The sequence below is a fragment of the Syngnathus scovelli genome, chromosome 8, assembly GCF_024217435.2.
Source record: "Syngnathus scovelli strain Florida chromosome 8, RoL_Ssco_1.2, whole genome shotgun sequence".
Taxonomy (NCBI): Eukaryota; Metazoa; Chordata; class Actinopteri; order Syngnathiformes; family Syngnathidae; genus Syngnathus; species Syngnathus scovelli.
This window is the reverse complement of record NC_090854.1, coordinates 4,332,791-4,404,879: the sequence shown is the minus strand read 5'-3', so window position 1 is coordinate 4,404,879 and position 72,089 is coordinate 4,332,791.

Sequence of the window (72,089 nt, the reverse complement as noted above, 5' to 3'; positions counted from 1 at the left end):
CCCAAAACCTAAACCAAACGTTGCAGGTGGTTATTTCTTCATGCGCAGTGGTCAACGCGGCACTCTCTAGCTGCCAAGAGCACTTTTTACTATGCGCACCCAACCAGAGTGACGGGAGGAGCACATTTCAGAAAACGTGCTCAGCTCGTCCAGAAAATGCGATTTAAGCAATAAAATTAAAAATGCACCTAAAACCTAAACCAAACGTTGCAGATGGTCATTTCTTCATGCGCAGTGGTCAACGCGGCACTCTCTAGCTGCCAAGATCACTTTTTACTATGCACACCCAACCAGAGTGACGGGAGGAGCACATTTCAGAAAACGTGCTCAGCTCGTCCAGACAATGCGATTTAAGCAATAAAATTAAAAATGCACCCAAAACCAAAACCAAACGTTGCAGGTGGTTATTTCTTCATGCGCAGTGGTCAACGCGGCACTCTCTAGCTGCCAAGAGCACTTTTTACTATGCGCACCCAACCAGAGTGACGGGAGGAGCACATTTCAGAAAACGTGCTCAGCTCACCGAGAAAATGCGATTTAAGCAATACAATTAAAAATGCACCTAAAACCTAAACCAAACGTTGCAGGTGGTTATTTCTTCATGTGCAGTGGTCAACGCGGCACTCTCTAGCTGCCAAGAGCACTTTTTACTATGCGCACCCACCCAGAGTGACGGGAGGAGCACATTTCAGAAAACGTGCTCAGCTCGTCGAGAAAATGCGATTTAAGCAATAAAAGTAAAAATGCACGCAAAACATTAAACCAAACGTTGCAGGTGGTTATTTCTTCATGCGCAGTGATCAACGCGGCACTCTCTAGCTGCCAAGAGCATTTTTTACTATGCGCACCCAACCAGAGTGACGGGAGGAGCACATTTCAGAAAACGTGCTCAGCTCGTCGAGAAAATGCGATTTAAGCAATAAAATTAAAAATGCACCTAAAACCTAAACCAAACGTTGCAGGTGGTTATTTCTTCGTGCGCAGCAGTCAACGCGGCACTCTCTAGCTGCCAAGAGCACTTTTTACTATGCGCACCCAACCAGAGTGACGGGAGGAGCACATTTCAGAAAACGTGCTCAGCTCGTCGAGTAAATGCAATTTAAGCAATAAAATTAAAAATGCACCCAAAACCTAAACCAAACGTTGCAGGTGGTTATTTCTTCATGCGCAGTGGTCAACGCGGCACTCTCTAGCTGCCAAGAGCACTTTTTACTATGCGCACCCAACCAGAGTGACGGGAGGAGCACATTTCAGAAAACGTGCTCAGCTCGTCCAGAAAATGCGATTTAAGCAATAAAATTAAAAATGCACCTAAAACCTAAACCAAACGTTGCAGATGGTCATTTCTTCATGCGCAGTGGTCAACGCGGCACTCTCTAGCTGCCAAGATCACTTTTTACTATGCACACCCAACCAGAGTGACGGGAGGAGCACATTTCAGAAAACGTGCTCAGCTCGTCCAGACAATGCGATTTAAGCAATAAAATTAAAAATGCACCCAAAACCAAAACCAAACGTTGCAGGTGGTTATTTCTTCATGCGCAGTGGTCAACGCGGCACTCTCTAGCTGCCAAGAGCACTTTTTACTATGCGCACCCAACCAGAGTGACGGGAGGAGCACATTTCAGAAAACGTGCTCAGCTCACCGAGAAAATGCGATTTAAGCAATACAATTAAAAATGCACCTAAAACCTAAACCAAACGTTGCAGGTGGTTATTTCTTCATGTGCAGTGGTCAACGCGGCACTCTCTAGCTGCCAAGAGCACTTTTTACTATGCGCACCCACCCAGAGTGACGGGAGGAGCACATTTCAGAAAACGTGCTCAGCTCGTCGAGAAAATGCGATTTAAGCAATAAAATTAAAAATGCACCTAAAATCTATACCAAACGTTGCAGGTGGTTATTTCTTCATATGCAGTGGTCAACGCGGCACTCTCTAGCTGCCAAGAGCACTTTTTACTATGCGCACCCAACCAGAGTGACGGGAGGAGCACATTCCAGAAAACGTGCTCAGCTCGTCGAGAAAATGCGATTTAAGCAATAAAATTAAAAATGCACCCAAAACCTAAACCAAACGTTGCAGATGGTCATTTCTTCATGCGCAGTGGTCAACGCGGCACTCTCTAGCTGCCAAGAGCACTTTTTACTATGCGCACCCAACCAGAGTGACGGGAGGAGCACATTTCAGAAAACGTGCTCAGCTCGTCGAGAAAAAGCGATTTAAGCAATAAAATTAAAAATGCACCCAAAACCTAAACCAAACGTTGCTGGTGGTTATTTCTTCATGCGCAGTGGTCAACGCGGCATTCTCTAGCTGCCAAGAGCACTTTTTACTATGCGCACCCAACCAGAGTGACGGGAGGAGAGCATTTCAGAAAACGTGCTCAGCTCGTCGAGAAAATGCGATTTAAGCAATAAAATTAAAAATGCACCCAAAACCTAAACCAAACGTTGCAGATGGTCATTTCTTCATGCGCAGTGGTCAACGCGGCACTCTCTAGCTGCCAAGAGCACTTTTTACTATGCACACCCAACCAGAGTGACGGGAGGAGCGCATTTTAGAAAACGTGCTCAGCTCGACGAGAAAATGCGATTTAAGCAATAAAATTAAAAATGCACCCAAAACCTAAACCAAACGTTGCAGGTGGTTATTTCTTCATGCGCAGTGGTCAACGCGGCACTCTCTAGCTGCCAAGAGCACTTTTTACTATGCGCACCCAACCAGAGTGACGGGAGGAGCGCATTTCAGAAAACGTGCTCAGCTCGTCGAGAAAATGCGATTTAAGCAATAAAATAAAAAATGCACCCAAAACCTAAACCAAACGTTGCAGGTGGTTATTTCTTCATGCGCAGTGGTCAACGCGGCACTCTCTAGCTGCCAAGAGCACTTTTTACTATGCGCACCCAACCAGAGTGACGGGAGGAGCACATTTCAGAAAACGTGCTCAGCTCGTCGAGAAAATGCGATTTAAGCAATAAAATTAAAAATGCACCCAAAACCTAAACCAAACGTTGCAGATGGTCATTTCTTCATGCACAGTGGTCAACGCGGCACTCTCTAGCTGCCAAGAGCACTTTTTACTATGCACACACAACCAGAGTGACGGGAGGAGCACATTTCAGAAAACGTGCTCAGCTCGACGAGAAAATGCGATTTAAGGAATAAAATTAAAAATGCACCCAAAACCTAAACCTAACGTTGCAGGTGGTTATTTCTTCACGCGCAGTGGTCAACGCGGCACGCTCTAGCTGCCAAGAGCATTTTTTACTATGCGCACCCAACCAGAGTGACGGGAGGAGCACATTTCAGAAAACGTGCTCAGCTCGTTTAGAAAATGCGATTTAAGCAATAAAATTAAAAATGCACCTAAAACCTGAACCAAACGTTGCAGGTGGTTATTTCTTCATGCGCAGTGGTCAACGCGGCACTCTCTAGCTGCCAAGAGCACTTTTTACTATGCGCACCCAACCAGAGTGACGGGAGGAGCACATTTCAGAAAACGTGCTCAGCTCGTCGAGAAAATGCGATTTAAGCAATAAAATTAAAAATGCACCTAAAACCTAAACCAAACGTTGCAGGTGGTTATATCTTCGTGCGCAGCAGTCAACGCGGCACTCTCTAGCTGCCAAGAGCACTTTTTACTATGCGCACCCAACCAGAGTGACGGGAGGAGCACATTTCAGAAAACGTGCTCAGCTCGTCGAGTAAATGCGATTTAAGCAATAAAATTAAAAATGCACCCAAAACCTAAACCAAACGTTGCAGGTGGTTATTTCTTCATGCGCAGTGGTCAACGCGGCACTCTCTAGCTGCCAAGAGCACTTTTTACTATGCGCACCCAACCAGAGTGACGGGAGGAGGACATTTCAGAAAACGTGCTCAGCTCGTCCAGAAAATGCGATTTAAGCAATAAAATTAAAAATGCACCTAAAACCTAAACCAAACATTGCAGATGGCCATTTCTTCATGCGCAGTGGTCAACGCGGCACTCTCTAGCTGCCAAGAGCACTTTTTACTATGCACACCCAACCAGAGTGACGGGGGGAGCACATTTCAGAAAACGTGCTCAGCTCGTCCAGACAATGCGATTTAAGGAATAAAATTAAAAATGCACCCAAAACCTAAACCAAACATTGCAGGTGGTTATTTCTTCATGCGCAGTGGTCAACGCGGCACTCTCTAGCTGCCAAGAGCACTTTTTACTATGCGCACCCAACCAGAGTGACGGGAGGAGCACATTTCAGAAAACGTGCTCAGCTCGTCGAGAAAATGCGATTTAAGCAATAAAATTAAAAATGCACCTAAAACCTAAACCAAACGTTGCAGGTGGTTATTTCTTCATGCGCAGCAGTCAACGCGGCACTCTCTAGCTGCCAAGAGCACTTTTTACTATGCGCACCCAACCAGAGTGACGGGAAGAGCACATTTCAGAAAACGTGCTCAGCTCGTCGAGAAAATGCGATTTAAGCAATAAAATTAAAAATGCACCTAAAACCTAAACCAAACGTTGCAGGTGGTTATTTCTTCATATGCAGCAGTCAACGCTGCACTCTCTAGCTGCCAAGAGCACTTTTTACTATGCGCACCCAACCAGAGTGACGGGAGGAGCACATTTCAGAAAACGTGCTCAGCTCGTCGAGAAAATGCGATTTAAGCAATAAAATTAAAAATGCACCTAAAAACCTAAACCAAACGTTGCAGGTGGTTATTTCTTCATGCGCATTGGTCAACGCGGCACTCTCTAGCTGCCAAGAGCACTTTTTACTATGTGCACCCAACCAGAGTGACGTGGGGAGCACATTTCAGAAAACGTGCTCAACTCGTCGAGAAAATGCGATTTAAGCAATAAAATTAAAAATGCACCCAAAACCGAAACCAAACGTTGCAGATGGTCATTTCTTCATGCGCAGTGGTCAACGCGGCACTCTCTAGCTGCCAAGAGCACTTTTTACTATGCGCACCCAACCAGAGTGACCGGAGGAGCACATTTCAGAAAACGTGCTCAGCTCGTCCAGAAATTGCGATTTAAGCAATAAAATTAAAAATGCACATAAAACCTAAACCAAACGTTGCAGATGGTCATTTCTTCATGCGCAGTGGTCAACGCGGCACTCTCTAGCTGCCAAGAGCACTTTTTACTATGCGCACCCAACCAGAGTGACGGGAGGAGCACATTTCAGAAAACGTGCTCAGCTCGTCCAGACAATGCGATTTAAGCAATAAAATTAAAAATGCACCCAAAACCTAAACCAAACGTTGCAGGTGGTTATTTCTTAATGCGCAGTGGTCAACGCGGCACTCTCTAGCTGCCAAGAGCACTTTTTACTATGCGCACCCAACCAGAGTGACGGGAGGAGCGCATTTCAGAAAACGTGCTCAGCTCGTCGAGAAAATGCGATTTAAGCAATAAAATTAAAAATGCACCTAAAACCTAAACCAAACGTTGCAGGTGGTTATTTCTTCATGCGCAGCAGTCAACGCGGCACTCTCTAGCTGCCAAGAGCACTTTTTACTATGCGGACCCAACCAGAGTGACGGGAGGAGCACATTTCAGAAAACGTGCTCAGCTCGTCGAGAAAATGCGATTTAAGCAATAAAATAAAAAATGCACCTACAACCTAAACCAAACGCTGCAGATGGTCATTTCTTCATGTGCAGTGGTCAACGCGGCACTCTCTAGCTGCCAAGAGCACTTTTTACTATGCGCACCCAACCAGAGTGACGGGAGGAGCACATTTCAGAAAACGTGCTCAGCTCGTCGAGAAAATGCGATTTAAGCAATAAAATTAAAAATGCACCCAAAACCTAAACCAAACGTTGCAGGTGGTTATTTCTTCATGCGCAGCAGTCAACGCGGCACTCTCTAGCTGCCAAGAGCACTTTTTACTATGCACACCCAACAAGAGTGACGGGAGGAGCGCATTTCAGAAAACGTGCTCAGCTCGACGAGAACATGCGATTTAAGCAATAAAATTAAAAATGCACCCAAAACCTAAACCAAACGTTGCAGGTGGTTATTTCTTCATGCGCAGTGGTCAACGCGGCACTCTCTAGCTGCCAAGAGCACTTTTTACTATGCGCACCCAACCAGAGTGACGGGAGGAGCACATTTCAGAAAACGTGCTCAGCTCGTCGAGAAAATGCGATTTAAGCAATAAAATTAAAAATGCACCCAAAACCTAAACCAAACGTTGCAGGTGGTTATTTCTTCATGCGCAGTGGTAAACGCGGCACTCTCGAGCTGCCAAGAGCACTTTTTACTATGCGCACCCAACCAGAGTGACGTGAGGAGCACATTTCAGAAAACGTGCTCAGCTCGTCCAGAAAATGCGATTTAAGCAATAAAATTAAAAATGCACCCAAAACCTAAACCAAACGTTGCAGGTGGTTATTTCTTCATGCGCAGTGGTCAACGCGGCACTCTCTAGCTGCCAAGAGCACTTTTTACTATGCGCACCCAACCAGAGTGACGGGAGGAGCGCATTTTATAAAACGTGCTCAGCTCGACGAGAAAATGCGATTTAAGCAATAAAATTAAAAATGCACCCAAAACCTAAACCAAACGTTGCAGGTGGTTATTTCTTCATGCGCAGTGGTCAACGCGGCACTCTCTAGCTGCCAAGAGCACTTTTTACTATGCGCACCCAACCAGAGTGACGGGAGGAGCACATTTCAGAAAACGTGCTCAGCTCGTCGAGAAAATGCGATTTAAGCAATAAAATTAAAAATGCACCCAAAACCTAAACCAAACGTTGCAGGTGGTTATTTCTTCATGCGCAGTGGTCAACGCGGCACTCTCTAGCTGCCAAGAGCACTTTTTACTATGCGCACCCAACCAGAGTGACGGGAGGAGCACATTTCAGAAAACGTGCTCAGCTCGTCGAGAAAATGCGATTTAAGCAATAATATCAAAAATGCACCCAAAACCTAAACCAAACGTTGCAGATGGTCATTTCTTCATGCGCAGTGGTCAACGCGGCACTCTCTAGCTGCCAAGAGCACTTTTTACTATACACACCCAACTAGAGTGACGGGAGGAGCACATTCCAGAAAACGTGCTCAGCTCGTCGAGAAAATGCGATTTAAGCAATAAAATTAAAAATGCACCCAAAACCTAAACCAAACGTTGCAGGTGGTTATTTCTTTATGCGCAGCAGTCAACGCGGCACTCTCTAGCTGCCAAGAGCACTTTTTACTATGCGCACCCAACCAGAGGGACGGGAGGAGCACATTTCAGAAAACGTGCTCAGCTCGTCGAGAAAATGCGATTTAAGCAATAAAATTAAAAATGCACCCAAAACCTAAATCAAACGTTGCAGGTGGTTATTTCTTCATGCGCAGTGGTCAACGCGGCACTCTCTAGCTGCCAAGAGCACTTTTTACTATGCGCACCCAACCAGAGTGACGGGAGGAGCACATTTCAGAAAACGTGCTCAGCTCGTCCAGAAAATGCGATTTAAGCAATAAAATTAAAAATGCACATAAAACCTAAACCAAACGTTGCAGATGGTCATTTCTTCATGCGCAGTGGTCAACGCGGCACTCTCTAGCTGCCAAGAGCACTTTTTACTATGCACAGCCAACCAGAGTGACGGGAGGAGCGCATTTTATAAAACGTGCTCAGCTCGACGAGAAAATGCGATTTAAGCAATAAAATTAAAAATGCACCCAAAACCTAAACCAAACGTTGCAGGTGGTTATTTCTTCATGCGCAGTGGTCAACCCGGCACTCTCTAGCTGCCAAGAGCACTTTTTACTATGCGCACCCAACCAGAGTGACGGGAGGAGCACATTTCAGAAAACGTGCTCAGCTCGTCGAGAAAATGCGATTTAAGCAATAAAATTAAAAATGCACCTAAAACCTAAACCAAACGTTGCAGGTGGTTATTTCTTCATGCGCAGCAGTTAACGCGGCACTCTCTAGCTGCCAAGAGCACTTTTTACTATGCGCACCCAACCAGAGTGACGGGAGGAGCACATTTCAGAAAACGTGCTCAGCTCGTCGAGAAAATGCGATTTAAGCAATAAAATTAAAAATGCACCTAAAACCTAAACCAAACGTTGCAGGTGGTTATTTCTTCATATGCAGCAGTCAACGCGGCACTCTCTAGCTGCCAAGAGCACTTTTTACTATACACACCCAACCAGAGTGACGGGAGGAGCACATTTCAGAAAACGTGCTCAGCTCGTCGAGAAAATGCGATTTAAGCAATAAAATTAAAAATGCACCCAAAACCTAAACCAAACGTTGCAGATGGTCATTTCTTCATGTGCAGTGGTGAACGCGGCACTCTCTAGCTGCCAAGAGCACTTTTTACTATGCGCACCTAACCAGAGTGACAGGAGGAGCACATTTCAGAAAACGTGCTCAGCTCGTCGAGAAAAAGCGATTTAAGCAATAAAATTAAAAATGCACCCAAAACCTAAACCAAACGTTGCAGGTGGTTATTTCTTCATGCGCAGTGGTCAACGCGGCATTCTCTAGCTGCCAAGAGCACTTTTTACTATGCGCACCCAACCAGAGTGACGGGAGGAGCACATTTCAGAAAACGTGCTCAGCTCGTCGAGAAAATGCGATTTAAGCAATAAAATTAAAAATGCACCCAAAACCTAAACCAAACGTTGCAGATGGTCATTTCTTCATGCGCAGTGGTCAACGCGGCACTCTCTAGCTGCCAAGAGCACTTTTTACTATGCACACCCAACCAGAGTGACGGGAGGAGCGCATTTTAGAAAACGTGCTCAGCTCGACGAGAAAATGCGATTTAAGCAATAAAATTAAAAATGCACCCAAAACCTAAACCAAACGTTGCAGGTGGTTATTTCTTCATGCGCAGTGGTCAACGCGGCACTCTCTAGCTGCCAAGAGCACTTTTTACTATGCGCACCCAACCAGAGTGACGGGAGGAGCACATTTCAGAAAACGTGCTCAGCTCGTCGAGAAAATGCGATTTAAGCAATAAAATTAAAAATGCACCCAAAACCTAAACCAAACGTTGCAGGTGGTTATTTCTTCATGCGCAGTGGTCAACGCGGCACTCTCTAGCTGCCAAGAGCACTTTTTACTATGCGCACCCAACCAGAGTGACGGGAGGAGCACATTTCAGAAAACGTGCTCAGCTCGTCGAGTAAATGCAATTTAAGCAATAAAATTAAAAATGCACCCAAAACCGAAACCAAACGTTGCAGATGGTCATTTCTTCATGCGCAGTGGTCAACGCGGCACTCTCTAGCTGCCAAGAGCACTTTTTACTATGCACACCCAACCAGAGTGACGGGAGGAGCACATTTCAGAAAACGTGCTCAGCTCGTCGAGAAAATGCGATTTAAGCAATAAAATTAAAAATGCACCCAAAACCTAAACCAAACGTTGCAGGTGGTTATTTCTTCATGCGCAGTGGTCAACGCGGCACTCTCTAGCTGCCAAGAGCACTTTTTTACTATGCGCACCCAACCAGAGTGACGGGAGGAGCACATTTCAGAAAACGTGCTCAGCTCGTCCAGAAAATGCGATTTAAGCAATAAAATTAAAAATGCACATAAAACCTAAACCAAACGTTGCAGATGGTCATTTCTTCATGCGCAGTGGTCAACGCGGCACTCTCTAGCTGCCAAGAGCACTTTTTACTATGCACACCCAACCAGAGTGACGGGAGGAGCGCATTTTAGAAAACGTGCTCAGCTCGACGAGAAAATGCGATTTAAGCAATAAAATTAAAAATGCACCCAAAACCTAAACCAAACGTTGCAGGTGGTTATTTCTTCATGCGCAGTGGTCAACGCGGCACTCTCTAGCTGCCAAGAGCACTTTTTACTATGCGCACCCAACCAGAGTGACGGGAGGAGCGCATTTCAGAAAACGTGCTCAGCTCGTCGAAAAAATGCGATTTAAGCAATAAAATTAAAAATGCACCCAAAACCTAAACAAAACGTTGCAGGTGGTTATTTCTTCATGCGCAGTGGTCAACGCGGCACTCTCTAGCTGCCAAGAGCACTTTTTACTATGCGCACCCAACCAGAGTGACGGGAGGAGCACATTTCAGAAAACGTGCTCAGCTCGTCGAGAAAATGCGATTTAAGCAATAAAATAAAAAATGCACCTAAAACCTAAACCAAACGTTGCAGGTGGTTATTTCTTCATGCGCAGTGGTCAATGCGGCACTCTCTAGCTGCCAAGAGCACTTTTTACTATGCGCACCTAACCAGAGTGACGGGAGGAGCACATTTCAGAAAATGTGCTCAGCTCGTCGAGAAAATGCGATTTAAGCAATAAAATTAAAAATGTACCTAAAACCTAAACCAAACGCTGCAGATGGTCATTTCTTCATGCGCAGTGGTCAACGCGGCACTCTCTAGCTGCCAAGAGCACTTTTTACTATGCACACCCAACCAGAGTGACGGGAGGAGCGCATTTCAGAAAACGTGCTCAGCTCGTCGAGAAAATGCGATTTAAGCAATAAAATTAAAAATGCACCCAAAACCTAAACCAAACGTTGCAGGTGGTCATTTCTTCATGCGCAGTGGTCAACGCGGCGCTCTCTAGCTGCCAAGAGCACTTTTTACTATGCGCACCCAACCAGAGTGACGGGAGGAGCACATTTCAGAAAACATGCTCAGCTCGTCGAGAAAATGCGATTTAAGCAATAAAATTAAAAATGCACCTAAAACCTAAACCAAACGTTGCAGGTGGTTATTTCTTCATGCGCAGCAGTCAACGCGGCACTCTCTAGCTGCCAAGAGCACTTTTTACTATGCGCACCCAACCAGAGTGACGGGAGGAGCACATTTCAGAAAACGTGCTCAGCTCGTCGAGAAAATGCGATTTAAGCAATAAAATTAAAAATGCACCCAAAACCTAAACCAAACGTTGCAGATGGTCATTTCTTCATGCGCAGTGGTCAACGCGGCACTCTCTAGCTGCCAAGAGCACTTTTTACAAAGCACACCCAACCAGAGTGACGGGAGGAGCGCATTTCAGAAAACGTGCTCAGCTCGTCGAGAAAATGCGATTTAAGCAATAAAATTAAAAATGCACCCAAAACCTAAACCAAACGTTGCAGGTGGTCATTTCTTCATGCGCAGTGGTCAACACGGCACTCTCTAGCTGCCAAGAGCTCTTTTTACTATACACACCCAACCAGAGTGACGGGAGGAGCACATTCCAGAAAACGTGCTCAGCTCGTCGAGAAAATGCGATTTAAGCAATAAAATTAAAAATGCACCCAAAACCTAAACCAAACGTTGCAGATGGTCATTTCTTCATGTGCAGTGGTCAACGCGGCACTCTCTAGCTGCCAAGAGCACTTTTTACTATGCACACCCAACCAGAGTGACGGGAGGAGCACATTTCAGAAAACGTGCTCAGCTCGACGAGAACATGCGATTTAAGCAATAAAATTAAAAATGCACCCAAAACCTAAACCAAACGTTGCAGGTGGTTATTTCTTCATGCGCAGTGGTCAACGCGGCACTCTCTAGCTGCCAAGAGCACTTTTTACTATGCGCACCCAACCAGAGTGACGGGAGGAGCACATTTCAGAAAACGTGCTCAGCTCGTCGAGAAAATGCGATTTAAGCAATAAAATTAAAAATGCACCCAAAACCTAAACCAAACGTTGCAGGTGGTTATTTCTTCATGCGCAGCAGTCAACGCGGCACTCTCTAGCTGCCAAGAGCACTTTTTACTATGCGCACCCAACCAGAGTGACGGGAGGAGCACATTTCAGAAAACGTGCTCAGCTCGTCGAGAAAATGCGATTTAAGCAATGAAATTAAAAATGCACCCAAAACCTAAACCAAACGTTGCAAGTGGTTATTTCTTCATGCGCAGTGGTCAACGCGGCACTCTCTAGCTGCCAAGATCACTTTTTACTATGCGCACCCAACCAGAGTGACGGGAGGAGCACTTTTCAGAAAACGTGCTCAGCTCGTCGAGAAAATGCGAATTAAGCAATAAAATTAAAAATGCACCCAAAACCTAAACCAAACGTTGCAAATGGTCATTTCTTCATGCGCAGTGGTCAACGCGGCACTCTCTAGCTGCCAAGAGCACTTTTTACTATGCGCACCCAACCAGAGTGACGGGAGGAGCACATTTCAGAAAACGTGCTCAGCTCGTCGAGAAAATGCGATTTAAGCAATAAAATTAAAAATGCACCTAAAACCCAAACCAAACGTTGCAGGTGGTTATTTATTCATGCGCAGTGGTCAACGCGGCACTCTCTAGCTGCCAAGAGCACTTTTTACTATGCGCACCCAACCAGAGTGACGGGAGGAGCACATTTCAGAAAACGTGCTCAGCTCGTCGAGAAAATGCGATTTAAGCAATAAAATTAAAAATGCACCCAAAACCTAAACCAAACGTTGCAGATGGTCATTTCTTCATGCGCAGTGGTCAACGCGGCACTCTCTAGCTGCCAAGAGCACTTTTTACTATGCGCACCCAACCAGAGTGACGGGAGGACCACATTTCAGAAAACGTGCTCAGCTCGTCGAGAAAATGCGATTTAAGCAATAAAATTAAAAATGCACCCAAAACCTAAACCAAACGTTGCAGGTGGTTATTTCTACATGCGCAGTGGTCAACGCGGCACTCTCTAGCTGCCAAGAGCACTTTTTACTATGCGCACCCAACCAGAGTGACGGGAGGAGCACTTTTCAGAAAACGTGCTCAGCTCGTCGAGAAAATGCGAATTAAGCAATAAAATTAAAAATGCACCCAAAACCTAAACCAAACGTTGCAGATGGTCATTTCTTTATGCGCAGTGGTCAACGCGGCACTCTCTAGCTGCCAAGAGCACTTTTTACTATGCGCACCCAACCAGAGTGACGGGAGGAGCACATTTCAGAAAACGTGCTCAGCTCGTCGAGAAAATGCGATTTAAGCAATAAAATTAAAAATGCACCTAAAACCCAAACCAAACGTTGCAGGTGGTTATTTCTTCATGCGCAGTGGTCAACGCGGCACTCTCTAGCTGCCAAGAGCACTTTTTACTATGCGCACCCAACCAGAGTGACGGGAGGAGCACATTTCAGAAAATGTGCTCAGCTCGTCGAGAAAATGCCATTTAAGCCGTACAATTAAAAATGCACCTAAAACCTAAACCAAACGTTGCAGGTGGTTGTTTCTTCATGCGCAGTGGTCAACGTGGCACTCTCTAGCTGCCAAGAGCACTTTTTACTATGCGCACCCAACCAGAGTGACGGGAGGAGCACATTTCAGAAAACGTGCTCAGCTCGTCGAGAAAATGCGATTTAAGCAATAAAATTAAAAATGCACCTAAAACCTAAACCAAACGTTGCAGGTGGTTATTTCTTCATGCGCAGTGGTCAACGCGGCACTCTGTCGCTGCCAAGAGCACTTTTTACTATGCGCACCCACCCAGAGTGACGGGAGGAGCACATTTCAGAAAACGTGCTCACCTCGTCGAGAAAATGCGATTTAAGCAATAAAATTAAAAATGCACCTAAAACCTAAACCAAACGTTGCAGGTGGTTATTTCTTCATGCGCAGTGGTCAACGCGGCACTCTCTAGCTGCCAAGAGCACTTTTTACTATGCGCACCCAACCAGAGTGACGGGAGGAGCACATTTCAGAAAATGTGCTCAGCTCGTCGAGAAAATGCGATTTAAGCAATAAAATTAAAAATGCACCTAAAACCTAAACCAAACGTTGCAGGTGGTTATTTCTTCATGCGCAGTGGTCAATGCGGCACTCTCTAGCTGCCAAGAGCACTTTTTACTATGCGCACCTAACCAGAGTGACGGGAGGAGCACATTTCAGAAAACGTGCTCAGCTCGTCGAGAAAATGCGATTTAAGCAATAAAATTAAAAATGCACCCAAAACCTAAACCAAACGTTGCGGGTGGTCATTTCTTCATGCGCAGTGGTCAACGCGGCACTCTCTAGCTGCCAAGAGCACTTTTTACTATGCGCACCCAACCAGAGTGACGGGAGGAGCACATTTCAGAAAACGTGCTCAGCTCGTCGAGAAAATGCGATTTAAGCAATAAAATTAAAAATGCACCTAAAACCTAAACCAAACGTTGCAGGTGGTTATTTCTTCATGCGCAGCAGTCAACGCGGCACTCTCTAGCTGCCAAGAGCACTTTTTACTATGCGCACCCAACCAGAGTGACGGGAGGAGCACATTTCAGAAAACGTGCTCAGCTCGTCGAGAATATGCGATTTAAGCAATAAAATTAAAAATGCACCTAAAACCTAAACCAAACGTTGCAGGTGGATATTTCTTAATGCGCAGTGGTCAACGCGGCACTCTCTAGCTGCCAAGAGAACTTTTTAAAATGCGCACCCAACCAGAGTGACGGGAGGAGCACATTCCAGAAAACGTGCTCAGCTCGTCGAGAAAATGCGATTTAAGCAATAAAATTAAAAATGCACCCAAAACCTAAACCAAACGTTGCAGATGGTCATTTCCTCATGCGCAGTGGTCAACGCGGCACTCTCTAGCTGCCAAGAGCACTTTTTACTATGCGCACCCAACCAGAGTGACGGGAGGAGCACATTTCAGAAAACGTGCTCAGCTCGTCGAGTAAATGCAATTTAAGCAATAAAATTAAAAATGCACCCAAAACCTAAACCAAACGTTGCAGGTGGTTATTTCTTCATGCGCAGTGGTCAACGCGGCACTCTCTAGCTGCCAAGAGCACTTTTTACTATGCGCACCCAACCAGAGTGACGGGAGGAGCACATTTCAGAAAACGTGCTCAGCTCGTCCAGTAAATGCGATTTAAGCAATAAAATTAAAAATGCACCTAAAACCTAAACCAAACGTTGCAGATGGTCATTTCTTCATGCGCAGTGGTCAAAGCGGCACTCTCTAGCTGCCAAGAGCACTTTTTACTATGCACACCCAACCAGATTGACGGGAGGAGCACATTTCAGAAAACGTGCTCAGCTCGTCCAGACAATGCGATTTAAGCAATAAAATTAAAAATGCAGCCAAAACCTAAACCAAACGTTGCAGGTGGTTATTTCTTCATGCGCAGTGGTCAACGCGGCAATCTCTAGCTGCCAAGAGCACTTTTTACCATGCGCACCCAACCAGAGTGACGGGAGGAGCGCATTTAAGAAAACGTGCTCAGCTCGTCGAGAAAATGCGATTTAAGCAATAAAATTAAAAATGCACCTAAAACCTAAACCAAAAGTTGCAGGTGGTTATTTCTTCATGCGCAGCAGTCAACACGGCACTCTCTAGCTGCCAAGAGCACTTTTTACAATGCACACCCAACCAGAGTGACGGGAGGAGCGCATTTCAGAAAACGTGCTCAGCTCGTCGAGAAAATGCGATTTAAGCAATAAAATTAAAAATGCCCCTAAAACCTAAACCAAACGCTGCAGATGGTGATTTCTTCATGCGCAGTGGTCAACGCGGCACTCTCTAGCTGCCAAGAGCACTTTTTACTATACACACCCAACCAGAGTGACGGGAGGAGCACAATCCAGAAAACGTGCTCAGCTCGTCGAGAAAATGCGATTTAAGCAATAAAATTAAAAATCCACCCAAAACCTAAACCAAACGTTGCAGATGGTCATTTCTTCATGTGCAGTGGTCAACGCGGCACTCTCTATCTGCCAAGAGCACTTTTTACTATGCACACCCAACCAGAGTGACGGGAGGAGCGCATTTCAGAAAACGTGCTCAGCTCGTCGAAAAAATGCGATTTAAGCAATAAAATTAAAAATGCACCCAAAACCTAAACCAAACGTTGCAGGTGGTTATTTCTTCATGCGCAGTGGTCAACGCGGCACTCTCTAGCTGCCAAGAGCACTTTTTACTATGCGCACCCAACCAGAGTGACGGGAGGAGCACATTTCAGAAAACGTGCTCAGCTCGTCGAGAAAATGCGATTTAAGCAATACAATTAAAAATGCACCTAAAACCTAAACCAAACGTTGCAGGTGGTTATTTCTTCATGTGCAGTGGTCAACGCGGCACTCTCTAGCTGCCAAGAGCACTTTTTACTATGCACACCCACCCAGAGTGACGGGAGGAGCACATTTCAGAAAACGTGCTCAGCTCGTCGAGAAAATGCGATTTAAGCAATAAAATTAAAAATGCACCTAAAACCTAAACCAAACGTTGCAGGTGGTTATTTCTTCGTGCGCAGCAGTCAACGCGGCACTCTCTAGCTGCCAAGAGCATTTTTTACTATGCGCACCCAACCAGAGTGACGGGAGGAGCACATTTCAGAAAACGTGCTCAGCTCGTCGAGAAAATGCGATTTAAGCAATAAAATTAAAAATGCACCCAAAACCTAAACCAAACGTTGCAGGTGGTTATTTCTTCATGCGCAGTGGTCAACGCGGCACTCTCTAGCTGCCAAGAGCACTTTTTACTATGCGCACCCAACCAGAGTGACGGGAGGAGCACATTTCAGAAAACGTGCTCAGCTCGTCGAGAAAATGCGATTTAAGCAATAAAATTAAAAATGCACCTAAAACCCAAACCAAACGTTGCAGGTGGTTATTTCTTCATGCGCAGTGGTCAACGCGGCACTCTCTAGCTGCCAAGAGCACTTTTTACTATGCGCACCCAACCAGAGTCACGGGAGGAGCACATTTCAGAAAACGTACTCAGCTCGTCGAGAAAATGCGATTTAAGCAATAAAATTAAAAATGCACCTAAAACCTAAACCAAACGTTGCAGGTGGTTATTTCTTCATGCGCAGTGGTCAACGCGGCACTCTCTAGCTGCCAAGAGCACATTTTACTATGTGCACCCAACCAGAGTGACGGGAGGAGCACATTTCAGAAAACGTGCTCAGCTCGTCGAGTAAATGCGATTTAAGCAATAATATTAAAAATGCACCCACAACCTAAACCAAACGTTGCAGGTGGTTATTTCTTCATGCGCAGTGGTCAACGCGGCACTCTCTAGCTGCCAAGAGCACTTTTTACTATGCGCACCCAACCAGAGTGACGGGAGGAGCACATTTCAGAAAACGTGCTCAGCTCGTCCAGAAAATGCGATTTAAGCAATAAAATTAAAAATGCACCTAAAACCTAAACCAAACGTTGCAGGTGGTTATTTCTTCGTGCGCAGCAGTCAACGCGGCACTCTCTAGCTGCCAAGAGCACTTTTTACTATGCGCACCCAACCAGAGTGACGGGAGGAGTACATTTCAGAAAACGTGCTCAGCTCGTCGAGTAAATGCGATTTAAGCAATAAAATTAAAAATGCACCCAAAACCTAAACCAAACGTTGCAGGTGGTTATTTCTTCATGTGCAGTGGTCAACGCGGCACTCTCTAGCTGCCAAGAGCACTTTTTACTATGCGCACCCAACCAGAGTGACGGGAGGAGCACATTTCAGAAAACGTGCTCAGCTCGTCGAGAAAATGCGATTTAAGCAATACAATTAAAAATGCACCTAAAACCTAAACCAAACGTTGCAGATGGTCAGTTCTTCATGCGCAGTGGTCAACGCGGCACTCTCTAGCTGCCAAGAGCACTTTTTACTATGCACACCCAACCAGAGTGACGGGAGGAGCACATTTCAGAAAACGTGCTCAGCTCGTCGAGTAAATGCGATTTAAGCAATAAAATTAAAAATGCACCCAAAACCTAAACCAAACGTTGCAGGTGGTTATTTCTTCATGTGCAGTGGTCAACGCGGCACTCTCTAGCTGCCAAGAGCACTTTTTACTATGCGCACCCAACCAGAGTGACGGGAGGAGCACATTTCAGAAAACGTGCTCAGCTCGTCGAGTAAATGCAATTTAAGCAATAAAATTAAAAATGCACCCAAAACCTAAACCAAACGTTGCAGGTGGTTATTTCTTCATGCGCAGTGGTCAACGCGGCACTCTCTAGCTGCCAAGAGCACTTTTTACTATGCGCACCCAACCAGAGTGACGTGAGGAGCACATTCCAGAAAACGTGCTCAGCTCGTCGAGAAAATGCGATTTAAGCAATAAAATTAAAAATGCACCCAAAACCTAAACCAAACGTTGCAGATGGTCTTTTCTTCATGCGCAGTGGTCAACGCGGCACTCTCTAGCTGCCAAGAGCATTTTTTACTATGCGCACCCAACCAGAGTGACGGGAGGAGCACATTTCAGAAAACGTGCTCAGCTCGTCGAGAAAATGCGATTTAAGCAATAAAATTAAAAATGCACCCAAAACCTAAACCAAACGTTGCAGGTGGTTATTTCTTCATGCGCAGTGGTCAACGCGGCACTCTCTAGCTGCCAAGAGCACTTTTTACTATGCGCACCCAACCAGAGTGACGGGAGGAGCACATTTCAGAAAACGTGCTCAGCTCGTCGAGAAAATGCGATTTAAGCAATAAAATTAAAAATGCACCTAAAACCCAAACCAAACGTTGCAGGTGGTTATTTCTTCATGCGCAGTGGTCAACGCGGCACTCTCTAGCTGCCAAGAGCACTTTTTACTATGCGCACCCAACCAGAGTGACGGGAGGAGCACATTTCAGAAAACGTACTCAGCTCGTCGAGAAAATGCGATTTAAGCAATAAAATTAAAAATGCACCTAAAACCTAAACCAAACGTTGCAGGTGGTTATTTCTTCATGCGCAGTGGTCAACGCGGCACTCTCTAGCTGCCAAGAGCACATTTTACTATGCGCACCCAACCAGAGTGACGGGAGGAGCACATTTCAGAAAACGTGCTCAGCTCGTCGAGTAAATGCGATTTAAGCAATAATATTAAAAATGCACCCACAACCTAAACCAAACGTTGCAGGTGGTTATTTCTTCATGCGCAGTGGTCAACGCGGCACTCTCTAGCTGCCAAGAGCACTTTTTACTATGCGCACCCAACCAGAGTGACGGGAGGAGCGCATTTCAGAAAACGTGCTCAGCTCGTCCAGAAAATGCGATTTAAGCAATAAAATTAAAAATGCACCTAAAACCTAAACCAAACGTTGCAGATGGTCATTTCTTCATGCGCAGTGGTCAACGCGGCACTCTCTAGCTGCCAAGAGCACTTTTTACTATGCGCACCCAACCAGAGTGACGGGAGGAGCACATTCCAGAAAACGTGCTCAGCTCGTCGAGAAAATGCGATTTAAGCAATAAAATTAAAAATGCACCCAAAACCTAAACCAAACGTTGCAGGTGGTTATTTCTTCATGCGCAGTGGTCAACGCGGCACTCTCTAGCTGCCAAGAGCACTTTTTACTATGCGCACCCAACCAGAGTGACGGGAGGAGCACATGTCAGAAAACGTGCTCAGCTCGTCGAGAAAATGCGATTTAAGCAATAAAATTAAAAATGCACCTAAAACCTAAACCAAACGCTGCAGATGGTCATTTCTTCATGCGCAGTGGTCAACGCGGCACTCTCTAGCTGCCAAGAGCACTTTTTACTATACACACCCAACCAGAGTGACGGGAGGAGCACATTCCAGAAAACGTGCTCAGCTCGTCGAGAAAATGCGATTTAAGCAATAAAATTAAAAATGCACCCAAAACCTAAAGCAAACGTTGCAGATGGTCATTTCTTCATGTGCAGTGGTCAACGCGGCACTTTCTAGCTGCCAAGAGCACTTTTTACTATGCACACCCAACCAGAGTGACGGGAGGAGCGCATTTCAGGAAACGTGCTCAGCTCGTCGAGAAAATGCGATTTAAGCAATAAAATTAAAAATGCACCCAAAACCTAAACCAAACGTTGCAGGTGGTTATTTCTTCATGCGCAGTGGTCAACGCGGCACTCTCTAGCTGCCAAGAGCACTTTTTACTATGCGCACCCAACCAGAGTGACGGGAGGAGCACATTTCAGAAAACGTGCTCAGCTCGCCGAGAAAATGCGATTTAAGCAATACAATTAAAAATGCACCTAAAACCTAAACCAAACGTTGCAGGTGGTTATTTCTTCATGTGCAGTGGTCAACGCGGCACTCTCTAGCTGCCAAGAGCACTTTTGAGCACATTCCAGAAAACGTGCTCAGCTCGTCGAGAAAATGCGATTTAAGCAATAAAATTAAAAATGCACCCAAAACCTAAACCAAACGTTGCAGATGGTCATTTCTTCATGTGCAGTGGTCAACGCAGCACTCTCTAGCTGCCAAGAGCACTTTTTACTATGCACACCCAACCAGAGTGACGGGAGGAGCGCATTTTAGAAAACGTGCTCAGCTCGACGAGAAAATGCGATTTAAGCAATAAAATTAAAAATGCACCTAAAACCTAAACCAAACGTTGCAGGTGGTTATTTCTTCATGCGCAGTGGTCAACGCGGCACTCTCTAGCTGCCAAGAGCACTTTTTACTATGCGCACCCAACCAGAGTGACGGGAGGAGCACATTCCAGAAAACGTGCTCAGCTCGTCGAGAAAATGCGATTTAAGCAATAAAATTAAAAATGCACCCAAAACCTAAACCAAACGTTGCAGATGGTCATTTCTTCATGTGCAGTGGTGAACGCGCCACTCTCTAGCTGCCAAGAGCACTTTTTACTATGCGCACCCAACCAGAGTGACAGGAGGAGCACATTTCGGAAAACGTGCTCAGCTCGTTGAGAAAATGCGATTTAAGCAATAAAATTAAAAATGCACCCAAAACCTAAACCAAACGTTGCAGGTGGTTATTTCTTCATGCGCAGTGGTCAACGCGGCACTCTCTAGCTGCCAAGAGCACTTTTTACTATGCGCACCCAACCAGAGTGACGGGAGGAGCGCATTTCAGAAAACGTGCTCAGCTCGACGAGAAAATGCGATTTAAGCAATAAAATTAAAAATGCACCCAAAACCTAAACCAAACGTTGCAGGTTGTTATTTCTTCATGCGCAGTGGTCAACGCGGCACTCTCTAGCTGCCAAGAGCACTTTTTACGATGCACACCCAACCAGAGTGACGGGAGGAGCGCATTTCAGAAAACGTGCTCAGCTCGACGAGAAAATACGATTTAAGCAATAAAATTAAAAATGCACCCAAAACCTAAACCAAACGTTGCAGGTGGTTATTTCTTCATGCGCAGTGGTCAACGCGGCACTCTCTAGCTGCCAAGAGCACTTTTTGCTATGCGCACCCAACCAGAGTGACGGGAGGAGCACATTTCAGAAAACGTGCTCAGCTCGTCGAGTAAATGCAATTTAAGCAATAAAATTAAAAATGCACCCAAAACCTAAACCAAACGTTGCAGGTGGTTATTTCTTCATGCGCAGTGGTCAACGCGGCACTCTCTAGCTGCCAAGAGCACTTTTTACTATGCGCACCCAACCAGAGTGACGGGAGGAGCACATTTCAGAAAACGTGCTCAGCTCATCCAGAAAATGCGATTTAAGCAATAAAATTAAAAATGCACCTAAAACCTAAACCAAACGTTGCAGATGGTCATTTCTTCATGCGCAGTGGTCAACGCGGCACTCTCTAGCTGCCAAGAGCACTTTTTACTATGCACACCCAACCAGAGTCACGGGAGGAGCACATTTCAGAAAACGTGCTCAGCTCGTCCAGACAATGCGATTTAAGCAATAAAATTAAAAATGCACCCAAAACCTAAACCAAACGTTGCAGGTGGTTATTTCTTCATGCGCAGTGGTCAACGCGGCACTCTCTAGCTGCCAAGAGCACTTTTTACTATGCGCACCCAACCAGAGTGACGGGAGGAGCACATTTCAGAAAACGTGCTCAGCTCGTCGAGAAAATGCGATTTAAGCAATAAAATTAAAAAATGCACCCAAAACCTAAACCAAACGTTGCAGATGGTCATTTCTTCATGTGCAGTGGTCAACGCGGCACTCTCTAGCTGCCAAGAGCACTTTTTACTATGCACACCCAACCAGAGTGACGGGAGGAGCGCATTTCAGAAAACGTGCTCAGCTCGTCGAGAAAATGCGATTTAAGCAATAAAATTAAAAATACACCCAAAACCTAAACCAAACGTTGCAGATGGTCATTTCTTCATGCGCAGTGGTCAACGCGGCACTCTCGAGCTGCCAAGAGCACTCTTTACTATGCACACCCAACCAGAGTGACAGGAGGAGCGCATTTTAGAAAACGTGCTCAGCTCGACGAGAAAATGCGATTTAAGCAATAAAATTAAAAATGCACCCAAAACCTAAACCAAACGTTGCAGGTGGTTATTTCTTCATGCGCAGTGGTCAACGCGGCACTCTCTAGCTGCCAAGAGCACTTTTTACTATGCGCACCCAACCAGAGTGACGGGAGGAGCACATTTCAGAACACGTGCTCAGCTCGTCGAGAAAATGCGATTTAATCAATACAATTTAAAATGCACCTAAAACCTAAACCAAACGTTGCAGGTGGTTATTTCTTCATGCGCAGTGGTCAACGCGGCACTCTCTAGCTGCCAAGAGCACTTTTTACTATGCGCACCCAACCAGAGTGACGGGAGGAGCACATTCCAGAAAACGTGCTCAGCTCGTCGAGAAAATGCGATTTAAGCAATAAAATTAAAAATGCACCCAAAACCTAAACCAAACGTTGCAGATGGTCATTTCTTCATGTGCAGTGGTGAACGCGGCACTCTCTAGCTGCCAAGAGCACTTTTTACTATGCGCACCCAACCAGAGTGACAGGAGGAGCACATTTCGGAAAACGTGCTCAGCTCGTTGAGAAAATGCGATTTAAGCAATAAAATTAAAAATGCACCCAAAACCTAAACCAAACGTTGCAGGTGGTTATTTCTTCATGCGCAGTGGTCAACGCGGCACTCTCTAGCTGCCAAGAGCACTTTTTACTATGCGCACCCAACCAGAGTGACGGGAGGAGCGCATTTCAGAAAACGTGCTCAGCTCGACGAGAAAATGCGATTTAAGCAATAAAATTAAAAATGCACCCAAAACCTAAACCAAACGTTGCAGGTTGTTATTTCTTCATGCGCAGTGGTCAACGCGGCACTCTCTAGCTGCCAAGAGCACTTTTTACGATGCACACCCAACCAGAGTGACGGGAGGAGCGCATTTCAGAAAACGTGCTCAGCTCGACGAGAAAATACGATTTAAGCAATAAAATTAAAAATGCACCCAAAACCTAAACCAAACGTTGCAGGTGGTTATTTATTCATGCGCAGTGGTCAACGCGGCACTCTCTAGCTGCCAAGAGCACTTTTTACTATGCGCACCCAACCAGAGTGACGGGAGGAGCACATTTCATAAAACGTGCTCAGCTCGTCGAGAAAATGCGATTTAAGCAATAAAATTAAAAATGCACCCAAAACCTAAACCAAACGTTGCAGGTTGTTATTTCTTCGTGCGCAGTGGTCTACGCGGCACTCTCTAGCTGCCAAGAGCACTTTTTACTATGCGCACCCAACCAGAGTGACGGGAGGAGCACATTTCAGAAAACGTGCTCAGCTCGTCCAGAAAATGCGATTTAAGCAATAAAATTAAAAATGCACCTAAAACCTACACCAAACGTTGCAGATGGTCGTTTCTTCATGTGCAGTGGTCAACGCGGCACTCTCTAGCTGCCAAGAGCACTTTTTACTATGCACACCCAACCAGAGTGACGGGAGGAGCACATTTCAGAAAACGTGCTCAGCTCGTCGAGAAAATGCGATTTAAGCAATAAAATTAAAAATGCACCCAAAACCTAAACCAAACGTTGCAGGGGGTTATTTCTTCATGCGCAGTGGTCAACGCGGCACTCTCTAGCTGCCAAGAGCACTTTTTACTATGCGCACCCAACCAGAGTGACGGGAGGAGCACATTTCAGAAAACGTGCTCAGCTCGTCGAGAAAATGCGGTTTAAGCAATAAAATTAAAAATGCACCTAAAACCTAAACCAAACGTTGCAGGTGGTTATTTCTTCATGCGCAGCAGTCAACGCGGCACTCTCTAGCTGCCAAGAGCACTTTTTACTATGCGCACCCAACCAGAGTGACGGGAGGAGCACATTTCAGAAAACGTGCTCAGCTCGTCGAGAAAATGAGATTTAAGCAATAAAATTAAAAATGCACCTAAAACCTAAACCAAACGTTGCAGGTGGTTATTTCTTCATATGCAGCAGTCAACGCGGCACTCTCTAGCTGCCAAGAGCACTTTTTACTATGCGCACCCAACCAGAGTGACGGGAGGAGCACATTTCAGAAAACGTGCTCAGCTCGTCGAGAAAATGCGATTCAAGCAATAAAATTAAAAATGCACCTAAAAACCTAAACCAAACGTTGCAGGTGGTTATTTCTTCATGCGCATTGGTCAACGCGGCACTCTCTAGCTGCCAAGAGCACTTTTTACTATACACACCCAACCAGAGTGACGGGAGGAGCACATTCCAGAAAACGTGCTCAGCTCGTCGAGAAAATGCGATTTAAGCAATAAAATTAAAAATGCACCCAAAACCTAAAGCAAACGTTGCAGATGGTCATTTCTTCATGTGCAGTGGTCAACGCGTCACTTTCTAGCTGCCAAGAGCACTTTTTACTATGCACACCCAACCAGAGTGACGGGAGGAGCGCATTTCAGGAAACGTGCTCAGCTCGTCGAGAAAATGCGATTTAAGCAATAAAATTAAAAATGCACCCAAAACCTAAACCAAACGTTGCAGGTGGTTATTTCTTCATGCGCAGTGGTCAACGCGGCACTCTCTAGCTGCCAAGAGCACTTTTTACTATGCGCACCCAACCAGAGTGACGGGAGGAGCACATTTCAGAAAACGTGCTCAGCTCGCCGAGAAAATGCGATTTAAGCAATACAATTAAAAATGCACCTAAAACCTAAACCAAACGTTGCAGGTGGTTATTTCTTCATGTGCAGTGGTCAACGCGGCACTCTCTAGCTGCCAAGAGCACTTTTGAGCACATTCCAGAAAACGTGCTCAGCTCGTCGAGAAAATGCGATTTAAGCAATAAAATTAAAAATGCACCCAAAACCTAAACCAAACGTTGCAGGTGGTTATTTCTTCATGCGCAGTGGTCAACGCGGCACTCTCTAGCTGCCAAGAGCACTTTTTACTATGCGCACCCAACCAGAGTGACGGGAGGAGCACATTTCAGAAAACGTGCTCAGCTCGTCCAGAAAAGGCTATTTAAGCAATAAATTAAAAAAATGCACCTAAAACCTAAACCAAACGTTGCAGATGGTCATTTCTTCATGCGCAGTGGTCAATGCGGCACTCTCTAGCTGCCAAGAGCACTTTTTACTATGCGCACCAAACCAGAGTGACGGGAGGAGCACATTTCAGAAAACGTGCTCAGCTCGTCGAGAAAATGCGATTTAAGCAATAAAATTAAAACTGCACCCAAAACCTAAACCAAACGTTGCAGATGGTCATTTCTTCATGCGCAGTGGTCAACGCGGCACTCTCTAGCTGCCAAGAGCACTTTTTACTATGCACACCCAACCAGAGTGACGGGAGGAGCACATTTCAGAAAACGTGCTCAGCTCGTCGAGAAAATGCGATTCAAGCAATAAAATTAAAGATGCACCCAAAACCTAAACCAAACGTTGCAGGTGGTTATTTCTTCATGCGCAGTGGTCAACGCGGCACTCTCTAGCTGCCAAGAGCACTTTTTACTATGCGCACCCAACCAGAGTGACGGGAGGAGCACATTTCAGAAAACGTGCTCAGCTCGTCCAGAAAATGCGATTTAAGCAATAAAATTAAATATGCACCTAAAACCTAAACCAAACGTTGCAGATGGTCATTTCTTCATGCGCAGTGGTCAACGCGGCACTCTCTAGCTGCCAAGAGCACTTTTTACTATGCACACCCAACCAGAGTGACGGGAGGAGCGCATTTTAGAAAACGTGCTCAGCTCGACGAGAAAATGCGATTTAAGCAATAAAATTAAAAATGCACCTAAAACCTAAACCAAACGTTGCAGGTGGTTATTTCTTCGTGCGCAGCAGTCAACGCGGCACTCTCTAGCTGCCAAGAGCACTTTTTACTATGCGCACCCAACCAGAGTGACGGGAGGAGCACATTTCAGAAAACGTGCTCAGCTCGTCGAGTAAATGCAATTTAAGCAATAAAATTAAAAATGCACCCAAAACCTAAACCAAACGTTGCAGGTGGTTATTTCTTCATGCGCAGTGGTCAACGCGGCACTCTCTAGCTGCCAAGAGCACTTTTTACTATGCGCACCCAACCAGAGTGACGGGAGGAGCACATTTCAGAAAACGTGCTCAGCTCGTCCAGAAAATGCGATTTAAGCAATAAAATTAAAAATGCACCTAAAACCTAAACCAAACGTTGCAGATGGTCATTTCTTCATGCGCAGTGGTCAACGCGGCACTCTCTAGCTGCCAAGAGCACTTTTTACTATGCACACCCAACCAGAGTGACGGGAGGAGCACATTTCAGAAAACGTGCTCAGCTCGTCCAGACAATGCGATTTAAGCAATAAAATTAAAAATGCACCCAAAACCTAAACCAAACGTTGCAGGTGGTTATTTCTTCATGCGCAGTGGTCAACGCGGCACTCTCTAGCTGCCAAGAGCACTTTTTACTATGCGCACCCAACCAGAGTGACGGGAGGAGCACATTTCAGAAAACGTGCTCAACTCGTCGAGAAAATGCGATTTAAGCAATAAAATTAAAAATGCACCTAAAACCTAAACCAAAAGTTGCAGGTGGTTATTTCTTCATGCGCAGCAGTCAACGCGGCACTCTCTAGCTGCCAAGAGCACTTTTTACTATGCGCACCCAACCAGAGTGACGGGAGGAGCACATTTAAGAAAACGTGCTTAGCTCGTCGAGAAAATGCGATTTAAGCAATAAAATTAAAAATGCACCTAAAACCTAAACCAAACGTTGCAGATGGTCATTTCTTCATGCGCAGTGGTCAACGCGGCACTCTCTAGCTGCCAAGAGCACTTTTTACTATACACACCCAACCAGAGTGACGGGAGGAGCACATTCCAGAAAACGTGCTCAGCTCGTCGAGAAAATGCGATTTAAGCAATAAAATTAAAAAATGCACCCAAAACCTAAACCAAACGTTGCAGATGGTCATTTCTTCATGTGCAGTGGTCAACGCGGCACTCTCTAGCTGCCAAGAGCACTTTTTACTATGCACACCCAACCAGAGTGACGGGAGGAGCGCATTTCAGAAAACGTGCTCAGCTCGTCGAGAAAATGCGATTTAAGCAATAAAATTAAAAATACACCCAAAACCTAAACCAAACGTTGCAGATGGTCATTTCTTCATGCGCAGTGGTCAACGCGGCACTCTCGAGCTGCCAAGAGCACGTTTTACTATGCACACCCAACCAGAGTGACAGGAGGAGCGCATTTTAGAAAACGTGCTCAGCTCGACGAGAAAATGCGATTTAAGCAATAAAATTAAAAATGCACCCAAAACCTAAACCAAACGTTGCAGGTGGTTATTTCTTCATGCGCAGTGGTCAACGCGGCACTCTCTAGCTGCCAAGAGCACTTTTTACTATGCGCACCCAACCAGAGTGACGGGAGGAGCACATTTCATAAAACGTGCTCAGCTCGTCGAGAAAATGCGATTTAAGCAATGAAATTAAAAATGCACCCAAAACCTAAACCAAACGTTGCAGGTTGTTATTTCTTCGTGCGCAGTGGTCTACGCGGCACTCTCTAGCTGCCAAGAGCACTTTTTACTATGTGCACCCAACCAGAGTGACGGGAGGAGCACATTTCAGAAAACGTGCTCAGCTCGTCCAGAAAATGCGATTTAAGCGATAAAATTAAAAATGCACCTAAAACCTAAACCAAACGTTGCAGATGGTCGTTTCTTCATGCGCAGTGGTCAACGCGGCACTCTCTAGCTGCCAAGAGCACTTTTTACTATGCACACCCAACCAGAGTGACGGTAGGAGCACATTTCAGAAAACGTGCTCAGCTCGTCGAGAAAATGCGATTTAAGCAATAAAATTAAAAATGCACCCAAAACCTAAACCAAACGTTGCAGGGGGTTATTTCTTCATGCGCAGTGGTCAACGCGGCACTCTCTAGCTGCCAAGAGCACTTTTTACTATGCGCACCCAACCAGAGTGACGGGAGGAGCACATTTCATAAAACGTGCTCAGCTCGTCCAGACAATGCGATTTAAGCAATAAAATTAAAAATGCACCCAAAACCTAAACCAAACGTTGCAGGTGGTTATTTCTTCATGCGCAGTGGTCAACGCGGCACTCTCTAGCTGCCAAGAGCACTTTTTACTATGCGCACCCAACCAGAGTGACGGGAGGAGCACATTTCAGAAAACGTGCTCAGCTCGTCCAGAAAATGCGATTTAAGCAATAAAATTAAAAATGCACCCAAAACCTAAACCAAACGTTGCAGGTGGTTATTTCTTCATGCGCAGTGGTCAACGCGGCACTCGCTAGCTGCCAAGAGCACTTTTTACTATGCACACCCAACCAGAGTGACGGGAGGAGCGCATTTCAGAAAACGTGCTCAGCTCGTCGAGAAAATGCGATTTAAGCAATAAAATTAAAAATGCACCCAAAACCTAAACCAAACGTTGCAGATGGTCATTTCTTCATGCGCAGTGGTCAACGCGGCACTCTCTAGCTGCCAAGAGCACTTTTTACTATGCACACCCAACCAGAGTGACGGGAGGAGCACATTTCAGAAAACGTGCTCAGCTCGTCGAGAAAATGCGATTTAAGCAATAAAATTTAAAATGCACATAAAACCTAAACCAAACGTTGCAGGTGGTTATTTCTTCATGCGCAGTGGTCAACGCGGCACTCTCTAGCTGCCAAGAGCACTTTTTACTATGCGCACCCAACCAGAGTGACGGGAGGAGCACATTTCAGAAAACGTGCTCAGCTCGTCCAGAAAATGCGATTTAAGCAATAAAATTAAAAATGCACCCAAAACCTAAACCAAACGTTGCAGGTGGTTATTTCTTCATGCGCAGTGGTCAACGCGGCACTCGCTAGCTGCCAAGAGCACTTTTTACTATGCACACCCAACCAGAGTGACGGGAGGAGCGCATTTCAGAAAACGTGCTCAGCTCGTCGAGAAAATGCGATTTAAGCAATAAAATTAAAAATGCACCCAAAACCTAAACCAAACGTTGCAGATGGTCATTTCTTCATGCGCAGTGGTCAACGCGGCACTCTCTAGCTGCCAAGAGCACTTTTTACTATGCACACCCAACCAGAGTGACGGGAGGAGCACATTTCAGAAAACGTGCTCAGCTCGTCCAGACAATGCGATTTAAGCAATAAAATTAAAAATGCACCCAAAACCTAAACCAAACGTTGCAGGTGGTTATTTCTTCATGCGCAGTGGTCAACGCGGCACTCTCTAGCTGCCAAGAGCACTTTTTACTATGCGCACCCACCCAGAGTGACGGGAGGAGCACATTTCAGAAAACGTGCTCAGCTCGTCGAGAAAATGCGATTTAAGCAATAAAATTAAAAATGCACCTAAAACCTAAACCAAACTTTGCAGATGGTCATTTCTTCATGCGCAGTGGTCAACGCGGCACTCTCTAGCTGCCAAGAGCACTTTTTACTATGCGCACCCAACCAGAGTGACGGGAGGAGCACATTTCAGAAAACGTGCTCAGCTCATCGAGAAAATGCGATTTAAGCAATAAAATTAAAAATGCACCCAAAACCTAAACCAAACGTTGCAGATGGTCATTTCTTCATGCGCAGTGGTCAACGCGGCACTCTCTAGCTGCCAAGAGCACTTTTTACTATGCGCACCCAACCAGAGTGACGGGAGGAGCACATTTCAGAAAACGTGCTCAGCTCGACGAGAAAATGCGATTTAAGCAATAAAATTAAAAATGCACCCAAAACCTAAACCAAACGTTGCAGGTGGTTATTTCTTCATGCGCAGTGGTCAACGCGGCACTCTCTAGCTGCCAAGAGCACTTTTTACTATGCGCACCCAACCAGAGTGACGGGAGGAGCACATTTCATAAAACGTGCTCAGCTCGTCGAGAAAATGCGATTTAAGCAATAAAATTTAAAATGCACCTAAAACCTAAACCAAACGTTGCAGGTGGTTATTTCTTCATGCGCAGTGGTCAACGCGGCACTCTCTAGCTGCCAAGAGCACTTTTTACTATGCGCACCCAACCAGAGTGACGGGAGGAGCACATTTCAGAAAACGTGCTCAGCTCGCCGAGAAAATGCGATTTAAGCAATACAATTAAAAATGCACCTAAAACCTAAACCAAACGTTGCAGGTGGTTATTTCTTCATGTGCAGTGGTCAACGCGGCACTCTCTAGCTGCCAAGAGCACTTTTTACTATGCGCACCCAACCAGAGTGACGGGAGGAGCACATTTCAGAAAACGTGCTCAGCTCGTCGAGAAAATGCGATTTAAGCAATAAAATTAAAAATGCACCCAAAACCTAAACCAAACGTTGCAGGTGGTTATTTCTTCATGCGCAGTGGTCAACGCGGCACTCTCTAGCTGCCAAGAGCACTTTTTACTATGCACACCCAACCAGAGTGACGGGAGGAGCGCATTTTAGAAAACGTGCTCAGCTCGACGAGAAAATGCGATTTAAGCAATAAAATTAAAAATGCACCCAAAACCTAAACCAAACGTTGCAGGTGGTTATTTCTTCATGCGCAGTGGTCAACGCGGCACTCTCTAGCTGCCAAGAGCACTTTTTACTATGCGCACCCAACCAGAGTGACGGGAGGAGCACATTTCAGAAAACGTGCTCAGCTCGTCGAGAAAATGCGATTTAAGCAATAAAATTTAAAATGCACATAAAACCTAAACCAAACGTTGCAGGTGGTTATTTCTTCATGCGCAGTGGTCAACGCGGCACTCTCTAGCTGCCAAGAGCACTTTTTACTATGCGCACCCAACCAGAGTGACGGGAGGAGCACATTTCAGAAAACGTGCTCAGCTCGTCCAGAAAATGCGATTTAAGCAATAAAATTAAAAATGCACCCAAAACCTAAACCAAACGTTGCAGGTGGTTATTTCTTCATGCGCAGTGGTCAACGCGGCACTCGCTAGCTGCCAAGAGCACTTTTTACTATGCACACCCAACCAGAGTGACGGGAGGAGCGCATTTCAGAAAACGTGCTCAGCTCGTCGAGAAAATGCGATTTAAGCAATAAAATTAAAAATGCACCCAAAACCTAAACCAAACGTTGCAGATGGTCATTTCTTCATGCGCAGTGGTCAACGCGGCACTCTCTAGCTGCCAAGAGCACTTTTTACTATGCACACCCAACCAGAGTGACGGGAGGAGCACATTTCAGAAAACGTGCTCAGCTCGTCGAGAAAATGCGATTTAAGCAATAAAATTTAAAATGCACATAAAACCTAAACCAAACGTTGCAGGTGGTTATTTCTTCATGCGCAGTGGTCAACGCGGCACTCTCTAGCTGCCAAGAGCACTTTTTACTATGCGCACCCAACCAGAGTGACGGGAGGAGCACATTTCAGAAAACGTGCTCAGCTCGTCCAGAAAATGCGATTTAAGCAATAAAATTAAAAATGCACCCAAAACCTAAACCAAATGTTGCAGGTGGTTATTTCTTCATGCGCAGTGGTCAACGCGGCACTCGCTAGCTGCCAAGAGCACTTTTTACAATGCACACCCAACCAGAGTGACGGGAGGAGCGCATTTCAGAAAACGTGCTCAGCTCGTCGAGAAAATGCGATTTAAGCAATAAAATTAAAAATGCACCCAAAACCTAAACCAAACGTTGCAGATGGTCATTTCTTCATGCGCAGTGGTCAACGCGGCACTCTCTAGCTGCCAAGAGCACTTTTTACTATGCACACCCAACCAGAGTGACGGGAGGAGCACATTTCAGAAAACGTGCTCAGCTCGTCCAGACAATGCGATTTAAGCAATAAAATTAAAAATGCACCCAAAACCTAAACCAAACGTTGCAGGTGGTTATTTCTTCATGCGCAGTGGTCAACGCGGCACTCTCTAGCTGCCAAGAGCACTTTTTACTATGCGCACACACCCAGAGTGACGGGAGGAGCACATTTCAGAAAACGTGCTCAGCTCGTCGAGAAAATGCGATTTAAGCAATAAAATTAAAAATGCACCTAAAATCTATACCAAACGTTGCAGGTGGTTATTTCTTCATATGCAGTGGTCAACGCGGCACTCTCTAGCTGCCAAGAGCACTTTTTACTATGCGCACCCAACCAGAGTGACGGGAGGAGCGCATTCCAGAAAACGTGCTCAGCTCGTCGAGAAAATGCGATTTAAGCAATAAAATTAAAAATGCACCCAAAACCTAAACCAAACTTTGCAGATGGTCATTTCTTCATGCGCAGTGGTCAACGCGGCACTCTCTAGCTGCCAAGAGCACTTTTTACTATGCGCACCCAACCAGAGTTACGGGAGGAGCACATTTCAGAAAACGTGCTCAGCTCGACGAGAAAATGCGATTTAAGCAATAAAATTAAAAATGCACCCAAAACCTAAACCAAACGTTGCAGGTGGTTATTTCTTCATGCGCAGTGGTCAACGCGGCACTCTCTAGCTGCCAAGAGCACTTTTTACTATGCGCACCCAACCAGAGTGACGGGAGGAGCACATTTCAGAAAACGTGCTCAGCTCGTCGAGAAAATGCGATTTAAGCAATAAAATTTAAAATGCACCTAAAACCTAAACCAAACGTTGCAGGTGGTTATTTCTTCATGCGCAGTGGTCAATGCGGCACTCTAGCTGCCAAGAGCACTTTTTACTATGCGCACCCAACCAGAGTGACGGGAGGAGCACATTCCAGAAAACGTGCTCAGCTCGTCGAGAAAATGCGATTTAAGCAATAAAATTAAAAATGCACCCAAAACCTAAACCAAACGTTGCAGATGGTCATTTCTTCATGTGCAGTGGTGAACGCGGCACTCTCTAGCTGCCAAGAGCACTTTTTACTATGCGCACCCAACCAGAGTGACAGGAGGAGCGCATTCCAGAAAACGTGCTCAGCTCGTCCAGACAATGCGATTTAAGCAATAAAATTAAAAATGCACCCAAAACCTAAACCAAACGTTGCAGGTGGTTATTTCTTCATGCGCAGTGGTCAACGCGGCACTCTCTAGCTGCCAAGAGCACTTTTTACTATGCGCACCCACCCAGAGTGACGGGAGGAGCACATTTCAGAAAACGTGCTCAGCTCGTTGAGAAAATGCAATTTAAGCAATAAAATTAAAAATGCACCCAAAACCTAAACCAAACGTTGCAGGTGGTTATTTCTTCATGCGCAGTGGTCAACGCGGCACTCTCTAGCTGCCAAGAGCACTTTTTACTATGCGCACCCAACCAGAGTGACGGGAGGAGCGCATTTCAGAAAACGTGCTCAGCTCGACGAGAAAATGCGATTTAAGCAATAAAATTAAAAATGCACCCAAAACCTAAACCAAACGTTGCAGGTGGTTATTTCTTCATGCGCAGTGGTCAACGCGGCACTCTCTAGCTGCCAAGAGCACTTTTTACGATGCACACCCAACCAGAGTGACGGGAGGAGCGCATTCCAGAAAACGTGCTCAGCTCGTCGAGAAAATGCGATTTAAGCAATAAAATTAAAAATGCACCCAAAACCTAAACCAAACATTGCAGATGGTCATTTCTTCATGCGCAGTGGTCAACGCGGCACTCTCTAGCTGCCAAGAGCACTTTTTACTATGCACACCCAACCAGAGTGACGGGAGGAGCACATTTCAGAAAACGTGCTCAGCTCGTCCAGAAAATGCGATTTAAGCAATAACATTAAAAATGCACCTAAAACCTAAACCAAACGTTGCAGATGGTCATTTCTTCATGCGCAGTGGTCAACGCGGCACTCTCTAGCTGCCAAGAGCACTTTTTACTATGCACACCCAACCAGAGTGACGGGAGGAGCACATTTCAGAAAACGTGCTCAGCTCGTCCAGACAATGCGATTCAAGCAATAAAATTAAAAATGCACCCAAAACCTAAACCAAACGTTGCAGATGGTCATTTCTTCATGTGCAGTGGTCAACGCGGCACTCTCTAGCTGCCAAGAGCACTTTTTACTATGCACACCCAACCAGAGTGACGGGAGGAGCGCATTTCAGAAAACGTGCTCAGCTCGTCGAGAAAATGCGATTTAAGCAATAAAATTAAAAATGCACCCAAAACCTAAACCAAACGTTGCAGATGGTCATTTCTTCATGTGCAGTGGTCAACGCGGCACTCTCTAGCTGCCAAGAGTACTTTTTACTATGCGCACCCAACCAGAGTGACGGGAGGAGCGCATTTCAGAAAACGTGCTCAGCTCGTCGAGAAAATGCGATTTAAGCAATAAAATTAAAAATGCACCCAAAACCTAAACCAAACGTTGCAGGTGGTTATTTCTTCATGCGCAGTGGTCAACGCGCCACTCTCTAGCTGCCAAGAGCACTTTTTACTATGCGCACCCAACCAGAGTGACGGGAGGAGCACATTTCAGAAAACGTGCTCAGCTCGTCGAGAAAATGCGATTTAAGCAATGCAATTAAAAATGCACCTAAAACCTAAACCAAACGTTGCAGGTGGTTATTTCTTCATGCGCAGTGGTCAACGCGGCACTCTCTAGCTGCCAAGAGCACTTTTTACTATGCGCACCCACCCAGAGTGACGGGAGGAGCACATTTCAGAAAACGTGCTCAGCTCGTCGAGAAAATGCGATTTAAGCAATAAAATTAAAAATGCACCTAAAATCTATACCAAACGTTGCAGGTGGTTATTTCTTCATATGCAGTGGTCAACGCGGCACTCTCTAGCTGCCAAGAGCACTTTTTACTATGCGCACCCAACCAGAGTGACGGGAGGAGCGCATTCCAGAAAACGTGCTCAGCTCGTCGAGAAAATGCGATTTAAGCAATAAAATTAAAAATGCACCCAAAACCTAAACCAAACTTTGCAGATGGTCATTTCTTCATGCGCAGTGGTCAACGCGGCACTCTCTAGCTGCCAAGAGCACTTTTTACTATGCGCACCCAACCAGAGTGACGGGAGGAGCACATTTCAGAAAACGTGCTCAGCTCGTCGAGAAAATGCGATTTAAGCAATAAAACTAAAAATGCACCCAAAACCTAAACCAAACGTTGCAGATGGTCATTTCTTCATGCGCAGTGGTCAACGCGGCACTCTCTAGCTGCCAAGAGCACTTTTTACTATGCGCACCCAACCAGAGTGACGGGAGGAGCACATTTCAGAAAACGTGCTCAGCTCGACGAGAAAATGCGATTTAAGCAATAAAATTAAAAATGCACCCAAAACCTAAACCAAACGTTGCAGGTGGTTATTTCTTCATGCGCAGTGGTCAACGCGGCACTCTCTAGCTGCCAAGAGCACTTTTTACTATGCGCACCCAACCAGAGTGACGGGAGGAGCACATTTCAGAAAACGTGCTCAGCTCGTCGAGAAAATGCGATTTAAGCAATAAAATTTAAAATGCACCTAAAACCTAAACCAAACGTTGCAGGTGGTTATTTCTTCATGCGCAGTGGTCAACGCGGCACTCTCTAGCTGCCAAGAGCACTTTTTACTATGCGCACCCAACCAGAGTGACGGGAGGAGCACATTTCAGAAAACGTGCTCAGCTCGCCGAGAAAATGCGATTTAAGCAATACAATTAAAAATGCACCTAAAACCTAAACCAAACGTTGCAGGTGGTTATTTCTTCATGTGCAGTGGTCAACGCGGCACTCTCTAGCTGCCAAGAGCACTTTTTACTATGCGCACCCAACCAGAGTGACGGGAGGAGCACATTTCAGAAAACGTGCTCAGCTCGTCGAGAAAATGCGATTTAAGCAATAAAATTAAAAATGCACCCAAAACCTAAACCAAACGTTGCAGGTGGTTATTTCTTCATGCGCAGTGGTCAACGCGGCACTCTCTAGCTGCCAAGAGCACTTTTTACTATGCACACCCAACCAGAGTGACGGGAGGAGCACATTTCAGAAAACGTGCTCAGCTCGTCGAGAAAATGCGATTTAAGCAATAAAATTTAAAATGCACATAAAACCTAAACCAAACGTTGCAGGTGGTTATTTCTTCATGCGCAGTGGTCAACGCGGCACTCTCTAGCTGCCAAGAGCACTTTTTACTATGCGCACCCAACCAGAGTGACGGGAGGAGCACATTTCAGAAAACGTGCTCAGCTCGTCCAGAAAATGCGATTTAAGCAATAAAATTAAAAATGCACCCAAAACCTAAACCAAACGTTGCAGGTGGTTATTTCTTCATGCGCAGTGGTCAACGCGGCACTCGCTAGCTGCCAAGAGCACTTTTTACTATGCACACCCAACCAGAGTGACGGGAGGAGCGCATTTCAGAAAACGTGCTCAGCTCGTCGAGAAAATGCGATTTAAGCAATAAAATTAAAAATGCACCCAAAACCTAAACCAAACGTTGCAGATGGTCATTTATTCATGCGCAGTGGTCAACGCGGCACTCTCTAGCTGCCAAGAGAACTTTTTACTATGCACACCCAACCAGAGTGACGGGAGGAGCACATTTCAGAAAACGTGCTCAGCTCGTCCAGACAATGCGATTTAAGCAATAAAATTAAAAATGCACCCAAAACCTAAACCAAACGTTGCAGGTGGTTATTTCTTCATGCGCAGTGGTCAACGCGGCACTCTCTAGCTGCCAAGAGCACTTTTTACTATGCGCACCCACCCAGAGTGACGGGAGGAGCACATTTCAGAAAACGTGCTCAGCTCGTCGAGAAAATGCGATTTAAGCAATAAAATTAAAAATGCACCTAAAATCTATACCAAACGTTGCAGGTGGTTATTTCTTCATATGCAGTGGTCAACGCGGCACTCTCTAGCTGCCAAGAGCACTTTTTACTATGCGCACCCAACCAGAGTGACGGGAGGAGCGCATTCCAGAAAACGTGCTCAGCTCGTCGAGAAAATGCGATTTAAGCAATAAAATTAAAAATGCACCCAAAACCTAAACCAAATTTTGCAGATGGTCATTTCTTCATGCGCAGTGGTCAACGCGGCACTCTCTAGCTGCCAAGAGCACTTTTTACTATGCGCACCCAACCAGAGTGACGGGAGGAGCACATTTCAGAAAACGTGCTCAGCTCGTCGAGAAAATGCGATTTAAGCAATAAAATTAAAAATGCACCCAAAACCTAAACCAAACGTTGCAGATGGTCATTTCTTCATGCGCAGTGGTCAACGCGGCACTCTCTAGCTGCCAAGAGCACTTTTTACTATGCGCACCCAACCAGAGTGACGGGAGGAGCACATTTCAGAAAACGTGCTCAGCTCGACGAGAAAATGCGATTTAAGCAATAAAATTAAAAATGCACCCAAAACCTAAACCAAACGTTGCAGGTGGTTATTTCTTCATGCGCAGTGGTCAACGCGGCACTCTCTAGCTGCCAAGAGCACTTTTTACTATGCGCACCCAACCAGAGTGACGGGAGGAGCACATTTCAGAAAACGTGCTCAGCTCGTCGAGAAAATGCGATTTAAGCAATAAAATTTAAAATGCACCTAAAACCTAAACCAAACGTTGCAGGTGGTTATTTCTTCATGCGCAGTGGTCAATGCGGCACTCTAGCTGCCAAGAGCACTTTTTACTATGCGCACCCAACCAGAGTGACGGGAGGAGCACATTCCAGAAAACGTGCTCAGCTCGTCGAGAAAATGCGATTTAAGCAATAAAATTAAAAATGCACCCAAAACCTAAACCAAACGTTGCAGATGGTCATTTCTTCATGTGCAGTGGTGAACGCGGCACTCTCTAGCTGCCAAGAGCACTTTTTACTATGCGCACCCAACCAGAGTGACAGGAGGAGCACATTTCAGAAAACGTGCTCAGCTCGTTGAGAAAATGCAATTTAAGCAATAAAATTAAAAATGCACCCAAAACCTAAACCAAACGTTGCAGGTGGTTATTTCTTCATGCGCAGTGGTCAACGCGGCACTCTCTAGCTGCCAAGAGCACTTTTTACTATGCGCACCCAACCAGAGTGACGGGAGGAGCGCATTTCAGAAAACGTGCTCAGCTCGACGAGAAAATGCGATTTAAGCAATAAAATTAAAAATGCACCCAAAACCTAAACCAAACGTTGCAGGTGGTTATTTCTTCATGCGCAGTGGTCAACGCGGCACTCTCTAGCTGCCAAGAGCACTTTTTACGATGCACACCCAACCAGAGTGACGGGAGGAGCGCATTCCAGAAAACGTGCTCAGCTCGTCGAGAAAATGCGATTTAAGCAATAAAATTAAAAATGCACCCAAAACCTAAACCAAACATTGCAGATGGTCATTTCTTCATGCGCAGTGGTCAACGCGGCACTCTCTAGCTGCCAAGAGCACTTTTTACTATGCGCACCCAACCAGAGTGACGGGAGGAGCACATTTCAGAAAACGTGCTCAGCTCGTCGAGAAAATGTGATTTAAGCAATAAAATTAAAAATGCACCCAAAACCTAAACCAAACGTAGCAGATGGTCATTTCTTCATGTGCAGTGGTGAACGCGGCACTCTCTAGCTGCCAAGAGCACTGTTTACTATGCGCACCCAACCAGAGTGACAGGAGGAGCACATTTCAGAAAACGTGCTCAGCTCGTTGAGAAAATGCGATTTAAGCAATACAATTAAAAATGCACCCAAAACCTAAACCAAACGTTGCAGGTGGTTATTTCTTCATGCGCAGTGGTCAACGCGGCACTCTTTAGCTACCAAGAGCACTTTTTACTATGCGCACCCAACCAGAGGGACGGGAAGAGCGCATTTCAGAAAACGTGCTCAGCTCGACGAGAAAATGCGATTTAAGCAATAAAATTAAAAATGCACCCAAAACCTAAACCAAACGTTGCAGGTGGTTATTTCTTCATGCGCAGTGGTCAACGCGGCACTCTCTAGCTGCCAAGAGCACTTTTTACGATGCACACCCAACCAGAATGACGGGAGGAGCGCATTTCAGAAAACGTGCTCAGCTCGACGAGAAAATGCGATTTAAGCAATAAAATTAAAAATGCACCCAAAACCTAAACCAAACGTTGCAGGTGGTTATTTCTTCATGCGCAGTGGTCAACGCGGCACTCTCTAGCTGCCAAGAGCACTTTTTACTATGCGCACCCAACCAGAGTGACGGGAGGAGCACATTTCAGAAAACGTGCTCAGCTCGTCGAGAAAATGCGATTTAAGCAATAAAATTAAAAATGCACCCAAAACCTAAACCAAACGTTGCAGGGGGTTATTTCTTCATGCGCAGTGGTCAACGCGGCACTCTCTAGCTGCCAAGAGCACTTTTTACTATGCGCACCCAACCAGAGTGACGGGAGGAGCACATTTCAGAAAACGTGCTCAGCTCGTCGAGAAAATGCGATTTAAGCAATAAAATTAAAAATGCACCCAAAACCTAAACCAAACGTTGCAGGTGGTTATTTCTTCATATGCAGCAGTCAACGCGGCACTCTCTAGCTGCCAAGAGCACTTTTTACTATGCGCACCCAACCAGAGTGACGGGAGGAGCACATTTCAGAAAACGTGCTCAGCTCGTCGAGAAAATGCGATTTAAGCAATAAAATAAAAAATGCACATAAAACCTAAACCAAACGTTGCAGGTGGATATTTCTTCATGCGCAGTGGTCAACGCGGCACTGTCTAGCTGCCAAGAGCACTTTTTACTATGCGCACCCAACCAGAGTGACGTGAGGAGCACATTTCAGAAAACGTGCTCAGCTCGTCGAGAAAATGCAATTTAAGCAATAACATTAAAAATGCACCTAAAACCTAAACCAAACGTTGCAGGTGGTTATTTCTTCATGCGCAGTGGTCAACGCGGCACTCTCTCGCTGCCAAGAGCACTTTTTACTATGCGCACCCAACCAGAGTGACGGGAGGAGCGCATTTTAGAAAACGTGCTCAGCTCGACGAGAAAATGCGATTTAAGCAATAAAATTAAAAATGCACCCAAAACCTAAACCAAACGTTGCAGGTGGTTATTTCTTCATGCGCAGTGGTCAACGCGGCACTCTCTAGCTGCCAAGAGCACTTTTTACTATGCGCACCCAACCAGAGTGACGGGAGGAGCACATTTCAGAAAACGTGCTCAGCTCGTCGAGAAAATGCGATTTAAGCAATAAAATTTAAAATGCACATAAAACCTAAACCAAACGTTGCAGGTGGTTATTTCTTCATGCGCAGTGGTCAACGCGGCACTCTCTAGCTGCCAAGAGCACTTTTTACTATGCGCACCCAACCAGAGTGACGGGAGGAGCACATTTCAGAAAACGTGCTCAGCTCGTCCAGAAAATGCGATTTAAGCAATAAAATTAAAAATGCACCCAAAACCTAAACCAAACGTTGCAGGTGGTTATTTCTTCATGCGCAGTGGTCAACGCGGCACTCGCTAGCTGCCAAGAGCACTTTTTACTATGCACACCCAACCAGAGTGACGGGAGGAGCGCATTTCAGAAAACGTGCTCAGCTCGTCGAGAAAATGCGATTTAAGCAATAAAATTAAAAATGCACCCAAAACCTAAACCAAACGTTGCAGATGGTCATTTCTTCATGCGCAGTGGTCAACGCGGCACTCTCTAGCTGCCAAGAGCACTTTTTACTATGCACACCCAACCAGAGTGACGGGAGGAGCACATTTCAGAAAACGTGCTCAGCTCGTCCAGACAATGCGATTTAAGCAATAAAATTAAAAATGCACCCAAAACCTAAACCAAACGTTGCAGGTGGTTATTTCTTCATGCGCAGTGGTCAACGCGGCACTCTCTAGCTGCCAAGAGCACTTTTTACTATGCGCACCCACCCAGAGTGACGGGAGGAGCACATTTCAGAAAACGTGCTCAGCTCGTCGAGAAAATGCGATTTAAGCAATAAAATTAAAAATGCACCTAAAATCTATACCAAACGTTGCAGGTGGTTATTTCTTCATATGCAGTGGTCAACGCGGCACTCTCTAGCTGCCAAGAGCACTTTTTACTATGCGCACCCAACCAGAGTGACGGGAGGAGCGCATTCCAGAAAACGTGCTCAGCTCGTCGAGAAAATGCGATTTAAGCAATAAAATTAAAAATGCACCCAAAACCTAAACCAAATTTTGCAGATGGTCATTTCTTCATGCGCAGTGGTCAACGCGGCACTCTCTAGCTGCCAAGAGCACTTTTTACTATGCGCACCCAACCAGAGTGACGGGAGGAGCACATTTCAGAAAACGTGCTCAGCTCGTCGAGAAAATGCGATTTAAGCAATAAAATTAAAAATGCACCCAAAACCTAAACCAAACGTTGCAGATGGTCATTTCTTCATGCGCAGTGGTCAACGCGGCACTCTCTAGCTGCCAAGAGCACTTTTTACTATGCGCACCCAACCAGAGTGACGGGAGGAGCACATTTCAGAAAACGTGCTCAGCTCGACGAGAAAATGCGATTTAAGCAATAAAATTAAAAATGCACCCAAAACCTAAACCAAACGTTGCAGGTGGTTATTTCTTCATGCGCAGTGGTCAACGCGGCACTCTCTAGCTGCCAAGAGCACTTTTTACTATGCGCACCCAACCAGAGTGACGGGAGGAGCACATTTCAGAAAACGTGCTCAGCTCGTCGAGAAAATGCGATTTAAGCAATAAAATTTAAAATGCACCTAAAACCTAAACCAAACGTTGCAGGTGGTTATTTCTTCATGCGCAGTGGTCAATGCGGCACTCTAGCTGCCAAGAGCACTTTTTACTATGCGCACCCAACCAGAGTGACGGGAGGAGCACATTCCAGAAAACGTGCTCAGCTCGTCGAGAAAATGCGATTTAAGCAATAAAATTAAAAATGCACCCAAAACCTAAACCAAACGTTGCAGATGGTCATTTCTTCATGTGCAGTGGTGAACGCGGCACTCTCTAGCTGCCAAGAGCACTTTTTACTATGCGCACCCAACCAGAGTGACAGAAGGAGCACATTTCAGAAAACGTGCTCAGCTCGTTGAGAAAATGCAATTTAAGCAATAAAATTAAAAATGCACCCAAAACCTAAACCAAACGTTGCAGGTGGTTATTTCTTCATGCGCAGTGGTCAACGCGGCACTCTCTAGCTGCCAAGAGCACTTTTTACTATGCGCACCCAACCAGAGTGACGGGAGGAGCGCATTTCAGAAAACGTGATCAGCTCGACGAGAAAATGCGATTTAAGCAATAAAATTAAAAATGCACCCAAAACCTAAACCAAACGTTGCAGGTGGTTATTTCTTCATGCGCAGTGGTCAACGCGGCACTCTCTAGCTGCCAAGAGCACTTTTTACGATGCACACCCAACCAGAGTGACGGGAGGAGCGCATTCCAGAAAACGTGCTCAGCTCGTCGAGAAAATGCGATTTAAGCAATAAAATTAAAAATGCACCCAAAACCTAAACCAAACATTGCAGATGGTCATTTCTTCATGCGCAGTGGTCAACGCGGCACTCTCTAGCTGCCAAGAGCACTTTTTACTATGCGCACCCAACCAGAGTGACGGGAGGAGCGCATTTCAGAAAACGTGCTCAGCTCGACGAGAAAATGCGATTTAAGCAATAAAATTAAAAATGCACCCAAAACCTAAACCAAACGTTGCAGATGGTCATTTCTTCATGCGCAGCGGTCAACGCGGCACTCTCTAGCTGCCAAGAGCACTTTTTACTATGCACACCCAACCAGAGTGACGGGAGGAGCGCATTTCAGAAAACGTGCTCAGCTCGTCCAGGCAATGCGATTTAAGCAATAAAATTAAAAATGCACCCAAAACCTAAACCAAACTTTGCAGGTGGTTATTTCTTCATGCGCAGTGGTCAACGCGGCACTCTCTAGCTGACAAGAGCACTTTTTACTATGCGCACCCAACCAGAGTGACGGGAGGAGCACATTTCAGAAAACGTGCTCAGCTCGTCGAGAAAAATGCGATTTAAGCAATAAAATTAAAAATGCACCTAAAACCTAAACCAAACGTTGCAGGTGGTTATTTCTTCGTGCGCAGCAGTCAACGCGGCACTCTCTAGCTGCCAAGAGCACTTTTTACTATGCGCACCCAACCAGAGTGACGGGAGGAGCACATTTCAGAAAACGTGCTCAGCTCGTCGAGTAAATGCGATTTAAGCAATAAAATTAAAAATGCACCCAAAACCCAAACCAAACGTTGCAGGTGGTTATTTCTTCATGCGCAGTGGTCAACGCGGCACTCTCTAGCTGCCAAGAGCACTTTTTACTATGCGCACCCAACCAGAGTGACGGGAGGAGCACATTTCAGAAAACGTGCTCAGCTCGTCCAGAAAATGCGATTTAAGCAATAAAATTAAAAATGCACCTAAAACCTAAACCAAACGTTGCAGATGGTCATTTCTTCATGCGCAGTGGTCAACGCGGCACTCTCTAGCTGCCAAGAGCACTTTTTACTATGCACACCCAACCAGAGTGACGGGAGGAGCACATTTCAGAAAACGTGCTCAGCTCGTCCAGACAATGCGATTTAAGCAATAAAATTAAAAATGCACCCAAAACCTAAACCAAACTTTGCAGGTGGTTATTTCTTCATGCGCAGTGGTCAACGCGGCACTCTCTAGCTGCCAAGAGCACTTTTTACTATGCGCACCCAACCAGAGTGACGGGAGGAGCGCATTTCAGAAAACGTGCTCAGCTCGTCGAGAAAATGCGATTTAAGCAATAAAATTAAAAATGCACCTAAAACCTAAACCAAAAGTTGCAGGTGGTTATTTCTTCATGCGCAGCAGTCAACGCGGCACTCTCTAGCTGCCAAGAGCACTTTTTACTATGCGCACCCAACCAGAGTGACGGGAGGAGCACATTTCAGAAAACGTGCTCAGCTCGTCGAGAAAATGCGATTTAAGCAATAAAATTAAAAATGCACCTTAAACCTAAACCAAACGCTGCAGATGGTCATTTCTTCATGCGCAGTGGACAACGCGGCACTCTCTAGCTGCCAAGAGCACTTTTTACTATACACACCCAACCAGAGTGACGGGAGGAGCACATTCCAGAAAACGTGCTCAGCTCGTCGAGAAAATGCGATTTAAGCAATAAAATTAAAAATGCACCCAAAACCTAAACCAAACGTTGCAGATGGTCATTTCTTTATGTGCAGTGGTCAACGCGGCACTCTCTAGCTGCCAAGAGCACTTTTTACTATGCACACCCAACCAGAGTGACGGGAGGAGCGCATTTCAGAAAACGTGCTCAGCTCGTCGAGAAAATGCGATTTAAGCAATAAAATTAAAAATGCACCTAAAACCTAAACCAAACGTTGCAGGTGGTTATTTCTTCATGCGCAGCAGTCAACGCGGCACTCTCTAGCTGCCAAGAGCACTTTTTACTATGCGCACCCAACCAGAGTGACGGGAGGAGCACATTTCAGAAAACGTGCTCAGCTCGTCGAGAAAATGCGATTTAAGCAATAAAATTAAAAATGCACCTAAAACCTAAACCAAACGTTGCAGGTGGTTATTTCTTCATGCGCAGCAGTCAACACGGCACTCTCTAGCTGCCAAGAGCACTTTTTACTATGCGCACCCAACCAGAGTGACGGGAGGAGCACATTTCAGAAAACGTGCTCAGCTCGTCGAGAAAATGCGATTTAAGCAATAAAATTAAAAATGCACCCAAAACCTAAACCAAACGTTGCAGATGGTCATTTCTTCATGTGCAGTGGTCAACGCGGCACTCTCTAGCTGCCAAGAGCACTTTTTACTATGCACACCCAACCAGAGTGACGGGAGGAGCGCATTTCAGAAAACGTGCTCAGCTCGTCGAGAAAATGCGATTTAAGCAATAAAATTAAAAATGCACCCAAAACCTAAACCAAACGTTGCAGGTGGTTATTTCTTCATGCGCAGTGGTCAACGTGGCACTCTCTAGCTGCCAAGAGCACTTTTTACTATGCACACCCAACCAGAGTGACGGGAGGAGCGCATTTCAGAAAACGTGCTCAGCTCGTCGAGAAAATGCGATTTAAGCAATAAAATTAAAAATGCACCCAAAACCTAAACCAAACGTTGCAGGTGGTTATTTCTTCATGCGCAGTGGTCAACGCGGCACTCTCTAGCTGCCAAGAGCACTTTTTACTATGTGCACCCAACCAGAGTGACGGGAGGAGCACATTCCAGAAAAAGTGCTCAGCTCGTCGAGAAAATGGGATTTAAGCAATAAAATTAAAAATGCACCCAAAACCTAAACCAAACGTTGCAGATGGTCATTTCTTCATGCGCAGTGGTCAACGCGGCACTCTCTAGCTGCCAAGAGCACTTTTTACTATGCGCACCCAACCAGAGTGACGGGAGGAGCACATTTCAGAAAACGTGCTCAGCTCGTTGAGAAAATGCGATTTAAGCAATAAAATTAAAAATGCACCCAAAACCTAAACCAAACGTTGCAGGTGGTTATTTCTTCATGCGCAGTGGTCAACGCGGCACTCTCTAGCTGCCAAGAGCACTTTTTACTATACACACCCAACCAGAGTGACGGGAGTAGCACATTCCAGAAAACGTGCTCAGCTCGTTGAGAAAATGCGATTTAAGCAATAAAATTAAAAATGCACCCAAAACCTAAACCAAACGTTGCAGGTGGTTATTTCTTCATGGGCAGTGGTCAACGCGGCACTCTCTAGCTGCCAAGAGCACTTTTTACTATGCGCACCCAACCAGAGTGACGGGAGGAGCACATTTCAGAAAACGCGCTCAGCTCGTCGAGAAAATGCGATTTAAACAATAAAATTAAAAATGCACCTAAAACCTAAACCAAACGCTGCAGATGGTCATTTCTTCATGCGCAGTGGTCAACGCGGCACTCTCTAGCTGCCAAGAGCACTTTTTACTATACACACCCAACCAGAGTGACGGGAGGAGCACATTCCAGAAAACGTGCTCAGCTCGTCGAGAAAATGCGATTTAAGCAATAAAATTAAAAATGCACCCAAAACCTAAACCAAACGTTGCAGATGGTCATTTCTTCATGTGCAGTGGTAAACGCGGCACTCTCTAGCTGCCAAGAGCACTTTTAACTATGCACACCCAACCAGAGTGACGGGAGGAGCGCATTTCAGGAAACGTGCTCAGCTCGTCGAGAAAATGCGATTTAAGCAATAAAATTAAAAATGCATCCAAAACCTAAACCAAACGTTGCAGGTGGTTATTTCTTCATGCGCAGTGGTCAACGCGGCACTCTCTAGCTGCCAAGAGCACTTTTTACTATGCGCACCCAACCAGAGTGACGGGACGAGCACATTTCAGAAAACGTGCTCAGCTCGCCGAGAAAATGCGATTTAAGCAATACAATTAAAAATGCACCTAAAACCTAAACCAAACGTTGCAGGTGGTTATTTCTTCATGTGCAGTGGTCAACGCGGCACTCTCTAGCTGCCAAGAGCACTTTTTTCTATGCGCACCCACCCAGAGTGACGGGAGGAGCACATTTCAGAAAACGTGCTCAGCTTGTCGAGAAAATGCGATTTAAGCAATAAAATTAAAAATGCACCTAAAATCTATACCAAACGTTGCAGGTGGTTATTTCTTCATATGCAGTGGTCAACGCGGCACTCTCTAGCTGCCAAGAGGACTTTTTACTATGCGCACCCAACCAGAGTGACGGGAGGAGCACATTCCAGAAAACGTGCTCAGCTCGTCGAGAAAATGCGATTTAAGCAATAAAATTAAAAATGCACCCAAAACCTAAACCAAACGTTGCAGATGGTCATTTCTTCATGCGCAGTGGTCAACGCGGCACTCTCTAGCTGCCAAGAGCACTTTTTACTATGCGCACCCAACCAGAGTGACGGGAGGAGCGCATTTCAGAAAAGGTGCTCAGCTCGTCGAGAAAATGCGATTTAAGCAATAAAATTAAAAATGCACCCAAAACCTAAACCAAACGTTGCAGGTGGTTATTTCTTCATGCGCAGTGGTCAACGCGGCACTCTCTAGCTGCCAAGAGCACTTTTTACTATGCACACCCAATCAGAGTAACGGGAGGAGCGCATTTCAGGAAACGTGCTCAGCTCGTCGAGAAAATGCGATTTAAGCAATAAAATTAAAAATGCACCCAAAACCTAAACCAACCGTTGCAGGTGGTTATTTCTTCATGCGCAGTGGTCAACGCGGCACTCTCTAGCTGCCAAGAGCACTTTTTACTATGCGCACCCAACCAGAGTGACGGGAGGAGCGCATTTCAGAAAACGTGCTCAGCTCGTCGAGAAAATGCGATTTAAGCAATAAAATTAAAAATGCACCTAAAACCTAAACCAAAAGTTGCAGGTGGTTATTTCTTCATGCGCAGCAGTCAACGCGGCACTTTCTAGCTGCCAAGAGCACTTTTTACTATGCGCACCCAACCAGAGTGACGGTAGGAGCACATTTCAGAAAATGTGCTCAGCTCGTCGAGAAAATGCGATTTAAGCAATAAAATTAAAAATGCACCTAAAACCTAAACCAAACGCTGCAGATGGTCATTTCTTCATGCGCAGTGGTCAACGCGGCACTCTCTAGCTGCCAAGAGCACTTTTTACTATACACACCCAACCAGAGTGACGGGAGGAGCACATTCCAGAAAACGTGCTCAGCTCGTCGAGAAAATGCGATTTAAGCAATAAAATTAAAAATGCACCCAAAACCTAAACCAAACGTTGCAGGTGGTTATTTCTTCATGCGCAGTGGTCAACGCGGCACTCTCTAGCTGCCAAGAGCACTTTTTACTATGCGCACCCAACCAGAGTGACGGGAGGAGCACATTTCAGAAAACGTGCTCAGCTCGTCGAGAAAATGCGATTTAAGCAATAAAATTAAAAATACACCCAAAACCTAAACCAAAAGTTGCAGGTGGTTATTTCTTCATGCGCAGTGGTCAACGCGGCACTCTCTAGCTGCCAAGAGCACTTTTTACTATGCGCACCCAACCAGAGTGACGGGAGGAGCACATTTCAGAAAACGTGCTCAGCTCGTCCAGAAAATGCGATTTAAGCAATAAAATTAAAAATGCACCTAAAACCTAAACCAAACGTTGCAGATGGTCATTTCTTCATGCGCAGTGGTCAACGAGGCACTCTCTAGCTGCCAAGAGCACTTTTTACTATGCGCACCCAACCAGAGTGACGGGAGGAGCACATTTCAGAAAACGTGCTCAGCTCGTCCAGACAATGCGATTTAAGCAATAAAATTAAAAATGCACCCAAAACCTAAACCAAACGTTGCAGGTGGTTATTTCTTCATGCGCAGTGGTCAACGCGGCACTCTCTAGCTGCCAAGAGCACTTTTTACTATGCGCACCCAACCAGAGTGACGGGAGGAGCGCATTTCAGAAAACGTGCTCAGCTCGTCGAGAAAATGCGATTTAAGCAATAAAATTAAAAATGCACCCAAAACCTAAACCAAACGTTGCAGATGGTCATTTCTTCATGCGCAGTGGTCAACGCGGCACTCTCTAGCTGCCAAGAGCACTTTTTACTATGCGCACCCTCCCAGAGTGACGGGAGGAGCACATTTCAGAAAACGTGCTCAGCTCGTCGAGAAAATGCGATTTAAGCAATAAAATTAAAAATGCACCTAAAATCCATACCAAACGTTGCAGGTGGTTATTTCTGGTTATTTCTTCATGCGCAGCAGTCAAAGCGGCACTCTCTAGCTGCCAAGAGCACTTTTTACTATGTGCACCCAACCAGAGTGACGGGAGGAGCACATTTCAGAAAACGTGCTCAGCTCGTCGAGAAAATGCGATTTAAGCAATAAAATTAAAAATGCACCCAAAACCTAAACATAACATTGCAGATGGTCATTTCTTCATGTGCAGTGGTGAACGCGGCACTCTCTAGCTGCCAAGAGCACTTTTTACTATGCGCACCCAACCAGAGTGACAGGAGGAGCACATTTCAGAAAACGTGCTCAGCTCGTTGAGAAAATGCGATTTAAGCAATAAAATTAAAAATGCACCCAAAACCTAAACCAAACGTTGCAGGTGGTTATTTCTTCATGAGCAGTGGTCAACGCGGCACTCTTTAGCTGCCAAGAGCACTTTTTACTATGCGCACCCAACCAGAGGGACGGGAGGAGCGCATTTCAGAAAACGTGCTCAGCTCGACGAGAAAATGCGATTTAAGCAATAAAATTAAAAATGCACCCAAAACCTAAACCAAACGTTGCAGGTGGTTATTTCTTCATGCGCAGTGGTCAACGCGGCACTCTCTAGCTGCCAAGAGCACTTTTTACGATGCACACCCAACCAGAGTGACGGGAGGAGCGCATTTCAGAAAACGTGCTCAGCTCGACGAGAAAATGCGATTTAAGCAATAAAATTAAAAATGCACCCAAAACCTAAACCAAACGTTGCAGGTGGTTATTTCTTCATGCGCAGTGGTCAACGCGGCACTCTCTAGCTGCCAAGAGCACTTTTTACTATGCGCACCCAACCAGAGTGACGGGAGGAGCACATTTCAGAAAACGTGCTCAGCTCGTCGAGAAAATGCGATTTAATCAATACAATTAAAAATGCACCTAAAAACCTAAACCAAACGTTGCAGGTGGTTATTTCTTCATGCGCATTGGTCAACGCGGCACTCTCTAGCTGCCAAGAGCACTTTTTACTATGCGCACCCAACCAGAGTGACGGGAGGAGCACATTTCAGAAAACGTGCTCAGCTCGTCGAGAAAATGCGATTTAATCAATAAAATTAAAAATGCACCTAAAAACCTAAACCAAACATTGCAGATGGTCATTTCTTCATGCGCAGTGGTCAACGCGGCACTCTCTAGCTGCCAAGAGCACTTTTTACTATGCGCACCCAACCAGAGTGACGGGAGGAGCACATTTCAGAAAACGTGCTCAGCTCGTCCAGAAAATGCGATTTAAGCAATAAAATTAAAAATGCACCTAAAACCTAAACCAAACGTTGCAGATGGTAATTTCTTCATGCGCAGTGGTCAACGCGGCACTCTCTAGCTGCCAAGAGCACTTTTTACTATGCACACCCAACCAGAGTGACGGGAGGAGCACATTTCAGAAAACGTGCTCAGCTCGTCCAGACAATGCGATTTAAGCAATAAAATTAAAAATGCACCCAAAACCTAAACCAAACGTTGCAGGTGGTTATTTCTTCATGCGCAGTGGTCAACGCGGCACTCTCTAGCTGCCAAGAGCACTTTTTACTATGCGCACCCAACCTGAGTGACGGGAGGAGCGCATTTCAGAAAACGTGCTCAGCTCGTCGAGAAAATGCGATTTAAGCAATAAAATTAAAAATGCACCCAAAACCTAAACCAAACGTTGCAGGTGGTTATTTCTTCATGCGCAGTGGTCAACGCGGCACTCTCTAGCTGCCACGAGCACTCTCTAGCTGACAAGAGCACTTTTTACTATGCGCACCCAACCAGAGTGACGGGAGGAGCACATTTCAGAAGACGTGCTCAGCTCGTCGAGAAAATGCGATTTAAGCAATAAAATTAAAAATGCACCTAAAACCTAAACCAAACGTTGCAGATGGTCATTTCTTCATGCGCAGTGGTCAACGCGGCACTCTCTAGCTGCCAAGAGCACTTTTTACTATGCGGACCCAACCAGAGTGACGGGAGGAGCACATTTCAGAAAACGTGCTCAGCTCGTCGAGAAAATGCGATTTAAGCAATAAAATTAAAAATGCACCCAAAACCTAAACCAAACGTTGCAGATGGTCATTTCTTCATGCGCAGTGGTCAACGCGGCACTCTCTAGCTGCCAAGAGCACTTTTTACTATGCGCACCCAACCAGAGTGACGGGAGGAGCACATTTCAGAAAACGTGCTCATCTCGTCGAGAAAATGCGATTTAAGCAATAAAATTAAAAATGCACCCAAAACCTAAACCAAACGTTGCAGGTGCTTATTTCTTCATGCGCAGCAGTCAACGCGGCACTCTCTAGCTGCCAAGAGCACTTTTTACTATGCGCACCCAACCAGAGTGACGGGAGGAGCACATTTCAGAAAACGTGCTCAGCTCGTCGAGAAAATGCGATTTAAGCAATAAAATTAAAAATGCACCCAAAAGCTAAACCAAACGTTGCAGGGGGTTATTTCTTCATGCGCAGTGGTCAACGCGGCACTCTCTAGCTGCCAAGAGCACTTTTTACTATGCGCACCCAACCAGAGTGACGGGAGGAGCACATTTCAGAAAACGTGCTCAGCTCGTCGAGAAAATGCGATTTAAGCAATAAAATTAAAAATGCACCCAAAACCTAAACCAAACGTTGCAGGTGGTTATTTCTTCATGCGCAGTGGTCAACGCGGCACTCTCTAGCTGCCAAGAGCACTTTTTACTATGCGCACCCAACCAGAGTGACGGGAGGAGCACATTTCAGAAAACGTGCTCAGCTCATCCAGAAAATGCTATTTAAGCAATAAAATAAAAAATGCACCTAAAACCTAAACCAAACGTTGCAGATGGTCATTTCTTCATGCGCAGTGGTCAACGCGGCACTCTCTAGCTGCCAAGAGCACGTTTTACTATGCGCACCCAACCAGAGTGACGGGAGGAGCGCATTTCAGAAAACGTGCTCAGCTCGTCGAGAAAATGCGATTCAAGCAATAAAATTAAAAATGCACCCAAAACCTAAACCAAACGTTGCAAGTGGTTATTTCTTCATGCGCAGTGGTCAACGCGGCACTCTCTAGCTGCAAAGAGCACTTTTTACTATGCGCACCCAACCAGAGTGACGGGAGGAGCACATTTCAGAAAACGTGCTCAGCTCGTCGAGAAAATGCGATTTAAGTAATACAATTAAAAATGCACCTAAAACCTAAACCAAACGTTGCAGGTGGTTATTTCTTCATGCGCAGTGGTCAACGCGGCACTCTCTCGCTGCCAAGAGCACGTTTTACTATGCGCACCCAACCAGAGTGACGGGAGGAGCACATTTCAGAAAACGTGCTCAGCTCGTCGAGAAAATGCGATTCAAGCAATAAAATTAAAAATGCACCCAAAACCTAAACCAAACGTTGCAAGTGGTTATTTCTTCATGCGCAGTGGTCAACGCGGCACTCTCTAGCTGCCAAGAGCACTTTTTACTATGCGCACCCAACCAGAGTGACGGGAGGAGCACATTTCAGAAAACGTGCTCAGCTCGTCGAGAAAATGCGATTTAAGCAATAAAATTAAAAATGCACCCAAAAGCTAAACCAAACGTTGCAGGGGGTTATTTCTTCATGCGCAGTGGTCAACGCGGCACTCTCTAGCTGCCAAGAGCACTTTTTACTATGCACACCCAACCAGAGTGACGGGAGGAGCGCATTTCAGAAAACGTGCTCAGCTCGACGAGAAAATGCGATTTAAGCAATAAAATTAAAAATGCACCCAAAACCTAAACCAAACGTTGCAGGTGGTTATTTCTTCATGCGCAGTGGTCAACGCGGCACTCTCTAGCTACCAAGAGCACTTTTTACTATGCGCACCCAACCAGAGTGACGGGAGGAGCACATTTCAGAAAACGTGCTCAGCTCGTCGAGAAAATGCGATTTAAGCAATAAAATTAAAAATGCACCCAAAACCTAAACCAAACGTTGCAGGTGGTTATTTCTTCATGCGCAGTGGTCAACGCGGCACTCTCTAGCTGCCAAGAGCACTTTTTACTATGCGCACCCAACCAGAGTGACGGGAGGAGGACATTTCAGAAAACGTGCTCAGCTCGTCGAGAAAATGCGATTTAAGCAATAAAATTAAAAATGCACCCAAAACCTAAACATAACATTGCAGATGGTCATTTCTTCATGTGCAGTGGTGAACGCGGCACTCTCTAGCTGCCAAGAGCACTTTTTACTATGCGCACCCAACCAGAGTGACAGGAGGAGCACATTTCAGAAAACGTGCTCAGCTCGTTGAGAAAATGCGATTTAAGCAATAAAATTAAAAATGCACCCAAATCCTAAACCAAACGTTGCAGGTGGTTATTTCTTCATGCGCAGTGGTCAACGCGGCACTCTTTAGCTGCCAAGAGCACTTTTTACTATGCGCACCCAACCAGAGGGACGGGAGGAGCGCATTTCAGAAAACGTGCTCAGCTCGACGAGAAAATGCGATTTAAGCAATAAAATTAAAAATGCACCCAAAACCTAAACCAAACGTTGCAGGTGATTATTTCTTCATGCGCAGTGGTCAACGCGGCACTCTCTAGCTGCCAAGAGCACTTTTTTACTATGCGCACCCAACCAGAGTGACGGGAGGAGCACATTTCAGAAAACGTGCTCAGCTCGTCCAGAAAATGCGATTTAAGCAATAAAATTAAAAATGCACATAAAACCTAAACCAAACGTTGCAGATGGTCATTTCTTCATGCGCAGTGGTCAACGCGGCACTCTCTAGCTGCCAAGAGCACTTTTTACTATGCGCACCCAACCAGAGTGACGGGAGGAGGACATTTCAGAAAACGTGCTCAGCTCGTCCAGAAAATGCGATTTAAGCAATAAAATTAAAAATGCACCTAAAACCTAAACCAAACATTGCAGATGGCCATTTCTTCATGCGCAGTGGTAAACGCGGCACTCTCGAGCTGCCAAGAGCACTTTTGACTATGCGCACCCAACCAGAGTGACGGGAGGAGCACATTTCAGAAAACGTGCTCAGCTCGTCGAGAAAATGCGATTTAAGCAATAAAATTAAAAATGCACTTAAAAACCTAAACCAAACGTTGCAGGTGGTTATTTCTTCATGCGCATTGGTCAACGCGGCACTCTCTAGCTGCCAAGAGCACTTTTTACTATGTGCACCCAACCAGAGTGACGTGAGGAGCACATTTCAGAAAACGTGCTCAACTCGTCGAGAAAATGCGATTTAAGCAATAAAATTAAAAATGCACCCAAAACCTAAACCAAACGTTGCAGGTGGTTATTTCTTCATGCGCAGTGGTCAACGCGGCACTCTCTAGCTGCCAAGAGCACTTTTTTACTATGCGCACCCAACCAGAGTGACGGGAGGAGCACATTTCAGAAAACGTGCTCAGCTCGTCCAGAAAATGCGATTTAAGCAATAAAATTAAAAATGCACATAAAACCTAAACCAAACGTTGCAGATGGTCATTTCTTCATGCGCAGTGGTCAACGCGGCACTCTCTAGCTGCCAAGAGCACTTTTTACTATGCACACCCAACCAGAGTGACGGGAGGAGCGCATTTTAGAAAACGTGCTCAGCTCGACGAGAAAATGCGATTTAAGCAATAAAATTAAAAATGCACCCAAAACCTAAACCAAACGTTGCAGGTGGTTATTTCTTCATGCGCAGTGGTCAACGCGGCACTCTCTAGCTGCCAAGAGCACTTTTTACTATGCGCACCCAACCAGAGTGACGGGAGGAGCGCATTTCAGAAAACGTGCTCAGCTCGTCCAGAAATTGCGATTTAAGCAATAAAATTAAAAATGCACATAAAACCTAAACCAAACGTTGCAGATGGTCATTTCTTCATGCGCAGTGGTCAACGCGGCACTCTCTAGCTGCCAAGAGCACTTTTTACTATACACACCCAACCAGAGTGACGGGAGGAGCACATTCCAGAAAACGTGCTCAGCTCGTCGGGAAAATGCGATTTAAGCAATAAAATTAAAAATGCACCCAAAACCTAAACCAAACGTTGCAGATGGTCATTTCTTCATGTGCAGTGGTCAACGCGGCACTCTCTAGCTGCCAAGAGCACTTTTTACTATGCACACCCAACCAGAGTGACGGGAGGAGCGCATTTCAGAAAACGTGCTCAGCTCGTCGAGAAAATGCGATTTAAGCAATAAAATTAAAAATGCACCCAAAACCTAAACCAAACGTTGCAGGTGGTTATTTCTTCATGCGCAGTGGTCAACGCGGCACTCTCTAGCTGCCAAGAGCACTTTTTACTATGCGCACCCAACCAGAGTGACGGGAGGAGGACATTTCAGAAAACGTGCTCAGCTCGTCGAGAAAATGCGATTTAAGCAATAAAATTAAAAATGCACCCAAAACCTAAACATAACATTGCAGATGGTCATTTCTTCATGTGCAGTGGTGAACGCGGCACTCTCTAGCTGCCAAGAGCACTTTTTACTATGCGCACCCAACCAGAGTGACAGGAGGAGCACATTTCAGAAAACGTGCTCAGCTCGTTGAGAAAATGCGATTTAAGCAATAAAATTAAAAATGCACCCAAAACCTAAACCAAACGTTGCAGGTGGTTATTTCTTCATGCGCAGTGGTCAACGCGGCACTCTTTAACTGCCAAGAGCACTTTTTACTATGCGCACCCAACCAGAGGGACGGGAGGAGCGCATTTCAGAAAACGTGCTCAGCTCGACGAGAAAATGCGATTTAAGCAATAAAATTAAAAATGCACCCAAAACCTAAACCAAACGTTGCAGGTGATTATTTCTTCATGCGCAGTGGTCAACGCGGCACTCTCTAGCTGCCAAGAGCACTTTTTACGATGCACACCCAACCAGAGTGACGGGAGGAGCGCATTTCAGAAAACGTGCTCAGCTCGACGAGAAAATGCGATTTAAGCAATAAAATTAAAAATGCACCCAAAACCTAAACCAAACGTTGCAGGTGGTTATTTCTTCATGCGCAGTGGTCAACGCGGCACTCTCTAGCTGCCAAGAGCACTTTTTACTATGCGCACCCAACCAGAGTGACGGGAGGAGCACATTTCAGAAAACGTGCTCAGCTCGTCGAGAAAATGCGATTTAAGCAATAAAATTAAAAATGCACCTAAAAACCTAAACCAAACGTTGCAGGTGGTTATTTCTTCATGCGCATTGGTCAACGCGGCACTCTCTAGCTGCCAAGAGCACTTTTTACTATGCGCACCCAACCAGAGTGACGGGAGGAGCACATTTCAGAAAACGTGCTCAGCTCGTCCAGAAAATGCGATTTAAGCAATACAATTAAAAATGCACCTAAAACCTAAACCAAACGTTGCAGATGGTCATTTCTTCATGCGCAGTGGTCAACGCGGCACTCTCTAGCTGCCAAGAGCACTTTTTACTATGCACACCCAACCAGAGTGACGGGAGGAGCACATTTCAGAAAACGTGCTCAGCTCGTCCAGACAATGCGATTTAAGCAATAAAATTAAAAATGCACCCAAAACCTAAACCAAACGTTGCAGGTGGTTATTTCTTCATGCGCAGTGGTCAACGCGGCACTCACTCTCTAGCTGCCAAGAGCACTTTTTACTATGCGCACCCAACCAGAGTGACGGGAGGAGCACATTTCAGAAAACGTGCTCAGCTCGTCGAGAAAATGCGATTTAAGCAATAACATTAAAAATGCACCTAAAACCTAAACCAAACGTTGCAGGTGGTTATTTCTTCATGCGCAGTGGTCAACGCGGCACTCTCTCGCTGCCAAGAGCACTTTTTACTATGCGCACCCATCCAGAGTGACGGGAGGAGCACATTCCAGAAAACGTGCTCAGCTCGTCGAGAAAATGCGATTTAAGCAATAAAATTAAAAATGCGCCCAAAACCTAAACCAAACGTTGCAGATGGTCATTTCTTCATGCGCAGTGGTCAACGCGGCACTCTCTAGCTGCCAAGAGCACTTTTTACTATGCGCACCCAACCAGAGTGACGGGAGGAGCACATTTCAGAAAACGTGCTCAGCTCGTCGAGAAAATGCGAATTAAGCAATAAAATTTAAAATGCACCTAAAACCCAAACCAAACGTTGCAGGTGGTTATTTCTTCATGCGCAGTGGTCAACGCGGCACTCTCTAGCTGCCAAGAGCACTTTTTACTATGCGCACCCAACCAGAGTGACGGGAGGAGCACATTTCAGAAAACGTGCTCAGCTCGTCGAGAAAATGCGATTTAAGCAACAAAATTAAAAATGCACCTAAAACCTAAACCAAACGTTGCAGGTGGTTATTTCTTCATGCGCAGTGGTCAACGGGGCACTCTCTAGCTGCCAAGAGCACATTTTACTATGCGCACCCAACCAGAGTGACGGGAGGAGCACATTTCAGAAAACGTGCTCAACTCGTCCAGACAATGCGATTTAAGCAATAAAATTAAAAATGCACCTAAAACCTAAACCAAACGTTGCAGGTAGTTATTTCTTCGTGCGCAGCAGTCAACGCGGCACTCTCTAGCTGCCAAGAGCACTTTTTACTATGCGCACACAACCAGAGTGACGGGAGGAGCACATTTCAGAAAACGTGCTCAGCTCGTCGAGTAAATGCGATTTAAGCAATAAAATTAAAAATGCACCCAAAACCTAAACCAAACGTTGCAGGTGGTTATTTCTTCATGCGCAGTGGTGAACGCGGGACTCTCTAGCTGCCAAGAACACTTTTTACTATGCGCACCCAACCAGAGTGACAGGGGGAGCACATTTCAGAAAACGTGCTCAGCTCGTTGAGAAAATGCGATTTAAGCAATACAATTAAAAATGCACCCAAAACCTAAACCAAACGTTGCAGGTGGTTATTTCTTCATGCGCAGTGGTCAACGCGGCAATCTCTAGCTGCCAAGAGCACTTTTTAGTATGAGCACCCAACCAGAGTGACGGGAGGAGCGCATTTCAGAAAACGTGCTCAGCTCGACGAGAAAATGCGATTTAAGCAATACAATTAAAAATGCACCCAAAACCTAAACCAAACGTTGCAGGTGGTTATTTCTTCATGCGCAGTGGTCAACGCGGCACTCTCTAGCTGCCAAGAGCACTTTTTACGATGCACACCCAACCAGAGTGAAGGGAGGAGCGCATTTTAGAAAACGTGCTCAGCTCGACGAGAAAATACGATTTAAGCAATAAAATTAAAAATGCACCCAAAACCTAAACCAAACGTTGCAGGTGGTTATTTCTTCAAGCGCAGTGGTCAACGCGGCACTCTCTAGATGCCAAGAGCACTTTTTACGATGCACACCCAACCAGAGTGACGGGAGGAGCGCATTTCAGAAAACGTGCTCAGCTCGACGAGAAAATACGATTTAGGCAATAAAATAAAAAATGCACCCAAAACCTAAACCAAACGTTGCAGGTGGTTATTTCTTCATGCGCAGTGGTCAACGCGGCACTCTCTAGCTGCCAAGAGCACTTTTTACTATGCGCACCCAACCAGAGTGACGGGAGGAGCACATTTCATAAAACGTGCTCAGCTCGTCGAGAAAATGCGATTTAAGCAATAAAATTAAAAATGCACCTAAAACCTAAACCAAACGTTGCAGGTGGTTATTTCTTCATGCGCAGTGGTCAACGCGGCACTCTTTAGCTGCCAAGAGCACTTTTTACTATGCGCACCCAACCAGAGGGACGGGAGGAGCACATTTCAGAAAACGTGCTCAGCTCGACGAGAAAATGCGATTTAAGCAATAAAATTAAAAATGCACCCAAAACCTAAACCAAACGTTGCAGGTGATTATTTCTTCATGCGCAGTGGTCAACGCGGCACTCTCTAGCTGCCAAGAGCACTTTTTACGATGCACACCCAACCAGAGTGACGGGAGGAGCGCATTTCAGAAAACGTGCTCAGCTCGACGAGAAAATGCGATTTAAGCAATAAAATTAAAAATGCACCCAAAACCTAAACCAAACGTTGCAGGTGGTTATTTCTTCATGCGCAGTGGTCAACGCGGCACTCTCTAGCTGCCAAGAGCACTTTTTACTATGTGCACCCACCCAGAGTGACGGGAGGAGCACATTTCAGAAAACGTGCTCAGCTCGTCGAGAAAATGCGATTTAAACAATAAAATTAAAAATGCACCCAAAACCTAAACCAAACGTTGCAGATGGTTATTTCTTCATGCGCAGTGGTCAACGCGGCACTCTCTAGCTGCCAAGAGCACTTTTTACTATGCGCACCCACCCAAAGTGACGGGAGGAGCACATTTCAGAAAACGTGCTCAGCTCGTCGAGAAAATGCGATTTAAGCAATAAAATTAAAAATGCACCTAAAACCTAAACCAAACGTTGCAGATGGTCATTTCTTCATGTGCAGTGGTCAACGCGGCACTCTCTAGCTGCCAAGAGCACTTTTTACTATGCACACCCAACCAGAGTGACGGGAGGAGCGCATTTCAGAAAACGTGCTCAGCTCGTCGAAAAAATGCGATTTAAGCAATAAAATTAAAAATGCACCCAAAACCTAAACAAAACGTTGCAGGTGGTTATTTCTTCATGCGCAGTGGTCAACGCGGCACTCTCTAGCTGCCAAGAGCACTTTTTACTATGCGCACCCAACCAGAGTGACGGGAGGAGCACATTTCAGAAAACGTGCTCAGCTCGTCGAGAAAATGCGATTTAAGCAATAAAATTAAAAATGCACCTAAAACCTAAACCAAACGCTGCAGATGGTCATTTCTTCATGCGCAGTGGTCAACGCGGCACTCTCTAGCTGCCAAGAGCACTTTTTACTATACACACCCAACCAGAGTGACGGGAGGAGCACATTCCAGAAAACGTGCTCAGCTCGTCGGGAAAATGCGATTTAAGCAATAAAATTAAAAATGCACCCAAAACCTAAACCAAACGTTGCAGATGGTCATTTCTGCATGTGCAGTGGTCAACGCGGCACTCTCTAGCTGCCAAGAGCACTTTTTACTATGCACACCCAACCAGAGTGACGGGAGGAGCGCATTTCAGAAAACGTGCTCAGCTCGTCGAGAAAATGCGATTTAAGCAATAAAATTAAAAATGCACCCAAAACCTAAACCAAACGTTGCAGGTGGTTATTTCTTCATGCGCAGTGGTCAACGCGGCACTCTCTAGCTGCCAAGAGCACTTTTTACTATGCGCACCCAACCAGAGTGACGGGAGGAGCACATTTCAGAAAACGTGCTCAGCTCGTCGAGAAAATGCGATTTAAGCAATAAAATTAAAAATGCACCCAAAACCTAAACATAACATTGCAGATGGTCATTTCTTCATGTGCAGTGGTGAACGCGGCACTCTCTAGCTGCCAAGAGCACTTTTTACTATGCGCACCCAACCAGAGTGACAGGAGGAGCACATTTCAGAAAACGTGCTCAGCTCGTTGAGAAAATGCGATTTAAGCAATAAAATTAAAAATGCACCCAAAACCTAAACCAAACGTTGCAGGTGGTTATTTCTTCATGCGCAGTGGTCAACGCGGCACTCTCTAGCTGCCAAGAGCACTTTTTACTATGCGCACCCAACCAGAGTGACGGGAGGAGCACATTTCAGAAAACGTGCTCAGCTCGTCGAGAAAATGCGATTTAAGCAATAAAATTAAAAATGCACCCAAAACCTAAACCAAACGTTGCAGGTGGTTATTTCTTCATGCGCAGTGGTCAACGCGGCACTCTCTAGCTGCCAAGAGCACTTTTTACTATGCGCACCCAACCAGAGTGACGGGAGGAGCACATTTCAGAAAACGTGCTCAGCTCGTCGAGAAAATGCGATTTAAGCAATAAAATTAAAAATGCACCTAAAACCTAAACCAAACGTTGCAGGTGGTTATTTCTTCGTGCGCAGCAGTCAACGCGGCACTCTCTAGCTGCCAAGAGCACTTTTTACTATGCGCACCCAACCAGAGTGACGGGAGGAGCACATTTCAGAAAACGTGCTCAGCTCGTCGAGTAAATGCAATTTAAGCAATAAAATTAAAAATGCACCCAAAACCTAAACCAAACGTTGCAGGTGGTTATTTCTTCATGCGCAGTGGTCAACGCGGCACTCTCTAGCTGCCAAGAGCACTTTTTACTATGCGCACCCAACCAGAGTGACGGGAGGAGCACATTTCAGAAAACGTGCTCAGCTCGTCCAGAAAATGCAATTTAAGCAATAAAATTAAAAATGCACCTAAAACCTAAACCAAACGTTGCAGATGGTCATTTCTTCATGCGCAGTGGTCAACGCGGCACTCTCTAGCTGCCAAGAGCACTTTTTACTATGCGCACCCAACCAGAGTGACGGGAGGAGCACATTTCAGAAAACGTGCTCAGCTCGTCGAGTAAATGCAATTTAAGCAATAAAATTAAAAATGCACCCAAAACCTAAACCAAACGTTGCAGGTGGTTATTTCTTCATGCGCAGTGGTCAACGCGGCACTCTCTAGCTGCCAAGAGCACTTTTTACTATGCGCACCCAACCAGAGTGACGGGAGGAGCACATTTCAGAAAACGTGCTCAGCTCGTCCAGAAAATGCGATTTAAGCAATAAAATTAAAAATGCACCTAAAACCTAAACCAAACGTTGCAGATGGTCATTTCTTCATGCGCAGTGGTCAACGCGGCACTCTCTAGCTGCCAAGAGCACTTTTTACTATGCACACCCAACCAGAGTGACGGGAGGAGCACATTTCAGAAAACGTGCTCAGCTCGTCCAGACAATGCGATTTAAGCAATAAAATTAAAAATGCACCCAAAACCTAAACCAAACGTTGCAGGTGGTTATTTCTTCATGCGCAGTGGTCAACGCGGCACTCTCTAGCTGCCAAGAGCACTTTTTACTATGCGCACCCAACCAGAGTGACGGGAGGAGCGCATTTCAGAAAACGTGCTCAGCTCGTCGAGAAAATGCGATTTAAGCAATAAAATTAAAAATGCACCTAAAACCTAAACCAAAAGTTGCAGGTGGTTATTTCTTCATGCGCAGCAGTCAACACGGCACTCTCTAGCTGCCAAGAGCACTTTTTACTATGCGCACCCAACCAGAGTGACGGGAGGAGCACATTTCAGAAAACGTGTTCAGCTCGTCGAGAAAATGCGATTTAAGCAATAAAATTAAAAATGCACCCAAAACCTAAACCAAACGTTGCAGATGGTCATTTCTTCATGTGCAGTGGTCAACGCGGCACTCTCTAGCTGCCAAGAGCACTTTTTACTATGCACACCCAACCAGAGTGACGGGAGGAGCGCATTTCAGAAAACGTGCTCAGCTCGTCGAGAAAATGCGATTTAAGCAATAAAATTAAAAATGCACCCAAAACCTAAACCAAACGTTGCAGGTGGTTATTTCTTCATGCGCAGTGGTCAACGCGGCACTCTCTAGCTGCCAAGAGCACTTTTTACTATGCGCACCCAACCAGAGTGACGGGAGGAGCGCATTTCAGAAAACGTGCTCAGCTCGTCGAGAAAATGCGATTTAAGCAATAAAATTAAAAATGCACCCAAAACCTAAACCAAACGTTGCAGGTGGTTATTTCTTCATGCGCAGTGGTCAACGCGGCACTCTCTAGCTGCCAAGAGCACTTTTTACTATGCGCACCCAACCAGAGTGACGGGAGGAGCACATTTCAGAAAACGTGCTCAGCTCGTCGAGAAAATGCGATTTAAGCAATAAAATTAAAAATGCACCCAAAACCTAAACCAAACGTTGCAGGTGGTTATTTCTTCATATGCAGCAGTCAACGCGGCACTCTCTAGCTGCCAAGAGCATTTTTTACTATGCGCACCCATCCAGAGTGACGGGAGGAGCACATTTCAGAAAACGTGCTCAGCTCGTCGAAAAAATGCGATTTAAGCAATAAAATAAAAAAATGCACCTAAAACCTAAACCAAACGTTGCAGGTGGATATTTCTTCATGCGCAGTGGTCAACGCGGCACTCTCTAGCTGCCAAGAGCACTTTTTACTATGCACACCCAACCAGAGTGACGGGAGGAGCACATTCCAGAAAACGTGCTCAGCTCGTCGAGAAAATGCGATTTAAGCAATAAAATTAAAAATGCACCCAAAACCTAAACCAAACGTTGCAGATGGTCATTTCTTCATGCGCAGTGGTCAACGCGGCACTCTCTAGCTGCCAAGAGCACTTTTTACTATGCGCACCCAACCAGAGTGACGGGAGGAGCACATTTCAGAAAACGTGCTCAGCTCGTTGAGAAAATGCGATTTAAGCAATAAAATTAAAAATGCACCCAAAACCTAAACCAAACGTTGCAGGTGGTTATTTCTTCATGCGCAGTGGTCAACGCGGCACTCTCTAGCTGCCAAGAGCACTTTTTACTATGCACACCCAACCAGAGTGACGGGAGGAGCGCATTTCAGAAAACGTGCTCAGCTCGACGAGAAAATGCGATTTAAGCAATAAAGTTAAAAATGCACCCAAAACCTAAACCAAACGTTGCAGGTGGTTATTTCTTCATGCGCAGTGGTCAACGCGGCACTCTCTAGCTGCCAAGAGCACTTTTTACGATGCACACCCAACCAGAGAGACGGGAGGAGCGCATTTCAGAAAACGTGCTCAGCTCGACGAGAAAATGCGATTTAAGCAATAAAATTAAAAATGCACATAAAACCTAAACCAAACGTTGCAGATGGTCATTTCTTCATGCGCAGTGGTCAACGCGGCACTCTCTAGCTGCCAAGAGCACTTTTTACTATGCATAGCCAACCAGAGTGACGGGAGGAGCCCATTTCAGGAAACGTGCTCAGCTCGTCGAGAAAATGCGATTTAAGCAATAAAATTAAAAATGCACCCAAAACCTAAACCAAACGTTGCAGGTGGTTATTTCTTCATGCGCAGTGGTCAACGCGGCACTCTCTAGCTGCCAAGAGCACTTTTTACTATGCGCACCCAACCAGAGTGACGGGACGAGCACATTTCAGAAAACGTGCTCAGCTCGCCGAGAAAATGCGATTTAAGCAATACAATTAAAAATGCCCCTAAAACCTAAACCAAACGTTGCAGGTGGTTATTTCTTCATGTGCAGTGGTCAACGCGCCACTCTCTAGCTGCCAAGAGCACTTTTTACTATGCGCACCCACCCAGAGTGACGGGAGGAGCACATTTCAGAAAACGTGCTCAGCTCGTCGAGAAAATGCGATTTAAGCAATAAAATTAAAAATGCACCTAAAATCTATACCAAACGTTGCAGGTGGTTATTTCTTCATATGCAGTGGTCAACGCGGCACTCTCTAGCTGCCAAGAGCACTTTTTACTATGCGCACCCAACCAGAGTGACGGGAGGAGCACATTCCAGAAAACGTGCTCAGCTCGTCGAGAAAATGCGATTTAAGCAATAAAATTAAAAATGCACCCAAAACCTAAACCAAACGTTGCAGATGGTCATTTCTTCATGCGCAGTGGTCAACGCGGCACTCTCTAGCTGCCAAGAGCACTTTTTACTATGCGCACCCAACCAGAGTGACGGAAGGAGCACATTTCAGAAAACGTGCTCAGCTCGTCGAGAAAATGCGATTTAAGCAATAAAAATTAAAATGCACCTAAAACCTAAACCAAACGTTGCAGGTGGTTATTTCTTAATGCGCAGTGGTCAACGCGGCACTCTCTAGCTGTCAAGAGCACTTTTTACTATGTGCACCCAACCAGAGTGACGGGAGGAGCACATTTCAGAAAACGTGCTCAGCTCGTCAAGAAAATGCGATTTAAGTAATACAATTAAAAATGCACCTAAAACCTAAACCAAACGTTGCAGGTGGTTATTTCTTCATGCGCAGTGGTCAACGCGGCACTCTCTAGCTGCCAAGAGCACTTTTTACTATGCGCACCCAACCAGAGTGACGGGAGGAGCACATTCCAGAAAACGTGCTCAGCTCGTCGAGAAAATGCGATTTAAGCAATAAAATTAAAAATGCACCCAAAACCTAAACATAACATTGCAGATGGTCATTTCTTCATGTGCAGTGGTGAACGCGGCACTCTCTAGCTGCCAAGAGCACTTTTTACTATGCGCACCCAACCAGAGTGACAGGAAGAGCACATTTCAGAAACGTGCTCAGCTCGTTGAGAAAATGCGATTTAAGCAATAAAATTAAAAATGCACCCAAAACCTAAACCAAACGTTGCAGGTGGTTATTTCTTCATGAGCAGTGGTCAACGCGGCACTCTTTAGCTGCCAAGAGCACTTTTTACTATGCGCACCCAACCAGAGGGACGGGAGGAGCGCATTTCAGAAAACGTGCTCAGCTCGACGAGAAAATGCGATTTAAGCAATAAAATTAAAAATGCACCCAAAACCTAAACCAAACGTTGCAGGTGGTTATTTCTTCATGCGCAGTGGTCAACGCGGCACTCTCTAGCTGCCAAGAGCACTTTTTACGATGCACACCCAACCAGAGTGACGGGAGGAGCGCATTTCAGAAAACGTGCTCAGCTCGACGAGAAAATGCGATTTAAGCAATAAAATTAAAAATGCACCCAAAACCTAAACCAAACGTTGCAGGTGGTTATTTCTTCATGCGCAGTGGTCAACGCGGCACTCTCTAGCTGCCAAGAGCACTTTTTACTATGCGCACCCAACCAGAGTGACGGGAGGAGCACATTTCAGAAAACGTGCTCAGCTCGTCGAGAAAATGCGATTTAATCAATACAATTAAAAATGCACCTAAAAACCTAAACCAAACGTTGCAGGTGGTTATTTCTTCATGCGCATTGGTAAACGCGGCACTCTCTAGCTGCCAAGAGCACTTTTTACTATGCGCACCCAACCAGAGTGACGGGAGGAGCACATTTCAGAAAACGTGCTCAGCTCGTCGAGAAAATGCGATTTAATCAATAAAATTAAAAATGCACCTAAAAACCTAAACCAAACGTTGCAGATGGTCATTTCTTCATGCGCAGTGGTCAACGCGGCACTCTCTAGCTGCCAAGAGCACTTTTTACTATGCGCACCCAACCAGAGTGACGGGAGGAGCACATTTCAGAAAACGTGCTCAGCTCGTCCAGAAAATGCGATTTAAGCAATAAAATTAAAAATGCACCTAAAACCTAAACCAAACGTTGCAGATGGTAATTTCTTCATGCGCAGTGGTCAACGCGGCACTCTCTAGCTGCCAAGAGCACTTTTTACTATGCACACCCAACCAGAGTGACGGGAGGAGCACATTTCAGAAAACGTGCTCAGCTCGTCCAGACAATGCGATTTAAGCAATAAAATTAAAAATGCACCCAAAACCTAAACCAAACGTTGCAGGTGGTTATTTCTTCATGCGCAGTGGTCAACGCGGCACTCTCTAGCTGCCAAGAGCACTTTTTACTATGCGCACCCAACCTGAGTGACGGGAGGAGCGCATTTCAGAAAACGTGCTCAGCTCGTCGAGAAAATGCGATTTAAGCAATAAAATTAAAAATGCGCCTAAAACCTAAACCAAAAGTTGCAGGTGGTTATTTCTTCATGCGCAGCAGTCAACGCGGCACTCTCTAGCTGCCAAGAGCACTTTTTACTATGCGCACCCAACCAGAGTGACGGGAGGAGCACATTTCAGAAAACGTGCTCAGCTCGTCGAGAAAATGCGATTTAAGCAATAAAATTAAAAATGCACCTAAAACCCAAACCAAACGCTGCAGATGGTCATTTCTTCATGCGCATTGGTCAACGCGGCACTCTCTAGCTGCCAAGAGCACTTTTTACTATACACACCCAACCAGACTGACGGGAGGAGCACATTCCAGAAAACGTGCTCAGCTCGTCGAGAAAATGCGATTTAAGCAATAAAATTAAAAATGCATCCAAAACCTAAACCAAACGTTGCAGATGGTCATTTCTTCATGCGCAGTGGTGAACGCGGCACTCTCTAGCTGCCAAGAGCACTTTTTACTATGCGCACCCAACCAGAGTGACGGAAGGAGCACATTTCAGAAAACGTGCTCAGCTCGTCCAGAAAATGCGATTTAAGCAATAAAATTAAAAATGCACCTAAAACCTAAACCAAACGTTGCAGATGGTCATTTCTTAATGCGCAGTGGTCAACGCGGCACTCTCTAACTGCCGAGAGCACTTTTTACTATGCACACCCAACCAGAGTGACGGGAGGAGCACAGACGGCGTGTCACCTTCCTGCTTGAAAGTCTGCGCTGAGCAGCTGGCGCCCACCTTTGCACGGATCTTCAACCGTTCCCTGGAGCTGTGTGAGGTGCCCTCGTGCTTCAAGAGCTCCACCATCGTTCCAGTGGCCAAGAAGCCCGCCATCACAGGTATGAATGACTATAGACCTGTTGCACTGACATCTGTGGTCATGAAATCTTTCGAGAGGTTAGTACTGAACCACCTGAAGGATGTCACGGGCCCCCTGCTGGACCCCCACCAGTTTGCCTACCGGGCAAACAGGTCGGTAGATGATGCGGTCAACATGGGACTGCACTACATCCTGCAACACCTGGACACCCCAGGAAAGTACGCCAGGATCCTGTTTGTGGACTTCAGCTCGGCGTTCAACACCATCGCTCCTGACATCCTCCAACAGAAGCTCATCCAGCTTGCGGTGCCTGCCTCCACCTGTCAGTGGATCACCAGCTTCCTGACCAACAGGAGACAGCGTGTGAGGCTGGGGAGCATCACATCTGACACCCTGACCACCAACACTGGAGCCCCTCAGGGATGCGTCCTCTCCCCACTGCTCTTCTCCCTCTACACCAACGATTTCTCCGCAAGTGACTCTTCCGTGAAGCTCCTGAAGTATGCAGACGACACCACTCTCATCGGACTGATCCAGAACGGTGATGAGACTGCGTACAGACAGGAGGTGGAGCGGCTGGTCCACTGGTGCAGCCAAAACCACCTGGACCTGAACCCGCTCAAGACCGTGGAGATGACAGTGGACTTCAGGCGAGGCCCTTCACCACTTTCACCCCTCACTATCCGCAGTAATACTATTCTCTCCACAGACACCTTCAAGTTCCTGGGAACCACAATCTCTCGGGACCTGAAATGGACCGGCCACATAGACTCTGTCCGCAAGAAGGCCCAGCAGAGGCTGTACTTCCTGAGACAGCTCAAGAAGTTCAACCTGCCACGGGAGCTGCTGAAGACCTTCTACACTGCCATCATCCAGTCTGTCCTCTGCACCTCCATCACTGTCTGGTTTGGATCGGCCTCCAAACAAGACAAGCACAGACTGCAACGGACAATAAGGACTGCAGAAAAGATAATTGGAATCAACCTCCCATCTATCCAAGACTTGTACCTGTCCAGGACCAGGAAACGTGCAAGTAACATCTCAACAGACCCTTCGCACCCAGGTTGCAGCCTGTTTGAACTACTCCCCTCCGGACGCCGTTATAGAGCTCTGTACACAAAAACCAGCAGACACAGAGACAGCTTCTTCCCCCAGGCTGTCGCTCTGATGAACTCACACCACTCTTAGAGTCTCAGAGTCATTACTGTGCAATAACATCCCGCTTGCCACACCTTTTTTGTCTACACTGTTTGTACTATGTGTCCTCTCTGCATCCATTGCAGCCTGGTCATCCTAGAAGAGGGACCCTCCCATCTGTGGTCTCTTCTCAAGGTTTCTCATTTCCCCTAGCTGGAGTTTTGAGTTTTTCCTTGCCCTCTTGGGAGTTTAAGATCAGGGGGTGTTTGAGAATATCTTTCGTTCTTCACATGTCCTGAGTGTTGTTGTTAGTCACCTAAATGTTGAACAGAGGCTGTGATTTACCGAAGTCAAATTCCTTGTTTGGCACGCTCAAACATGGCGAATAAAAAACTCTTGAATCTTGAATCTTGAATTTCAGAAAACGTGCTCAGCTCGTCGAGAAAATGCGATTTAAGCAATAAAATTTAAAATGCACCTAAAACCTAAACCAAACGTTGCAGGTGGTTATTTCTTCATGCGCAGTGGTCAACGCGGCACTCTCTAGCTGCCAAGAGCACTTTTTACTATGTGCACCCAACCAGAGTGACGGGAGGAGCACATTTCAGAAAACGTGCTCAGCTCGTCGAGAAAATGCGATTTAAGTAATACAATTAAAAATGCACCTAAAACCTAAACCAAACGTTGCAGGTGGTTATTTCTTCATGCGCAGTGGTCAACGCGGCACTCTCTAGCTGCCAAGAGCACTTTTTACTATGCACACCCAACCAGAGTGACGGGAGGAGCACATTCCAGAAAACGTGCTCAGCTCGTCGAGAAAATGCGATTTAAGCAATAAAATTAAAAATGCACCCAAAACCTAAACATAACATTGCAGATGGTCATTTCTTCATGTGCAGTGGTGAACGCGGCACTCTCTAGCTGCCAAGAGCACTTTTTACTATGCACACCCAACCAGAGTGACGGGAGGAGCGTATTTTAGAAAACGTGCTCAGCTCGACGAGAAAATGCGATTTAAGCAATAAAATTAAAAATGCACCCAAAACCTAAACCAAACGTTGCAGGTGGTTATTTCTTCATGCGCAGTGGTCAACGCGGCACTCTCTAGCTGCCACGAGCACTCTCTAGCTGACAAGAGCACTTTTTACTATGCGCACCCAACCAGAGTGACGGGAGGAGCACATTTCAGAAGACGTGCTCAGCTCGTCGAGAAAATGCGATTTAAGCAATAAAATTAAAAATGCACCTAAAACCTAAACCAAACGTTGCAGATGGTCATTTCTTCATGCGCAGTGGTCAACGCGGCACTCTCTAGCTGCCAAGAGCACTTTTTACTATGCGCACCCAACCAGAGTGACGGGAGGAGCACATTTCAGAAAACGTGCTCAGCTCGTCGAGAAAATGCGATTTAAGCAATAAAATTAAAAATGCACCCAAAACCTAAACCAAACGTTGCAGATGGTCATTTCTTCATGCGCAGTGGTCAACGCGGCACTCTCTAGCTGCCAAGAGCACTTTTTACTATGCGCACCCAACCAGAGTGACGGGAGGAGCACATTTCAGAAAACGTGCTCATCTCGTCGAGAAAATGCGATTTAAGCAATAAAATTAAAAATGCACCCAAAACCTAAACCAAACGTTGCAGGTGCTTATTTCTTCATGCGCAGCAGTCAACGCGGCACTCTCTAGCTGCCAAGAGCACTTTTTACTATGCGCACCCAACCAGAGTGACGGGAGGAGCACATTTCAGAAAACGTGCTCAGCTCGTCGAGAAAATGCGATTTAAGCAATAAAATTAAAAATGCACCCAAAAGCTAAACCAAACGTTGCAGGGGGTTATTTCTTCATGCGCAGTGGTCAACGCGGCACTCTCTAGCTGCCAAGAGCACTTTTTACTATGCGCACCCAACCAGAGTGACGTGAGGAGCACATTTCAGAAAACGTGCTCAGCTCGTCCAGAAAATGCGATTTAAGCAATAAAATAAAAAATGCACCCAAAACCTAAACCAAACGTTGCAGGTGGTTATTTCTTCATGCGCAGTGGTCACCGCGGCACTCTCTAGCTGCCAAGAGCACTTTTTACGATGCGCACCCAACCAGAGTGACGGGAGGAGCACATTTCAGAAAACGTGCTCAGCTCGTCGAGAAAATGCGATTTAAGCAATAAAATTAAAAATGCACCTAAAACCTAAACCAAACGTTGCAGATGGTCATTTCTTCATGCGCAGCAGTCAACGCGGCACTCTCTAGCTGCCAAGAGCACTTTTTACTATGTACACCCAACCAGAGTGACGGGAGGAGCACATTTCTGAAAACGTGCTCAACTCGTCCAGAAAATGCTATTTAAGCAATAAAATAAAAAATGCACCTAAAACCTAAACCAAACGTTGCAGATGGTCATTTCTTCATGCGCAGTGGTCAACGCGGCACTCTCTAGCTGCCAAGAGCACTTTTTACTATGCGCACCCAACCAGAGTGACGGGAGGAGCACATTTCAGAAAACGTGCTCAGCTCGTCGAGAAAATGCGATTTAAGCAATAAAATTAAAAATGCACCCAAAACCTAAACCAAACGTTGCAGGTGGTTATTTCTTCATGCGCAGTGGTCAACGCGGCACTCTCTAGCTGCCAAGAGCACTTTTTACTATGCGCACCCAACCAGAGTGACGGGAGGAGCACATTTCAGAAAACGTGCTCAGCTCATCCAGAAAATGCTATTTAAGCAATAAAATAAAAAATGCACCTAAAACCTAAACCAAACGTTGCAGATGGTCATTTCTTCATGCGCAGTGGTCAACGCGGCACTCTCTAGCTGCCAAGAGCACGTTTTACTATGCGCACCCAACCAGAGTGACGGGAGGAGCACATTTCAGAAAACGTGCTCAGCTCGTCGAGAAAATGCGATTCAAGCAATAAAATTAAAAATGCACCCAGAACCTAAACCAAACGTTGCAAGTGGTTATTTCTTCATGCGCAGTGGTCAACGCGGCACTCTCTAGCTGCAAAGAGCACTTTTTACTATGCGCACCCAACCAGAGTGACGGGAGGAGCACATTTCAGAAAACGTGCTCAGCTCGTCGAGAAAATGCGATTTAAGTAATACAATTAAAAATGCACCTAAAACCTAAACCAAACGTTGCAGGTGGTTATTTCTTCATGCGCAGTGGTCAACGCGGCACTCTCTAGCTGCCAAGAGCACGTTTTACTATGCGCACCCAACCAGAGTGACGGGAGGAGCACATTTCAGAAAACGTGCTCAGCTCGTCGAGAAAATGCGATTCAAGCAATAAAATTAAAAATGCACCCAAAACCTAAACCAAACGTTGCAAGTGGTTATTTCTTCATGCGCAGTGGTCAACGCGGCACTCTCTAGCTGCCAAGAGCACTTTTTACTATGCGCACCCAACCAGAGTGACGGGAGGAGCACATTTCAGAAAACGTGCTCAGCTCGTCGAGAAAATGCGATTTAAGCAATAAAATTAAAAATGCACCCAAAAGCTAAACCAAACGTTGCAGGGGGTTATTTCTTCATGCGCAGTGGTCAACGCGGCACTCTCTAGCTGCCAAGAGCACTTTTTACTATGCACACCCAACCAGAGTGACGGGAGGAGCGCATTTCAGAAAACGTGCTCAGCTCGACGAGAAAATGCGATTTAAGCAATAAAATTAAAAATGCACCCAAAACCTAAACCAAACGTTGCAGGTGGTTATTTCTTCATGCGCAGTGGTCAACGCGGCACTCTCTAGCTACCAAGAGCACTTTTTACTATGCGCACCCAACCAGAGTGACGGGAGGAGCACATTTCAGAAAACGTGCTCAGCTCGACGAGAAAATGCGATTTAAGCAATAAAATTAAAAATGCACCCAAAACCTAAACCAAACGTTGCAGGTGATTATTTCTTCATGCGCAGTGGTCAACGCGGCACTCTCTAGCTGCCAAGAGCACTTTTTTACTATGCGCACCCAACCAGAGTGACGGGAGGAGCACATTTCAGAAAACGTGCTCAGCTCGTCCAGAAAATGCGATTTAAGCAATAAAATTAAAAATGCACATAAAACCTAAACCAAACGTTGCAGATGGTCATTTCTTCATGCGCAGTGGTCAACGCGGCACTCTCTAGCTGCCAAGAGCACTTTTTACTATGCGCACCCAACCAGAGTGACGGGAGGAGGACATTTCAGAAAACGTGCTCAGCTCGTCCAGAAAATGCGATTTAAGCAATAAAATTAAAAATGCACCTAAAACCTAAACCAAACATTGCAGATGGCCATTTCTTCATGCGCAGTGGTAAACGCGGCACTCTCGAGCTGCCAAGAGCACTTTT